The sequence below is a fragment of the Apodemus sylvaticus genome, chromosome 10 (genome assembly GCF_947179515.1).
Source record: "Apodemus sylvaticus chromosome 10, mApoSyl1.1, whole genome shotgun sequence".
NCBI classification, from domain to species: Eukaryota; Metazoa; Chordata; class Mammalia; order Rodentia; family Muridae; genus Apodemus; species Apodemus sylvaticus.
Window position 1 is genome coordinate 72517623 of NC_067481.1, and position 71545 is coordinate 72589167.

Genomic DNA, 71545 nt, shown 5'->3' on the forward strand with positions numbered 1-71545 from the left:
AGGCCAGTGACTTCAGGGACCCAAATAATCTTGCCACCAAAAGTCATGTGGGAGAACCGCCTTCGCTTGGAGTCGCACAGCAAGAGCTCACTCCCGGGCCCGCACGGCCTAACGAGGCAGAGCCACGCTGCTCGTGGTAACCTCACTGAGCCAAGGAACGGGGGAGAGCAGCTGGCTTTGCCTCATGCCTGTCTCAGTATCAATACCAACACATGGTTCATTTTATCAAGAAATAGCCAGCAAAAGGGAGCTGATGGGGCAGGTAGCTCAGTTGGTAGAACTCTTGCCTCGTATGCACAAAGGCCTGGGTTCGAGCCCCAGCACCACATAAACGAGGCCTGGTGGCATTTGGCAGGTAAAGACAGAAGCAGGAGGGTCAGAAGTTCAGAGTCATCTTTGACTGCATGGAAGCCAGCCTGGGGTACCTCCTTCAACAGAAGGAAGGAAAGGGGGTGAAGAGAAGGGAGGAAGTGGGAAAAGGAGAGAGATCTCTAACTGTGATGGAATGTGGCCCTTCCACCACAAACAATTATGAAATATGGGTCAATGCAGTGGCTCACAGTTAAAAGTGCTTTCCATGCAAGCCTGGGAACCTGAGTTTGGCCCTTGAAACTCACACAGAAGAAGCAAAGAGAAGCTTATCCCAGGCACGGGACTCCACAAGATCACAGCCAGGTGCTCATGGAGACCCAGGATACTGAAGACAGCACCATGACTGAGGACCTGAAAGAGCTCCACGGGGTGACCTGCATCAATAAATCCCAGCATGTGGCATACTGAGGCAGGAGGATTGCTGTAAGTTGAATGTCAGCCTGGGCTCCGTGGTGAGTACTAAGTCAGCCAGGACTGCATAGCATGATCCTATGCTCAATGCTAAAAGTGGTGATTTCAGAGACTCCATGTTCAGTTCCCAACATGTGCATCAGGTGGCACACACACACACACACACACACACACACACACACACATAAATATAAAATAAAGCCAATGAGATCATCCAGCAGGTAAGGGCATCTCCCACCAAGCCTGGTGATCTGAGTTCTATCCCTGGGACCCATATGAAGGAGAGAGAGAAAGTAACTCACACAATTTGCCCTCTGATATCCACATGTGTGCATGCACGCACGCACACACACACAAAATCAATCTAAACAAACAAAAAGTATACTTTGTCTCAACAAAACAAATTGAGACCAGAGTGGAAGACGAGGAAGAAGGGAGGTCCGTTAAGATACTCACAAATAAAAGATGAAAGATGTTTGAGGAAGTGGTAGTAATGGTGGTGTTGGTGACATTGGAAGTCATGATGGTGGTAATGATGGTCATGATGGTGACAGGTGTGGTTGTGGTGACTGTGGTTCCACAGAGGGATATTTCAGTGAGTTTCCAGTCTAGGAATGGAATTGTGGGTGTGAGGGGATCTGATCTCCTGGACCTGGAGTTACAGACTCTTGTCAGCAGCCGTGTGTATGCTGGAGATTGCCCCAACACTGCCCACAAGCTCTCTAGGTGGCCCAAGCCATCCCCTATCTTGAGCATTATGAGACTTGTCTTGCTATATTTGAGACAGCATTTCATTATGTGGCCCAAACTAGCCTTCAACTCTCAATCCTCCAGCCTCAGCTTTCCACAGACTAGGATTACAGGCATATGCCACAAACCTTGTGAACCCTTTTAAAAGATGTTTTAACTTACTGTTTTATGTGTGCAAGTGTTTGCCTGCATGCGTGACTGCACCACGTGTATGTTGGTGCGCACAGAAGCCAGAAGAGGGTCTTGGATCCCCTGGAACTGGAGTTACAGAAGCTCGTGAGCCGCCACGTGGGTGCTGAGACTTGACCCTGAGTCCTCTGGAAAACCAGGCAGTGCTCTTAACATCACTCCGTTTCAACTATAAATATTATTTTAACTAAGTGTGTCTGCCTGCATGTGGGCCGATGCCTGCAGAGTCCAGATGAGGGCAGGCCCTGGATTCCCAGATTCCCTGGAGCTGGGATTGTTGACCGTCCTGAGCAGTCATGTGGATGCTAGGAACTGAGCTTGGGTCCTCTGCAAAAGCAGTTGATGTTCTTAACTGCCGAGCTGTCTCTCCTACCCCACTGGAAGACACTTTGTCTTCCACTGTCGCTTTCCTTTTTATTGCATTTATTTATTGTATATCTAAGATATGTGTGTATGGAGGGGAACACTTGCCTAGCACGGCGAGGTCAGAGGATGAGTTTAGGGAGCTAGTTCTTCCACTATGCAAGTCTTGGATCGAGCTCCGGTTGTCAGAGTTGGCAGCAGCCTCTGCTGAGCCACCTTGTCAGCCGCCACTCTGGCTTTAATCCTCAGTTTCCCCGTAAGCGACAGGTTGAATATTCTCACATGTTACCCGCAATAGAATCCTTGCATCCCTTTAACTATGACTTCCATTTTATGTATATGGGTATTTTGCCTGCATGCATGTCTGTGCACCATATACGTTCAGTGCTGGTGGGGTCCAGAGGAGGGGATCTGATGCCCTGGGCCTGGAGTTACTCACTCCTGTCAGCAGCCATGTGGGTGCTGAGGAGCGAACCCAGGAGAGCTGTCAATGAGCCATCTCTCCAGCCCCAACCTTACATCCTTTCTAAAAGCCATTTTACTTATTTGAATGTATTCTTCCCTGACAAAGTGCCTCAAACATTAAAAATAAAGACATAACCATTATAAACATATGAGAACCAAACAACAGAGTCCCAGAATATCTGCAAACAGTTGACAGACTTACAAGAACTAGGCAAACCTATAATAGTTATTGGAAACCTTCATAGACCACTTCAATAATGGATCAAGGAACTAAACAAAAGAGCAGTAAAGGGGGCTGGGAAACGGCTCAGTAGTTAAAATATACTTCTCAAGCCAGCATAATTCCTAACTGCATTCTAAATATTTATCCTTATACCCACAGATAAGCACAGGTCTCTCCCCTCTTTAAAGAAACGTATCCTAGCAACGGACAGAGACCATTACAGAGAAAAACCACAACAGATCAAAGTGCAGAAAACAGGAGACAGCGTGGTGCCCGGTGAGGTTGTATAGCCTAAAGTCAGTCTGTCTTTGTCTCTCCGTCCATTTGTCCGTGTGTGCCTGGATTTGTTTCAGGACAAGGACAAAGATGGAGAAAGCCTACCATCTATCACCTCACAGGGTCACACACACCCAGAAGGTCACCACAAACCAAGCCCCAACCAGTCGTGTGCCTCAGAGGAGCCCCGGGAGCTGGAAGGTGGGCCCAGGACTGCAGACCACTCTTCTATTGGCTTAGTTCCCCAGTGAACTACAGTGGGTCCAAGGATTGTGATGGCCTTTCTGTGGTAAGAAATGTCTCCATCTACAATCTCCTTTTGGAAAGATTACTACATTTCCTGTCCCCAGAAGATCTCTGAACCACTCAGTTACGGGTCTCACAAAGTACAAGGCTGAGAGAGACAACTCAGCTCACGATTACCTAGTGCCGGCTCGAACCTCCACTCTTCCTTTCCCTCCATTCCTTCCTCAGTCTGAATTCCTCACAGATGAACTAAGAGCAGCATGGACCAGGGCTAGCCTGGCTCCAGCAAGGACGGCACATCTAAACCAGTCCTTGAGATACCTCTTTCTCCCAAGAAACAGACATGAAACGTGTTCACTTCTTCCTAAGACTACAAATAGAAGGACTCAGCCCAGAGCCCAGATCCGGAGAAGGAATCCAATCCAGGCCTTTGACTCCTCCAAAGCCCACAACAGCTCCCACCCAGGGTGCTGTCTCCCCGGGGCATCTCGGGTATCAGTGCTTTCCACCTATGCACGAGGGAGTGGTGCGAAAAGCTCAGGAGAAGGGTGTCAGGACCTCAGAACTCACCAGACCTACAGGGAGCAAGACTAGGTCTCACTGCAAAGGTATTAGGGCAGTGGTTCCCAACCTTCCTAATGCTCTGACCCTTTAATACAGTTCCTCAGTTAGGGTGGCCTCTCCTCACCTCACACACACACACCATGCCAACCTTAAAACTATTTTCGTTCCTACTTTAGGACTGTGATTGATTGACATACTAGATGTCTTCCGACCACACCAGAAGAGGGCATCAGATCCCATTATAGATGGTTGTGAACCACCATGTGGTTGCTGGGAATTGAACTCAGGACCTCTGGAAGAGCAGTCAGTGCTCTTAACCACTGAGCCATCTCTCCAGGCCAACATCTGTGTTTTCTGATGGTCTTAAGTGACCCCTGTGAAAGGGTCTTTCAATCCTCCCTACCCTAACCCTAAAGGGTCACAACCTCCCCTCCTAAGTAAAAGTTACAACATAAGAGAATAGCTAGCACCCGAGCTAAAGACTGTTCTACTGTATCCTGGGGCTCTCCCAGTCAGGACAAAGAGGTCTCCACTAACTCATGGGGAACCCAGAATGGGTACAAACTGCTGCAGCATCAAACCAAGCTAAAAACCAAAGAACAGCCTCCACATACACATATGGACTCATGCACACACACACATGAATGCACACTCAAAGCAGAGGGAGCCCAGACCAGATCCAGCATCACCAAGGCCTCACCATCAGTGCGTGCTCTCTTCCCAGAGAACTGTGACAGTTGTCACTCTGCAGGCTGGTTCTGTCTACATTCAGGTGTGTCCTGAATGTTAGCTGCTGGGGTTGACTAGATGCCAACTGTATAATCCTGGGAGGAGTCAGGGGCTGCCTTGCTTCTAACCCCTTACTTACCTAAAAGCTTAAAGGGATGTGGGCAGTGCCAGGCTGGGAATGGGAGAAGTAACAGCCGCTTCCTGTTCTCAAGCTCAGTCTGGGACAATCCTTATGCACAGCCCCTCACCACAAAGAAACCTCACCAAAACCAGGCATGGTCACACATGGCAAGGTCCCGCCTCAAAAAACAAGACACACAGACATGCCAAGACAGTCCCCCCCCCCAAACACACACACATACAAATGCTGTTTTCCCCTGCTTGGCAAGGCTAACCCACGCCTCTTGAGCTAAGAGAGGAGCTAAGCAGTGACAAGCCTGGACAGAGGTTCCAGGCCAGTCTGGGAGGAAGCAGGTCACACCCATTAGTACTACACAATTCAAGTGTGGATCACGGTCCTTCATCCAAGAGTGCTGAGTATAAATGTGGACTGTGGGCTCCCTGGCCCAGCAGCTCAGGCGCCCGCTACACCCCGGCACTCCTTCTGCCTGTGTGTGACCTGGTATTCACAAAGTCGGAGGCTACTTAAGGTGGCACCTTCAACAGTGAACAGCATCACCAGGTCACCGAGAGGCCCAGGTCAATCACCGGAGCTGACCCTCCAGGCTTGGGCAGCTCACGTGTGACAGGGAGTCACCTGGAAAGCATACGGTGATGTCCTACAAGTCTTTCTTGCCATCCTGTTTTGCTAGTGATAGCAGATGTCAGGACCCAGTAACAAACTGACCTAAGAAAAAGTCAGAAGTGGCTTCCACGCTCCAAGGCTGAGCAGGCCTAGGACCAAGTGGCCAAGGCTCACTTCCCTCTGCCAGGACAGGTCTTCTGTAACCACTCCAGTGAGCGCTGTAACGAACACACTGACAAAAGCACAGATTTCTAGCTTTACCATTTATTTCTTAAAATCTTATTCAAAATATTAAATAATACAATTTCAGATATGAAAAAAACTACTGCAATAAAACAGCTCAGGGATATTTCACTACAGTGCCCTTCCCTCGGGACAGGCAACTGTCCCTGAAGGGGGAAGACAACGCTGCTGCTTCCACGTCCACACGGGGAGTGTGGCTGCTGTTCTGCCCAGGCTTTACCGAGCATGCAGTAAAGACTATGCTTTCTGAAAAGTTGTAGTGTAGCTTGGTAGTCAAGCATGGTTCAAATCACATTTACATTCTGATCAACTCTTTTAAAAAAAAAAAACCACACACACACACACACACACACACACATACAGGCCACCATGAAATACAGAAAACAACCCCAGTTGCTGGAGGTTGGGGAATAGGCAAGTCTGAAGGTCACTGTTAGACAGGTCTGTGTGAACTTTCTCCAATTACTGCTTTAATTGCAGGACCAAGACACAGTATCACTCAAGTGTCATGGGCTCTAGAGTCGCCTCCAGTTTACTGTGATCAAGAGACAAACTAGAAACCTCTGACCTGTTTCACACTCTGCTTGGCATCTGAACCCTGGAACTCATGCTAAAACCAAGTGCTAAGGAATAGTGCCTGGTCATGGGACTATTAAATACTCTACCAGCTTCTACCCTAACCTTCATTCAGTTATCCACACCGCAACCTGGAATCTACCTAACGCTTCACCTCTGCTCACTGGCAACTGCAGTCTCTTTTGCCAGAATTCCTAATGAGTTTACCATGGCTGTGAAGCAGCAACCGCATCATCCTGCACTGTGCGTCAAGTGCCTGAAACACCCACGTGCGTTCTTTTAACTACATTTACTTACTCTGTGTGTAAGCATGTGTGTGAGGTCAGAGGACAACCTCCAAGGCTGTTTCCTTCTACCAGGTGGGTCCTTGGGATTGAACTCAGGTTGTCAGGGTAGGCAGCAAGTGCCCTCACTAACTGTCCTTAAAGCAGCTTTGAGAGAGAGGGGGAAATGTATTTTAAAGCAAAGCATTATATTGCAATATCTTTGTACATTAAAATTGGGGACCACACACACAAAGTGTGTTTGAAAATATGGAATTTGGAAGTGGGTGAGCGGCCATACCTGTGGTACCAGCACTTGAGACACCAAGGCTAGAAGACCCACAGTTTGAGGCCAGCCTGGGCTACTGAGTGGGACCCTATCTCAACCACAGAAGTAGAATAAAGGAAGCGGGAATACAGCATCTGGGTGGCAATGAGTGATGAGAACCATAAGTGCTGGCCGCAAAGGACGTGAACACTGCGGCCAGAGGCACAATAAATGGAAAATAATAACTACACAAAAATATAAAGTAATTATATTAACTCACATTTCAGATACCTGATTGAATCTAGCTCTAAAAAAAGAAAAAAAAATCCTATACTCCTTGTTTGTGACAGTTAGTTCTCAAAGCACCAAGGCGAGAGAGAGTGCCCGTCTCGGGTAAGTACCACTCGCCTGTGGCAAACATCTACACAGCATAGAAAAGTTAAGCAAATAGAACAGCATAATAAGCAAACGCCAATCAAGTGCTTTAGAAAATGTAATCATTGGTGATCTTCAGAGAAGGCATGGCCTCGTTCACGTTCTGGTCCAACCGGTGGTACTCCACAGTCTTGGAACACAAGCCGTCACGCCACTTTCTGCTTTGAACTAGGAGGAAAATCTGAAATAAAACAAAACAATTAGAGAGACATGCCAAAGAAAAACCTCACCTGGTAACATCTTTGTAACAAGTGCAGAACCTTGCTCAGGCTCCAGGACACAAAAACTAGTATTAGCAATAATAAGATGGCAGGCACCCTTCTCTAGCTGGCTGTCACCGCTACACGGTGCCTCTCTGTGGGGGAGGGGTGGAGACAGAATCCCACGGCCCACAGCCTGAGTGTCAGCACTCCTCAGCTAACAGGCAACTCTGGTGGTTTGACTGCTGCTTTCTGTCACTGGTCAATGACACTGGAAGATATTCTAAAAGTAACTGTTCCATTGTGTCCTTTCTCAGGTAAGAAAACTCAGACCTCAGAGAGCAAGAAGACATCCTAAATGGCAAGGCAAGCACGAGAGCTCAGCCTTGAGATAGAAGTAGATGGGGGGAAGGAGAGGGGGAGAGGGGGAGAGAGGCAGAGAGAGTGCGCGCCATGTACTGAGAAACTGTGCTTGAGCACCCTTTAGAACTCCCACAGGCTCAACCACTCAGTCGCAGTGACACCCGCCCCCATGAGCTTACGTCTCCTTTAACTCCAGCACAGAAATGATCATCTTTGTGCTGTCTCGGAACTAAAACTGGAATTACCTAACTGTCCAGAAGGAACACAACAAAATCAATTATGCAGATATTAAACCACATTTTTTAAAGATTTATTTATTTACTATGTATACAGCGTTCTGCCTGCATTTATGCCTGCAGGCCAGAATAGATCACCAAATCTCCTTACAGAGGGTTGTGAGCCACCATGTGGATGCTGGGGATTGAACTCAGGCTCTCTGGAAGAACAGTGCTCTCAACCTCTGAGCCATCTCTCCAGCTCCCTAGACCCCATTTGTAAATAATATGCTACGGTGCCAAAGTGGACAGGGAAAGCCCATGAGGCCTCAGCCTACACAAAGAATTACAGGCAACCAAGGGATGGTGAGAGCTGGATAAAGTGTGCTTCAGGGAAGAGCACACCACTTGGTTACCTAACAGAAATGGTCAGCCCTGAAATACACATACATGCAAGCGGAGCAGGTTATACTGATGACTATGCATTCTCCGCCCCCAGGTGAGCAACAAGGTTAATGCTGCTCCCATCAAGGCAGCCCCAGTGTCCATCAGCAGACGCTCCCCGGAGTGATGTGGGCTCCTCAGTGTCCGGCTTCCTCAGCATCCTCCACAGGGCTAAGCTGTTTCTAAGGCAGCAGATGTGACACCAGCGAGGCCTGTGCTGGGAGGAGGGGGCTGCCTAATCATCCTTCTTAAACTTGCCGTTGATGGAAGACACCCAGTCCAGGATCAGCGGCCAGTCCAAGGCCCATACCAGTCCTATGGCACCCATGGTGCCCCTCATGCTGGCCGTAGGGATCCAGTTTTTGGCCAGTTCCCGGTAGCACGGGCCTAGAAACCTCTCAGCATCGCTGCAGGGTCTCAACACTCAGGGTCACCCTGTTCCACTGCCCTGGAACACTGCAAATATATATTTCTATTCAAGAACATATATAAATATGTACTTAAGAGTATATATACATAGAGCAACAATTAATGAAAAAGACCACAAATTTGAAAAGCAAGGAGGGGTATATGGGAAAATATGAGGGAGGAAATGATATAATCTCAAAAATAAAAGACAAAATGGGGGAGATATGCTGTGGGAAATATCCATAATTTGTTTGGCAAAACACACATTACTGGGGCTGAAAGAGCGGCTCAGCAGTTGGTGAAGGCTGCTTTTGCAGAAGTCCAAGTTCAGAGCCCAGTACCCACCTCAGGAGGCTCACCCCTGCAACTCCTGCCCCTGGTGGCAATGCACTCTCTCTCTCACGCACACATGCACACACACACACATACACACAATTAAAAATAAGCAATAATAAATAAGATATTGGGCTGTTGAGATGACTCAGCAAGTAAAGACATTGTCACACAAGCATGGAGACCCAAGTTCAATTTCCAGAACCCAGAAAAGCATGAGAAAATGTCTACACGACCATCCTCTCATCACCACACAAACACCGTGGCAAGTGCCTCACACCCACAATTTACCTAAGATTTTAAAGCAAAATGTAAAATTCTATATAAACATTCATTAAAAAATTACAGCATGTGTGTATGTGTCTACCTGTGGACCAAAAATACATTTAAAGTACATTTTAATGCTCTAACAGCTTAAATTTTCCTTTTTTCCTAAAGTCTTGAGATTTCTAAATTCTCTACATTAAACACGTTGTTTGGGAGCAGTGGGCTGTCTATGTATAACCAGACCCCCCATAAGGAGAGTTACAGGTTATCAACTACTACATGAGTGGGGGGAACTGCAACCCAGTCCTCTGCAAAAGCAGCCAGGGCTCTTAACCACTGAGCCATTTCTCCAGCCCTAGTTAATTATTTTTGGCACAGTGTCAAACAGTCTAAGCTGGCCATGGACAACAGTGGCCCGCCTGCCTCTGCTCCCCAAATGACAAGGATACAAGCGTGCGCCACCACAGCTGGTTATACATACGTCCTTTTCTTTACTTTTCTTTTCTTTTTAAAGCAGGTTCTTAACTATATAGCTCAAGCTAGCCTGCCCTCAGCACAAAGTCAAAGCTGACAATGACTGATTCTGAATCGCAGGTCCTCTGGAATTCACCTGAGCTTACAGAAGCGTTCCCATGCCCAGGTTTATGTGACGCTGGGAAATGGACCCAGGGCTTCAGGTACACTAGGAAAGACCTACCAATGGAGCCACATCCTCAGCCCAATCCTTGAATAGCCAGAAAATAACATTGTAAGATCATTAAGTGAATGCATAATAAATTAAAATATTAAATCGATATTCTTGCTCCACAAATATCCCCACTAAAGTATCATCACCAAACTAAGAAATGCAAGCCAGGCATGGGGCACACACCTCTGACCCCAGCACTTGGGAGACATCTCTGTGAGTTCAAGCCAGCACGGTCTACACAGTGAGTTCCAGGATAGCCAGGGCCGCTTTAGTGAGGCCCTGTCTGAAAAACCAACAACTCACTGCACTGTGGTTTAGATCATTATGAAAAAATTCAAGTAATTTCCTAGAAGCACATGCAGTGTTATCCCTCATTTCTCTAATTTCCAGACTTATAACTTCATTAGAAATGTTAACATCTATCAGGACTTTCAACCTGACTGAAAAATGTATACAAATATGGCTGAGACGATGACATTACAGAAAGGGCTAAAATCCCAACTTACCTTCCTTTTGTTGTGATAGGTAACATAAACAACAGCTGCACAGAAAGCAAAAATAAGGAGATGAAAAAAGAAATGACTATCCTCTCTGCTGGGGGGAGGGAGCTTCACGACCTGCACTGAGTCCTGGAAGCTTCGAAATCGCCCGCTCTCCTTGCTTATCGCAATGTTAATGTCTTCAGGTTCCTCATCCCTGGGGTTGGTGGTCCAGTCATAGTCTGGCTCTCCATAGTCGCCATTGTCCAGGGTGTCTTTGACTGTGGCCGGGGAACTGTTGAGCGCCAGAAGGTCCTCCTCCTCCATGCTGGGATCTTCGTTGCTGTCAGCCTCGTCCTGGGGCACAGACGGAGCAGCAGATGGCGTGGGTGCCACAGAGCTGCCTCTGTTTCTCTCTGCACTGGCTGAGGTGAGTGTGGTGCTGACCTGGGAAGCAGGTTTGGTGTGGTTTCCAGGCATCAGCACATCTGGAGGAGAAGTGGTAATGTTGTTTGCAGTATTCTCTGATGTATCTGAAAAATAAAAGCATCCCAACATTGCTAGCCTTTACTAAGAGAAAAACATATTTATACAATTTTTCATTGAACATTTCTCTTCAGTATAATAAATTCCTGCAGCTGTCTCTTAAGATCTAGTTAATATTCAATGGCTAGCAATCAATTACATTTCTTCTTGGTCAGTTCATCTCAGGTAATGACTGTTTTGCTCAGTACTGACTTGAACAGCCTCAAGGAACAAGCAAGCATCAGCTTTCTGCTCGGTCCCGAGTCCACGCAGACCTCTCCCACCTGCTCTTTCCCTTTGCCAAAACTGGGCCTCAGCCAGCCCAGCCAGGCTTGCTCATTGCCAGACTAGAAAGGGAGGAGGCCTTGGGACACGAAAAGCAATCAATACACACACATCATACACATACACACACACACACACACACACACACTTGACACAGAATCTGGAACTAAATACAGTATAAGACAGGTACTTAGAAACTTCTTTTGCTAAAACTGACTGACCCCCAATTGGAGGCCAGAACATGAGCAAGCACAGGTTAAAAGTCTTCACTTTGTCCGTATCCTGCTTCCCTCTGCAGGTTGGTATGGTAAGCAGTAAAGAAGTGTCTGTCTAGTCTGTGTCATCCTTCAAGCCACTATCCTAAACCTGCAGGCACCCTAGATTCTACAAAGAGCAGACGCTCCCTCCTAGGACAGCGCAGTTCCCCACCAGGGTAAGGGTGCACCCTGGCGCTGGAGCACATCCCCTGAAAACCTCCATGTCTCCTCAGCAATCGCAACTGCTGACCACCCTGCAGACCAAAGCAGAGACAAAAATCCCAGACTATACCCTGACCAGATGCTCGCTCAATTGTGCACCATCTGCCCCCTGCTCAACGTTCCCGTCAGGATCTTCCTGAAAACAGGGCTTAGGGGTCACTAAACCTCTTTCTTGGTTTCTCGCTCTCCCCAAAATGACCACATTAATTCTCTGCTTTTCACCACTCCTTGACTCTAATTTCCAAGGGCTGCCATAGGGTAGACGTTTATTCTAAACAAATCTTGTTTCAAGCATATAATCAGTATGCAAAGCTACAAAAAAAAGCTGTAGACAGCATCTCTAAGTGATACTTGAAAACTCTTAAAATTTTTAAATCACCAAAATTCTAAGTGACAAGAACCAGAAACCAGAACTTATAGCTTAGTGACAGCAGTGTAACGGTTGGGAAGGCAGTCTCTGGGTGGGAACCGAGGCCAAACGCTTGCTCAGTCTTCCAGCCCTGTGTCCTGTCTCCTCAGGGAAGCTCAGTGCAGTGCAGCTAAGTCTGGTTACAGAAGTCACTCCACTCAATGGAGGAATCAATGGAGACAGAGTCCGCAGGAAAGCTGCTGAACTGGACAGGATATCAATCAGTGACTGAGTGGAGCCTCTGCTGAAGCACTCCAATAATGCGTCAGTAATGATGATGATGATGCTAACAACCTATCATCTGTGATCTAAACCTCAGTCTGTAAAAAATAAGCCACAGGCCTTCACAAATATTCTCACACACAGAAGACAACTGTTCATATAAATACACTCTCATTTAGACAACACAGTTGACATCTACTTCGTTATCTACTTTGAAAAGGGGAGGAGGATCTTAATTGTACAGAAGTTTTCCAGAAAAATAATTTCTAACAAAGAAAAAATAGGGAGCTGGAGAGATGGCTCAGTGGTAAGGAGCACTAACTACTCTTCCAGAGGTCCTGAGTTCAACTCCCAGCAACCACATATTGGCTAATAACCATCTGTAATGGGCTCCAATGACCTCTTCTGGTGTGTCTAAAGACAGCTACAGAAAAGAAGGAGGAGGTGGAGGAGGAGGAGGAGGAGGAAAAAGAGAAGGAGGAGGAGGAGAAAGAGGAGGAGGAGGAAAAAGAAAAGGAGAAATAGTTTATATAGATAATAGGATTAATGATGTTGCCTGGTATATGTGAGGCACTAGGTTTGATCCCTAGCACCAGAAAAATAAATGTTAAAAGATAGTAAATTCGAGCCAGGCATAGAAACACACACCTGTAATACCTGCAGTCAAAGGTCATCCTTAGTCGGCACAGCTAGTTTTGAGGGAACTCTGTTCTACAGGAGACCCTATCTCCAAAATAAACAAAAAAAATCCATCTTCCCCTACCTAACTCTTTGGATAGTCTCTAAAGGACCTGTGCTGGGAGGGACAGGAATGACTACACAGAAACCCTCCCGAGCCCTCCAGATCTCTCCTCATGCTTCTCTGTCGACATAACAGAAATCTGATTCCCTTCCGAACACGCTGGCCTGCTGCAGCCCTTTTACTGCACAGCTGGTTTCCCTCCCACACCCTCGCACTGACAGAAGAAGGGCACGGCCTGCTCCGCACACCATTTCCCATTCTTCCCCAGAAGTGCCACTGGTTTGGAGGCACACATCTCCCCTTATCACCAACTCCTGGCAGGTCCCCTCATTATAAGACTTTAGCTTCTAACTTTAAGGTTCGCTCTCATCCTTAGAGAAGAACTCCTATTTGGATTTCAAACTCTCCTGAGTCAGCCGAACTCCCCATCAGCCTCTTGCTTCACCATTACCAACTTGCCCACCAGCCCATCTGCAGCATGCTGCTTCCTGGACTGCTGGCCAAGCTTTCTGACTCGTGGGCTGCCTAGCTCAACCCAGGAAGACTGACTCCCATCCTCACTGCTCAGCCCCTGCAGCCACCACCAAATCTGGCTGTTACACTCTCTGCTCCCTCTCCAGGTTCAATGGTGTGGTCAAGCACTCCAATCCCTCTTGCGTCCATGGCTAACGCCCCCCCCCCACTCACACAGAGTCTCCCTCATCTGCCAAATGCACCAAGTGCACCATGCAGCTGCCCACAGCTGGAAACCCTGTTTTCATCTGAAATTCAATGTGGAAACATCTACCCTGTGTGTGATTCTCAGTGGTGATGCCGGACTTTCCCAGTCTATTTTCCTTCCTACTCCCCAAAGCTTCCTCAAACTCCCAACACTCCCATCCATCAGAAGAGAAGTCCACAAATCACCAGAACTCTGCTCATCCAACTGCCTCAGCCAAGCATCGCCCTCTGCCTCACCTCAGCGACACACCAGGCAACCATGGACAGAAACCTCTGAAACAACAGGCAACCAACCCTATTCCTTTAAAGTCTTCCCAGGTTCTCCATGCCAGTCACGGGGCAATAATGTGCCAACTGTGTGAGGCAAGGTTCTGGGTTTGACCCATAACACAGAGAGACTGAGGGAGAGAATACGGAGGAGCTGCTGCTGCTGTTTATTCTAGGCCGTAAAACTGACGTGATGTTTAAAACCCATCAGGGTAGTATACTAGCCAGAAGAACCTAGGTTTCACACCTCACACAAAAATTAAATAAGCATAAGTCAGGTAAGATATAAAATATTAGAGGACAAAACTAGGAAGAAAAAGGGGGGGGGGGGGGGCCAGGCAGTGGTGGCACATGCCTTTAATCCCAGCATTTGGGAGGCAGAGGTAGGTGGATTTCCGAGTTCGAGGCCAGGCTGGTCTACAGAGTGAGTTCCAGGATAGCCAGGGCTACACAGAGAAATCCTGTCTCAAAAAAAAAAAAAAAAAGGAGAAAAATCTTCAAAGTCTGGAAGTAGAAAAGGAGTTCTTAAATTTTACCAAAAAAGCAAAAGCACAATGCATAAAAGAGAAAAAACTGGTAACTGCTTTTCTTCAAAAGAGAAACTTCGGCTCTGTCAAAGAGCCTCCCAAAATAAAAAGACAAGCTCCAGTGCAGAGAAACCATTTGTAAGCCCCATAGACGACAAAGGATATGTTCCTAAAATGAAGAATGTCAAAACCCAAAAAGTAAAGAAAGCAAACAATCCAAGTGGAACAAAGGTGGAAACAATAGACCCTAAGTTCCCGCTGACCTACACACACACACACACACAAATTAATGCCTGTACCTAGCACCAAGCATAAGCAAGATGTGAGGCTTTCCACTCCGACGCCCCGGCCTGGTCCAAGCCACCGTCACCTCAGCTCTTATAGGTCACTCGCCTGCTTCCGCCCTAACCCCACTGGCCACAGTCAGCACAGCATCGTGCAGAAACCGTCACTCCTCTACTTAAAAATTCCCTTAGCAGGCTAGAGAGATAGCTCAGAGGCTAAGGTGATAAACTGTTTACCAGAAGGTCAGATTTCTGTTCCCAACACCCCTATTGGGTGGCTCACAACTGCCTGCAAGCCACCAATGCTCTGGCCTCCTCCACTGGCACTCACCACCACATACCCACAGACAGACAGACAGACAAGCAGGCAGGCAGAAAGACAGACACATGCACACACTTTTTTTTTCTGATACAGGGTCACTCTGTCTATAGGTTGACCTTAAACTCACAGAGATCTGCCTGCCCTCGCCTCCCAAATGCTAGGATTAAAGGTGTGTGCCACCACTGCACAGCTATACTTAAAAATGCTAGAATTAAAGGTGTGTGCCACCACTGCACAGCTATACTTAAAAATGCTAGGATTAAAGGTGTATGCCACCACTGCACAGCTATACTTAAAAATGCTAGGATTAAAGGTATATGCCACCACTGCACAGCTATATTTAAAAATGCTAGGATTAAAAGTGTATGCCACCAATGCACAGCTATACTTAAAAATGCTAGGATTAAAAGTGTATGCCACCACTGCACAGCTATACTTAAAAATGCCAGGATTAAAGGTGTGTGACACCACTGCACAGCTATACTTAAAAATGCTAGGATTAAAAGTGTGTGCCACCAATGCACAGCTATACTTAAAACTGCTAGGATTAAAGGTGTGTGCCACCAATGCACAGCTATACTTAAAAATGCTAGGATTAAAGGTGTATGCCACCACTGCACAGCTATACTTAAAAATGCTAGGATTAAAGGTGTGTGCCACCAATGCACAGCTATACTTAAAAATGCTAGGATTAAAGGTGTGTGCCACCAATGCACAGCTATACTTAAAAATGCTAGGATTAAAGGTGTGTGCCACCAATGCACAGCTATACTTAAAAATGCTAGGATTAAAGGTGTGTGACACCACTGCACAGCTATATTTAAAAAAAAAAAAAAAAAGAATCCCAGGCTCCCTTTCTTGAAAAAGCCAGTCTTAGCAACTGTCTACAAGATCCTATTTGAAGGACAGAGAAGTGGCTCAGCATAAGGAAGTTTGTACTTTGGAACTCAACATGGTGGAAAGAAAGACCTGACTCCCAACCAGAAGCTGTCCTACCTCCTAAGCCCATACACACACTAAATAAATGTAAAGAAAGGTATTTTTTAAAAAGTCAACAACCTGATATTCCCTTTGGCCACTTCCTAATCTCCCTAACGGCTACCCATACTGTCTACTTAAAAGACCACAACATTTAGTGAATGAACAGTAAATGCACTCAATCTGACCTAATCTCATGATGCACACTGCACCCCAAAGAGCATCTCGGTACCTACTGTACTTCCTCGAGGGCTCTTCCCTGACACCCAGCTAGGCAAAATCCCTCTTCATTGATGAATATCTACACCCAGCACCAAGTAAGTCAAGGAATAAAATGAGAAGGAACACACAAGTACGACACAAGGAAAATAAGCTAGGGCTTTCCGTGAGATGTCAGCTGCAATGCTGAGGCAGCTGGATGAAAAGAGAACTCAGAACAACTGATGTCAGACTGCTTGTGCTTAATGGACTCCATGGCAAAGAGCTTCATCAACAAAGTATCACTGAGACTGCTCAGACCCCTTGCCTGACAGGTACGACCTCTAGTTTAAAGGTAACATTTAGATTGTGTATATGTGTCACACAAACTTAGGTGCAGAAGCCACAGGTGTCAGATTACTCCTAAAATGCAGTTCCAGCCTGCTGCTTTAGATGAGTAAAGATCAATCATGTCTGCACCCACCAGGGAAACCTTCATTACTTTCTACCAATGATACAAGAGCCTTAGAAAACCCAGTCTTGGAGCTGGAGAAATGACTCAGTGGTTAAGAGTTCTGATTGCTCTTCCAAAGGTCCTGAGTTCAAATCCCAGCAACCCACATGGTGGCTCACAACCATGTGTAATGAGATGTGACACTAGTGTGTCTGAAGATAACTACAGTGTACATACATATAATAATAAATAAATCTTAAAAAAAAAAAAAAAGAAAGAAAAAGAAAGAAAAAGAAAACCCAGTCTTTCCCCCCATAGACTCCAAAACCCTCCAGTTGGGCCAGTCAGCTGCCTGCTTTCAGAGCTGCTGAGGAAGGAAACTATGTATGCAATCCAGCACTGTAATAAAGAAATGTGTGATTGGCTGGAGAGCCCCCCTGGGCAATGAAGGAAGTCATCCCCAGTTCACATTAGTTTTCATCTGAAAATTAAAAAAAAAAAATCAATAAAGACTTGGGGAGAAAATTATTGCATGTTGGACAGAAAGAAAACTATGACTACTCAACAATGTTGAGTTCTTTAACAGTAGGTTTCTCCTGCTAAATCTCTGCCTTGGTTTACAGGTTTCTTCCTTTTCAAGAAAGGCTTTAATATCCTGATTTATGCTGCAGCATCTGCAAGAAAAGAAAGTCTTTCTCAAATACTGTATCTCCATTAAAATGAGGCGAGGGCGGTCAGTTAAACCTCAGCTCATGGAAGGGTATCTGCTGGCATGTTCCCCTTTGTTTCTAAACTCTACTCCTCCAAGACCCTCAGCAGTTCAGCGTCCCTGGACTCCGCCTCTATACCAAAAGCAGCAGACCCTCCCAGACAGCTCCCCCCTCTTCCACTCTGAAACAGTCAATCAATTCAGTCCAAACACTGGGTCACTGTCTCTATCTTTATCTCTGAGCTCACCTTTTCGAGGGGAAAACAAAACAAAAACTTGCTTAGCCTTGCTTGTCAACCCCTAACCTCAAACATCTCTCTAAACATCACTCTCTCCAACTTAGGCTATCACTTCGGCCTGTTTCCCGTCCAGTCTGCGAGTCCCCATTTTCAAGCATTTGGGGGACCTTCCCCCATACACATACCGAGCTCCCTTCCTCCAGGGAGCGTATTCTCAGAGACTCTATCCACGACACGGCCACTTCCCGTCCCCGCCCACCCACTCGGGTCTCTGAATCTCACAACCCCATTTCTCAAGCCCGGGGAGATCACACTGGGATCGCTTCCCATCCCGAGCCCAGCCCTGGCCGCGTGAACTCGGCCGGTGAGAACCACCGTGAGTCGGCGGCGCTCGGTCGGTCCGGTCGGGCCCGGCCCGGTCCCTCGCCGTCTCCCTGCGTCCATTACCAGAGCACAGGACGGGCGCGAGCAACAACGCCAGAACCAGTGATCGCGCCAGCGCTCCGAGGCCCCGGGCGCCCAGCCCGGGGCACAGCTTCTCTCGTGCAGCCCCGTACATTCTGCCCAGGGCGGCGGCAGCCATAACGGACTCGGCCCCGGAGCCTGCGCTGTTGCTAGGTTCTGCGAGGTGACGTCAGATACGCGTCCGAAGCGCACTCCCGAAGAAGCTACGTCCCGACGTGATGACGTCGCACCTCTGAACCGGAAAGGTTAGCATAGGCTTGTAGAGAAGGATGCTAAAAAAGGCGAATGGAACGGATTTATTTTCAACTGGTGGTTGTTGTTTTGTTTTGTGGTTTGTCGTTGTCATCTCTGAGACTATTTTAGGGGTTAGAGAAGTGGTTCATCGGTTAAGAGTACTGGCTGATCCCCCAGAGCTTCTGGGTTCGATTCCCAGGACCCATGTGAGGGTTCACAATCATTTGTCCCAGGGGGTGCGGTGCACTCTTTGGGCATCCTCAAACACTAGACGTACAACTGATTCGAAACACACAGGCAAAACACCTGCACACTTAAGTTTAATACGTCATATATGGAGCTGGAGAGAACGTTGAGCTATTGAGAGCACTTGCTGCTCTTGGCAGAGGACTGGGTTTGGCTCCCAGCACTCAGATTAAACAGCTCACAGCCACCTCTAACTCCAGTTCCAGGGAATCTGACTACAAAATCTCTTTTGACCTCCACACGCATTAGGCACATGGGGTGCACATACATATATGCAAGCAGTCATTTCTGAATTAAAAATAGCCAGGGGGATAGTGCATATCTTTAGTTATGCACTCGGGAGGCAGAGGCAGGCAAATCTAAATTAATTCGAGGCCAACTGGGGCTACACAGAGAAACCCTGTCTCAAAAAATAATGATAAACATTAAAGAATAAAGAGTAAAATTGTGTCTAGGTTCAAATGCTCTCCAATGCCAGAAGAGAGTGTCGACTCCCCTGGAGCTGGAGTTGGCTGTGATTATGAGCCACCCCATGTGGATCTGGGAGCCATACCCTGGTCCCCCACAAGTGCAACAAGTGCTCTAAACTGTTGAATAATTTCTCCAGCACCCTTTTTGATTTTGGTTTTGAAACGATCTCACGTGGCCCAAGTTGGCCTCAAAATCCCTTTCAACCCAATGAATAACCTTGGACTCCTTCACCTCCAACTCCCACCTGCTGGGCTATATTTTCATACACTGAGGCTTTTGTTTTACAAAATGTAAAAAGTGATAGAAGTATGTCTTTGGAACATTTGAGCCTGTTCTCAGTGCCAGTGTCTCATTCTGACTTCCTAGCCAATTTTCTTGCTTTTCTTTTCTAACACTATCACCCTGTTAAATATCATCCACTCTTACAGTACCCCTCACACGAAAGCAAGCCTGCCAGGGCTGGCTTAACTTTACTTTGTTTATTAATGCACCCTTAACTATGAAGAAGTGTTAAATATTTGATGAAACACTAAAATATAAACCTTGGGAGGCAGAGGCAGGTGGATATCTGAGTTCAAGGGCAGCCTGGTCTACAGAGTGCCAAGACAGACAGGGCTACACAGAGAAACCCTATCCCAAGGAAAAAAAAAAAAAAAACCAAAAACAAAAGAAAAGAAGAAAAAGAAAATGTAAATTTAGAAAGCTTACCTAGAGCCTTGGTACAGGTTTTCCATCTGTGGATATGTTGCATGAATGTTTCCTATAGGTTTCAATTCACAAACGTAAAGTTCATTTCATTTTCAGAAAAATCAGTGTGTAGCAAAGAGTTGTGGAGACTTACTGTGTCTCCAACAGCTTCACTGCTGTCTCTGCAATCCCCTCCCCAGAGACAGTTTGTTTTCTTTTGGGTGTTTGTTTGTTTGTTTGTTTTGTTTTTTGACAGGGTTTCTCTGTATAGCCCTTGCTTTTCTGGAACCCACTCTGTAGACCAGGCTGGCCTCGAACTCAGAAATCCGCCTGCCTCTGCCTCCCAGAGTGCTGAGATTACAGGCGTGCACCACCACCGCCACCCAGCTCAGTTTGTTTTCTTAATTTCAATTTCTCTGACCCCCAGACAGCTTACAGGCACACAGATTCTGTTAAGCAAACTAAGAAATCATTCATCTCATGTCACAGTCTGCCCATGTAATGATGCCCAGACTTTCCAAGCACCGCAAAGCTTTGCTTTCTGCCAGTCTAGAGAATACCAGCATTCAGAGACCAATCTCAATCCCAGCTTCTGCCTGCTTGGAGATGATTTTCAGGTGATCGGCTTCCATGAGGCCCTCTGCCATCCTCCCTCATCTGCCTTGTTCTTTCGTCCTCAGTGACAGATCAGCTGAATTCATTTCTCAGATTTTTTTCCTAGATATGCATTTGCCTCATCTTGTGAGGCTTATGCACGGGAGTGGTGTTATCAGAGACTAGAAGAGGGCATCAGATCCCCCTGGAACTGGAGTTGCAGACAGTTGGGAGCGGCCATGAAGATGTTGGGAACCAATCCCAGGTCCTCCGCAAGAACAGCCAGTGTTCTACCTCCTGAAGCATCCGGCGCCTCTGAATTCTTTTCATTAAGGAGATGCTATGAACTCGAGGCATTTTGCAGTGATATTCCAGCTACTACGCTGCATCCTGTGAGCAGGGATGATGTACTAAGTGACAGGTGAATGCCATCCCTCGGGCTCAGGGCCCTTTATACACTTCACAACACTTAATACTGTGCCTGGCCTTCAACTACACGGACAGGGAAACCACCTTGTTTAAAATCTCTGGACAGAGCCAAAGCATTCACTTAAGAAATGGCTGCACGTCTATACATACCTAGTGGTGACGATGTGACGAACAAGATCTCAACTCCCACACAATAGCAGATAATACCTGCCACAACCTTGAACCTGAGGTTCATCCATAGAACCCACACAAAGATGGGGAAAACTGGTTCCCATAACTGTCCTCTGAACTCCAAATGTATGCTCACACATGTCCAGACAGTAAAGAAAGTAATAAAAATTTTTTTCTTTTAAAGGAATTCTGCCAAGAAAAAAGAATGTTCCTTGTAGGCATATATTTTTCTCAACCTACTTTAAAAAGAGTTCAACCCTCTTAGCCCACCAGCCAGCAGAGGTAGTGGGAAAGAAAGGTTATTAGGATAGTGTTTAGACATAGTTCTTTGGGGTGATTCCAATCTTTGTTGTTCTCAGTCCATTCCACTCAGCAGACACCACACACAAATCAGCAGCTGCCGTTCAATCCAGAAGGAACTGTGAGGCTCACTCGGGCCAGTTGGTGAGCATGATGGCCCGAGTTCCTCTCTATGACGTCACCACTAGCAAAGCTCAGCAATGCAACGTAAGGCAAACCAATACATGCATGTCGTCAGCGAAAATAGCAAGGCAGAGCAATGCTCCAGCTCCCACTGCCGGTGAGCCCGTATTTATATTCCTTCTAAACACCATGCATCCTTTCACATGTTTGCCACAGCAAAACATCTTTTCACCTGTGTCTGCTTCAGCAAAACATCCTTTCACCTGTGTCTGCTTCAGCAAAACATCCTTTCACCTGGGTGCCCCAGCAAAACCCCATTTGACGTAACTGACTTTCCAAAAAAGCCACAAGTTTCCACTTCAGTCTCTATTGAAACTGAGGAGTACATGGAGAATCCCTAACTATGCCGTGGGGAAACTCACAAATTAGTGAAAAGTCATGAGGTAGCCCAGCGGGTAAACACACTTGCCACCAAGCCTAACAACCTGACTTCAGTGCCCAGAACCCACACACTAGGAGGAATAGACTCCCTTGGTTGTTCTCTGTAACACACGTGCGGACACATAAGGAGAATCAATATAAAAATGATAATAGAAGAGTAGGGCTAGAGAGATGGCTCAGCGGTTAGGAGCACTGACTGCTCTTCCAGAGGTCCTGAGTTCAACTCCCAGCAACCACGTGGTGGCTCACAACCATCTGTAATGGGATCTGATGCCCTCCTCTGGGGTGTCTGAAGACAGCAACACTGTACTCATATAAATTAAATAAATAAATCTTGGAGGGGGAGAGGGAGAGGGAGAGGGAGGGGAGGGGGAGGGGGGAGGGGTGAGGGATAGGGGAAGGGGGGGAGGGGAGAGGGGAGAGGGGAGAGGGGAGAGGGAGAGAATGAATGAATGAGAACACTGGAGAACTGGCTGCTCTTCCAGAGGTTAGTTCCAGGGCAGCTCCCAACCATCTGTAACTCCAGTGGAGTCGCAGAGGATCTAGAACATCTAGAGGATGCACAAACACCCATAACCTATGAAATAGACGCAATTAAATCTTTCTTTAAAAAAAAAGAAAAAAGCCAGGAGGTACTGGCACACACCTTAATCACAGCACTTGGGAGGCAAAGGCAGGTGAATCTGGTGTTCAGGGCAAGCTCCAAGACAGCCAGGCCTACACAGGGAAACCCTGTCTTGAAAAACCAAGAGTAAACTTCAAAACGACCACGCCCCATGGCCACAAGGGAAAGCCCGTGAATGAGTTATTCTAAGTGTGGTGAGCTTAGTTTTCATGGAAGTTAAAACTTATAAAGGAGCCTAGAAAGGATTAGACAGGAAGTCATTCTGTTCCATACTCCAGAGATGGAAGAGACTGCAAGAAATGCTGGTACTCTCCGGGTACTGTGTGGTCTTCAGGAAACAAGCCGGCAAGAAGGAACTCAATTTCACAACCAACAAATGGATTCTACCACAACCATTTCCAGTTTCCAGAGTGAGGTCTTGGGAAAGGACCCAAAGTCGCCTGCTGAAATGAGGGCGCAGCACAGTTGTGTTTACTTTCCTATTGCTGTGACCAAAGCAATTTATCTGGGCTTCTGATTCCAGATAGGTGTCCATCGAGGCCGGGAAGCATGGCAGCGGGCAGGCATGGCACCAAGAGGGGCAAACTGAGACCCCAAGCGAGAGTCGGCGAGTACAAACTAGGAACAGCCTAAGCTTTGAAACTTCAGAGCCTACCCACCAATGACATACTTTGCTGGCAGGGCCACACTGCCTAAGCCTTCCCAGACAGCACCAACTAAAGACCAAGTACTCAAATGCCACAGCCTAAGGGGGCATCCTCATTCAAACCTGAGCAAAACCTAACACACCTTCTCCAACGGTGATCTTAGTGATCTTTCACATACATATTTATAATTTATACATTGGATATTGTGTAGATTACATATTATGTATAATTATAATTTATATATTTTTTTGGATTGGGTTTTTTAGAGACAGGGTTTCTCTGTCTTTCTTTTTAGAGACAGGGATTTCCTTTAGAGGTTTCTTTTTAGAGACAGGGATTACAGGCATGTGCCACCACTGCCCGGCTATAATTTATATTTATAAAATATATTTTTATGATGTATACTATATATAATTTCTTAACATTTTTATTATGGGCAGAGGCAGTGGTCCAACAGTGCTTAATGCTCTTGCAGAGGACCCCGGTTCAGTTCCCAGTATCCTCATCGGTCTGCCTGTGACTGACTGCAGTTCTCTTTAGATCCAACAACACCCCCTAGCTTCCTGGGGCAGCTGCATACATACGGTGCACATAAATTCACAAAGCCTCACACATACACATAAGCGTGAGTGTGAGGACCACACTCCCAGAGAAAACTCTCACCCAACAGCCATTAATGCCAACAGTGCCTCAACTAAGGTCAGGTCCTCCCGAGCCCGCAACCTTCCTCTTGACAGACCTCACTCACTATATTGCTGTGCTTACCCTCCAAGGTACTGGGATGTGCCACCACATCAACCATAAGTGCTTTTTTAAAAAATAATTTATTTACTTTATGTCTATAAGTTCACCATTGCCTTCTTCAGACACACCAGAAGAGGGCGTGAGACCCCATTGCAGATGGTTGTGAGTCACCATGTGGTTGCTGAGAATTGAACTCAGGACCTCTGGAAGAGCAGTCAGTACTCTTAACCACTGAGCCACCTCTCCAGCCCTGTGCTTGTTTTTGTGTGTCACATGTGTGTGGGTACCTAAGGAGACCAGAAGAGGGAGTCAGATACCCCAAACACAGAGTTACAGGAAGCTGTGAGCAGCTTCAGGCTTACAGGAGCAAGAAGCACTATTAACCTCTGAGTGGCCTCTCCAGCCTCCTGAGTGTTCTTTTCCACCATCAGGTTAGAGGTGATTTATTAGACGCCAAGAACAAAAGTCCTATGAACAAAAAGAGCAAAGCACCAATCCAAAGCAATGCCCCAACCATTCATATTTTTTAACAAAAGCAACGAGAGGATGAGGTTTCAATATTTTATTCAAGTTTTATTTTAAGTGATGTTAATTACAGCATTTGAAGGGGAGGAGCTAATTCCACACAAAATGGAAGACTCTATAATGTACCCATTAAACTGCTAAAAAATAGTGGTGAGGCTACAAGAGGAGTCAGTTGAGATCCCTAGTGTTGTCAGGATGTGACCAGCTCAGAGCCGGAGAACCCGGAAGCTATTTCATACTCTGGTGCAATGGCAAAAGAAGAAATCCAAAAAAACAAAAAAGAAGAAGAAGAAGAAGGAAAACCACACCACAACACAAGGAAGAATTAAGTCCTGAATGACTGGCTCCATCATGCCCGCCCTCTCCACCCTAAAATGGCACAAAAGAAATAGCTAACCACACCCTAGAGACTACTTTTGGTGTAAAACAGGTAACTGCTGGGCTAGGATGGGAACAGGGCATGATGGGAACAGGGTTCGATACTCTGGAAGTCTCGATGTCATCTGGGGACTGGATACAGATTTACAAAGTGTCCACATGTTCCCAGCTTCCACGGGCAGCCTGGCATCTCTAGAGGGCTCCTCCCCAGCCCACGCCTACAGCTAAAAGGGACCCTTTCTGGAATGGGGTTTCTGCTGTACCTCTGAAATGGTAACACCTTAAATCCGAGTCATCCTTAGTCTGGAGGAGGTCTAACATGGTATTTGTCAACTCTCGAATCCCCAACATATGACATTAAAAGGTACACTAAAATCTGAAGGTAGCTATGCTGCAAAATAGTTTAAAATTAACGATTGTACAATATTCATTTATGCTTGAAATTCCAGTCCTAGACCAAGCTTGTGGCCACCCGCGTTGACGTTCTTGCCATCCAGAAGGGCTGACAGCGTCAGTTTGATACCTGTAGGGAGTTGAGATGGAAGGGGTGAGAGGGAGGGGTGACAATTAGAGGAAGGAGGAGAGAGAAAGGGGCAAGAGAGAAAGGCAAGAGAAGAGAGGTTAGCATCCAAGTCAGGATCTGTTCCAGGTGCAGTCAGCAGTGGCCACGAGAGGTCAAGGTGCGTTCTGTAATACAACCCGACCTGCTGCTATCCTTGACCGGACACATGGACAGACATCACTGACTCGAAGAGCAGAAACCCTGCTGGAACGTGCTTCCAAATCCCCTGTCCACCCTGCCTCCCCCAGTCCCATGACAACGAGTGTGCCAACCGCTGCTGCCCCCACTCAAAAAGTTGCTTGAGCAATACTGCCTCGGAGGGAAACCCTATCCATGTCTCAGGACAGCCTGAATCTTACATTCATCTATGTAACACGTGTGCACACCCCCCCCCATACACACATAAACAATAAACTCCTTCTCCTGGGACTTAGTTGTAATTTTAGATCGAACGGGCTGGTTTTCCCTGGAGGAACTTGATTCTCATATCACATAATCAGCTTTAAGGGTTCAAAAGTGGGATTTCTTCTGCAGTCCTCACACACCAGTGAGAGGCTGGAATACTATGCATCATACATAGAAGACCCACTCACTACCCACCATCCCTATACCCTAGTCTTTCTATCGTGCGGATAATTGACAGGCTAATTTTGACTACAGCCTGGAAGTAGTTATCACATATCACACACTGGGGAAAGGAAAGGAGAAAATGGCCAGAGCTGTGATGCGAGTGAACCCAGGCGCTTTCCTTCTGCTCTCTATTTCTCAGACTCTTTTTTTTTTTCTTTTTATAATGACTTTACAACTCCCTTTATAAGCACTTAATTATAAAAGTTTACATATACTCCATTATAATGTCCCTCGGCAATAGCAGAAACCAGCAAAATGCAACGTTGAACTAGCTTTGCACGTGGGCAGCACATACCTGGTTTTAGGGTCTGAGTGTACCCTAAGCCAATCAGGCTGGAGTTGTTCACTTTGGCCTGAAAAAAAAAAAAAAAAGATTAAGTCCAAGCGAAGACCTTGTCCCTCGCCCATGAAGTCTGTCCCACAGGTCTACCTCCAAACTTGGTGACAGGATCTTAAGCAAATCCCAGGTATCAGAACCTTGTTCGTGCCTGTTCACCGCCATCTCGTAAAACCCAAGGAGATGTGTCACATGCAAGTGTGTGTGCTTTCCTGTGTCTGTGAACTTCCAAGGACAGAGCAAGGAGAAGGGCTCTCGGCAGGCCGTGTCCCTTCTGACTGTTCCTTTATGCTCCCAACATCCCAACAAGGAGAGCCCTTGTGTTTCGGTTTTTTATATGCGTGCCTCATGTTGAGGGAGCCAAGCCCAGTCTCCTGACTTAAAATAGTCTCTCTGTGAGCTACACCAACCAGCAGAACCATTCTGCAACATGACACTTCCTTATCCCACCTCAAAAAGGTGATCCCTACAGCGTAATAACAGAAGCCAGCTCAACTGGGTTCACCACAGAACCTGTGCCATCCCAGGAACCTGGAGGGGTGCCACGGGGTAAGCAAGACAAGATGCCACCTGGTTTTGTCGTTTTTTTTAGAGATGTGATCGCACTATATTGGCCCAAAGTTGCCTTTTAACTCTTGCTACGTCACAGCCAAGAATGGCTTTCTTCTGATCCTTCTGCATGCTGTTTCTGCAGTTCTGGAGACCAAGCACAGGCTTTCTGTATGCTGAACAAGCACCCTACCAATAGAGCTACACCCCTGCCTTGTTTCTGTTTGTCTGGGTTCTTCCCAGGAACGTGGCTGAAGCCCAAATAATGCTGGGCAAGGACTCTACCACTGGAATACATCATCCTGACCATTGATGCCTTAATGTGGACTGTAGCGACTGAAAACCAAATAAAAAGGAAGGGAAGAAGAGTAAGACACTTAAGGGAACCCCTCCTTACAGTTTGCATGAGAGGCTCAATAGCAAAGCAGTCTGCTTACAGACAGGTCCCAGCACACACTTACTGTGTGCTGTGTGCCTTTAAGAAAATTACCCAATCAACCTCCGTAAGCGTTCAGCTCCTCCAGTGTCAAAGTACTGAAGATATAAAAACTATGCAGGTGTCAAGCAGGGTGACACGCCTTTAATCCCAGCACTTGGGAGGTAGAGGCAAGCAGATCACTGAGTTTGAGGCCAGCCTGATCTATAGAGTGAGTTCCAGGACTGCCAGGACTACACAGAGAACCTCTGTCTCCAAAAAGATACAAACAAAAAACAAAAAGTCCTGGAGGCCAATCGAAGCACAAACCTTTAATCCCAGCGCTGCTGAGGCAGAGGCAGGCAGATCTCTGTGAGGTCTATAGAGTAAGTTCCAGACCCCCCACATAGTGAGACTTTTTAAAAAGTATCTGCCTCAAGTATCTCAAACACAAGAACTGTCTTTGGCCAGTGAGAGAATATCGAAGCAGAAGCACAGAAGTCTCTCAGTCGTGTGAGATGGGTGGTTCTCTCGGGTACCCACCGAAAAACAGGCATCAGGGTCGACCTGATACTTGGCTGCTATTCCAAAGCGAGTGTTACTGTTTCCTGCGGTCCAGGCGAGATTGACAGCAGTCTCCAACTTCTTGTTCACCTTCTGGTAAATGGAGCCGCCGAACTCTGTCCCATCGTTCCTGCGAGTAAGCATAGCAACAGATGACCAGCTGTCCGGGGAGGCGGGTTGAAGCTCAGGTAGAGTCACCAGCACCGACAAGAGAGCAAGGATGCTAGAAAGAGAATGAGTCGAGCCAGGGCCTCGACGCCAAATGTCACAAAAGTGCTGAAATACAGGAAGCCCTACAGGAGTAGGACAGACACCAGAGTCTCAAAGTTTCAGAAGATAAAATATCTTACCCATCACTGAGAACTCTCTTAGGCATCCTAGACTACTACCAGAGCAATACAGAACCTGAAGATAGCTTCTAAACGCTCTTTAAAAGTGGGGTTAGAGCCGGGCGGTGGTGGCGCATGCCTGTAATCCCAGCACTCTGGGAGACAGAGGCAGGTGGATTTCTGAGTTCGAGGCCAGCCTGGTCTACAGAATGAGTTCCAGTACAGCCAGGGCTACACAGAGAAACCCTGTCTCAAAAAAAAAAAAAAAAAAAAAAAAAAACACAAAAAAACCAAAACCAAAACCAAAACAAAAGGGCTTAGGTGGAGCTGGAGAAATGGCTCCGTGGTTAAGATTACTCACTGCTTTTCCAAAGGACCTGAGTTCAGCTCCCAGCACCTACTTCAAGCAGCTTACAACTGTCCATAACTCAGCTCTAGGGCATCCAGCACCCTCTTCTAGCCACCATGGGCACCTGCATACATGTGACACACATCTCACACACACACACACACACACACACACACACACACACACGTGAATAAAAATAAACCTTTTTTTTTAGTTTCTTTTGTATTTTCCAAATGAAAGCAGAAACTAGAAAATTAGAATCCTAAAGAGTTTTCTGCTGCCTACTGTTTGTGTCTTCACTTTGGTAAATGGTTATGTCAAAGATGTTAGGAGGAAGCTGAAGAGATACAGCCAAAATGGTCAAGAAAGTTCTGTGCCACATTCCTTGAAAGGTTGGTGCTGTGGTTTGGATGAGGAAGAAGAGAACAGACTTCCTGCAAGTTGTTATGTAACTTCTACACATACACTGAGGCATAGGAGTTCACAGACAGACAGACACACACACACACACACACACACATACTAATACATGTTTTTAGTTGTTATTAATGGAAAAAGTATTTGTTTAGACTAATACCATTGGTCTGAATTTAAGAAGCTATTTATTTAGCACCCTCTATCTAGTGGAAAGAACAGATTAGTACTTCATGGAATTAACCCAAGCAAACTTACTTTTCAAAAAAAAATGTTTGAAATGTATGGGGGCTTGAGGAAAATCCCCCTCAGAGCCATGCAGAGGGCACTGGATACCCTGAGGCTAGGGTTTCAGGCAGCTGTGAGCCGTGCATGACAGGGGATGCTGGGAACAACACTGGCTCTTCTCTCAGCAAGTGTTTTTATCTGCGGAGATTTCCTCCAGCCCCAGATCAGATTATTTTTATGATTAAAAATTTTTACCGCAAGTCATCAATGTCCTTTAACCTCCAAATCCACGCACAGACTCTCCCCAACCTAACAGGCCCCCCTCTTCCCAGTACCCGACCATCTAGCAATCAGCAAGCCGATATGTGGTGTGAAACAAAAATGCTCACAGGCTGTGTGAGCCAAATGACTGAGAACTGACCTTAGGAGAAAAGGAAAAGCCGCCATCCTAGCCGCACACATAAACACCCCATGACCTTATGAATGAGACCGGCCTGCACTTGAGTGCTTGGTCTTCAGCTGGTCAAACTGTTTGGGAAGGATTAGGAGGTGTGGCCTTGCTGGAGGCGATTTCAAAAGATTACCCCCACCCCCATCGTTCCCTCTTTCTGTCTGCCTTGTGGTGGTGGATCAAGATGTGAGCTCTCGGCAGTTCCCTCATAGACTGCAACACACTAAAATGGTAAGTCTAACTAAACACTTTCTTTTACAGGTTGCCTTGGTTACAGCAACAGGAAAAGTGACCAAAACAACCCCCACATCCACTTACACATTAGTATGAAGCTGGAATTCGTCCGTCTTGTAGCCAACTGCAAAGTTGCTCTGGGTCACTCGGGACTTTGAGGTCTCGAAATTCATCTGGTAGCCAGCCAGCCAACCCTCGTAGCCAAGCACCAGAGCACCCCGGATGGAGGGCCCGGCAATGTCAAAGTCCACATCGCAGCCTAGGTTGATGTGCTCCCTCTTGTAGCCTGTCTTGATTTTAGCATTTTTTTTCCTGAAAGGAAAAGGAAGAGTGTATTCTAGCCAAGCTAACTCATCTTGATACAATCGTGCAAGAACTGTAAAAATTTTATCTGATCCCAGTCTGTGTAGGAGCTAGGGAATAGAAGTGAGGTCCATAGCCAGTTGTCCCCAAACACCTGCTAAGCCACAAACAGGACACAACTTCTCCTCAACTCAAATCGTCTGAAAAAGCCTGCGTCAGCACTGTGTACACCATGGGAAGAGACCAGAAAGTGAGTGCTGACCATATGCTTTTTCCGGCCTCTCCCCACGGCTAACCAAAACCCTACACAGGAATCTATTTTCCAAACCTACAGAAAAGAGGCACATACCTCAAAGCTGCCCGTTGAGATGGTCATCTTTGTGGCTCACCCAGTAGCCAGTAAAAAAAGAAATAGCAGACCCTGGGACTCAGTGTCCAGCATTCACACTGGCAGTTCCCGACTACCTGTAACTCCAGGTCCTGAGCATCTGACCCCTTTTCTGGCTTCTTTGGGGACCTCCTCCACCCCCTCACATGTGAAACATATTCAGAACATACGTACACACATAAAATAAACAATAGGTCTTTCCCTGCTTAGTGACTATGATTGGAGACCTTTTGCCACTATAGTCGTGAGACCCCACTGAGTTCACAACTCAGAGTCCTGGATACTGATGAGGACCCTGAGTCCTTCAGATCTCAGGTCCAGCCCAGATTTACATCTAAACCCAGTTAGCTCAGTGTCTGTCAGCTATTTCTCAAGACCCAGTGTCCCTCGGCAAGGAGTCATGCCACAAACCAATATTTATTTATACAGCCTAACTAACTTTTATCCAAAACAAACTCCAGAGAATAAGTGAACAACTATTGGGCTGAGTAGATGGCTTAGTGGGTAAAGTGCTTGCCAGACAAGCCTAAAGACCTGAGTTCAAAGCCCTAGAACCCAGTAAGGACCATATGCACAGCAGAAGCCTCCATGATCCCAGTGAACCTCTTGGGAAGATGGGAGAGAGAGACAGGAGGCTTGCTGACACTCAAGAGCCACCTGGCACATACAGCAGCGAACGAAAGAACTCATGCCTCTGGCCGGAGAGATGGCTCATCGGTTAAGAGCACTGGCTGCTCTTCCAGAGGACCTGGGTTCAATTCCCAGCACCCACATGGCAGCTTACAACTGTCTGGAACTGCAGTTCCAGGGGATCTGACACCCTCACTCAGACATGCATGCAGGTACAACACCAATGCACATAAAATAAAGATAAATGCAATATTTTTAAAGAAAAAAAAAGTCCTGCTGTAAGAAAGTGAAGCAGAGCCGGGCAGTGGTGGCACAGCCTGTAATCCCAGCACTTGGGAGGCAGAGGCAAGCGGATTTCTGAGTTCAAGGCCAGCCTGGTCTACAGAGTGAGTTCCAGGACAGCCAGGGCTATACAAAGAAACCCTGTCTTGAAAAAAACCAAAATCCAAAAAAAAAAAAAAAAAAAGAAAGTGAAGCAGAAGATTATCCTTTGACCCACAAGCACACCGAGGCACTGTGTGCATATGCTGCATGCACACAAATGAATTTTATTTTTTTAAAGTCTTTGTGGTTTTGGTTTATCAAGACCAAATTTCTCTGTGTAACAGCCCTGGCTGTCCCAGAACTCTTTCTATAGACCATGCTAGCCTTGAACTCAAAGATCGGTTTGCCTCCCAAGTGCTAGGATTAAAGGCCACCCACCACTGCCCAGGGGAAAAAAACAATTTTTTTAAAGATCAAATCTACCAAGTAAAATTAGAACTACATCATAGGCTTGCAAAAGAAATGACTTCCTGGCCAACTGCTTTCTCAGCCTAGACCACAGAAACCAGGACCCAGCACTCTAAAAGACAACACATACTTGTCCATCCCTGGCCTTCTTCAGCGACATTAAGGGGTGGTACACAGTGTAGACCATGGACTCTGACCCTGTCCCCTCCCCCAGGGGCCCCGCTGTTTCTTGGTAAATGGCCAGTTACAGATCCAGGGCAGCAAACACACAAAGTAAGCCTGAAGCGGCTCTTTAAGCTATCAGAGATTAGTAGGAATTATTGGGCAAACAGACCGAATTGCTAAAATAAGGTTTCCACCCAAGGCCTTCAAAGATAGAAATATGTGAGCATTGGTAAGACAAGAATTGGCAATAGACATATATATATATATATATATATATATATATATATATATATATATATTAGTTTAGGGCCAGTAACACAGTACTATGGTACTTAAGGTATTGGCACTTGCTGCCACGCCTAACCACCTGAGTTCAACTGCCCAGACCCACATAATGGAGGGAGGACACCAACTCCCAAGGAGGTAAGAGGAGCATAACTTGGAGGCCAGCCTGGGCTACATAATCAGACCTGTCTCAATAAAACATGAGTGGCACACACCAGGCCATGAAGGCAGGAGGATCAGGAGGTCAAGGCCAGCCTTGGATACATAAAAGCTCAAGGCCAGACAGGACTTCTCGAGACCCTCTCTCAAAAGACAAAACCAGCAAAAAGCTGCCATGGACTACAAAGTGTGGTGCCTGTGGCAGAGCCTCTGACCAATGCCAGGCACCACCCACACCAGTTCTCATGGGATTCTGGCTAAGGGTCCAAGCATCCCAAGAAACGTGACAGTGACTGAGAGCACCCCTGGGATTTGCCTGGAGCACAGCTCTGGAGATTTTCCTTTCTCAAATGTCACCGGGATTTTCTTTTCTACTTAAGGAGTGGTGCTAATTTGACGAGCACTCAAGAGATACACAACAGATTAGATGGCTAGCAAGCAGGAAGGCACTCAAGGGTGGGTGCTAATCCGTAAGGGAGGTCTGCAGTCCCGTCCAGTTGTGCCTGCATTTGGCTCAGGGTGGTCACTGCTTTCTGGGTCTCACCAGAGCTTCAGAAGCCAGCGTTAATTCCCAATGAGCCAAAGAGTCATCAAAGTTCATCTACCCAACACACCTAGGGCCTACAACACTACCCGCGTAACAACATTCCCAACATAAGGCACCAAGGCTCCTAGGAGAAATAACTGACAGCAGGACCAGGGAAGAAGAAAGACCCTAAGATGAACTTCACACAACTCCAAAACAAGAAACACAGAGAGCCTCAAAGACAGTGAGAGGAGCACCCCCAAAAGCCCACACACATCAACCTGAAAGAGCGCCACACTGTCACAGCAGGAGCCACAGTGTAAATGATGTAACTGCATATAACTCACAGAATAAATGTCCATGAGTCTATATGTGAGTCGAGAATAATTAGGGGCTGGCAAAAGAGCTCAGCAGTAGAGGTGCCTGCAGCCAAACTTAATGACAAGCAAATCCCTGGGGCTAACATGGAAAAAGGAGAAAACCAAACCTGTCAAGTTGTTCTCTGATGCCTGCACACACACTGTGATACACATACAAGGACGAAACTGCTTGTGTGTGTGTACGTATGTGTGTGTATATATACATATCTATGTGTATTATGTGTTTTTTTCAGATAATAAAGGGATGGGGAGATGGTTTGGCTGCTCTTGCAGAAAGTATGAGTCCCACGTCCAGGACCCACATGGTGGCTCACACATCTCTAACTCCAGTTCCAAGAGCTCTAGTGTCACCCTCTGACCTTCACAGGTACTGGGCACATAAGCGGTATACATACATACACATGTGTAGACAAAACACTATAAAGACAAACTTTAAAGATAATACATCGGTGGTGGCGCACACCTGTAATCCCAGCACTCTGGGAGGCAGAGGCAGGCAGATTTCTGAGTTCGAGGCCAGCCTGGTCTACAGAGTGAGTTCCAGGACAGCCAGGGTTATACAGAGAAACCCTGTCTCGAAACAAACAAACAAACAAACAAAACAAAACAAGACAAAACAAAACAAAAAAGATAATACATCAAAATAAAAACCAAAGCTGGCTAAGGGAGGAGCAGGCTGCTCTTCCCTACAGAGAAAGCCAGCACTGGGGAGGCAGAGGCAGGAGGATAGCTGAGTTCAAGGCCAGCCTGGTTTACAGATCTTGTTCTAGGATGGCCAGGGCTACACAGAGAAACCCTGTCTCAAGAAGCAAGAAAAGAAGGAAGGAAGGGAATACCTACCAATAACAACACAGGCCAGCATCAAAGGACGCCTCCGTGCACCCCAAGTGTGCTGAGAAAATATCTGCAGTCTCACCACCTCCCCATAACACAGCTACTAAGCACCAAGCTGGAAACCAACAGCTTTATGGCAGGGACCCAGCAGCCACATAACCAAGGTTGGTATCACAGGCCAGGACACACGATAGATAGCGGTCTTCCAGACAGCACGCAGAGTGGACACAACGAGGTGTCACTTCTTCAGCTGCCAAAAAAAAAAAAATGCCACCTGAATAGACTCAGGAGGAAACATCAGACTGATCCCAGTAGAAGGACACTCTGCAAAGAGCTCTCAGCAATTTCTCAAAACCGTCAGGGTCATGAGAGACAGAGAAAGATGGAGAGCGTGTCCCAGGGAGAGGCCACAAAGGACACCTTCAAGCTTGATGCAACGGAGGAACCAGAACTGGGTCCCAGGCCAGGAAGATAACATCAGCGGGGCACGGGTGTAATAGTGTGGCACCAGCGTTCCCTTGCTGATCTTTGTTAGTCACAATTGCTTAATGACAGGGACACATTCTGAAAATTGCACCGTTGGGCCATTTGGTCATTAAGCAAACATCACGGGGTACACTCACAGAAACCTAGATGACCATGATTAACCACTCAACCACGACCTCCTCATGGACCCGAGAGACAGATGTCCAAGGCAGGCAATGTAACACAGCACATGGGCTCGCGGGAAATATTTTATAAGAAGAAACACGCTCTAATGATCAGAAGAACATAATGAGTGAGTACACAAGCCAGGCACACACTCGGCCCAAATATTGTTACGTGAGCATAATTATACATGCTCGACTTTTACAGGGAGATAACAGAGTGGGCGGTGTTTATGTCAATTATTACAGACTCAATAAATGCACTGTGTTCTGATGGCAATAAGCAACAGGAACTTTTCAGCTCTGCACTAATCTCAAGAGGGACACAGTCCTATATGTGCTTGATTGAAATAGTATTTTGTAGTGAATAGCTATATATTATTTAGTATGTGCTGTGTTATAATATGATGGCAGGTAGAAAACGTCAACATTGGAGGGAGGGAGGGGAGAGGTAGAGGAGAGCTCCACACACTGCTTGTATCACAATTTTTTATATAAAAACTGTAAAACTATTTCAAAAGAAAAGTTAAACTGAGGGGGCTGGGGAGATGACCCAATAGTTGACAGCACTCCCTGCTCTTGCACAGAACCAAGGTTCAGTTCCAAGCACCCACATGGCAGCCCACAGCCTTAATCCCAGCACTGGAGAGGCAGAGGCAGGCAATCAAAAGAGGGGGAGAGGAAGGGGAGGGGAGGAGAGGGAGAGGGAGAAAGCACAGAATCACACAAGATATAAACAGATGTCACTGAACCACGGGTGTAAAAGGTGGTGGAAATGGCAAACCTTAGACATGTACTGCCAAGCTAAAAACCTGCCAAAGGCCGGAATGACGGGGCACGCCTTTAATCCCAGCACTAGGGAGGCAGAGCCACGCAGATCTCTCAGTTTGAGACCAGCCTGGCCTACAAAACAAGTCCATGACAGCCAGAGCTGTTACACGGAGAAACCTGTCTCAAAAAAACGATACAACAACAACAACAACAAAAACAAACAAACAAACGAAAAACCTGCCAAATTGAAAACTTACAAGCTTAAAACTTAGTAAAAGCCTAAACTCAACAAAAGCCTGGGCAAAACAACTTTCCCCTGATGATTTAGGAGACTCACCATTCTAAGAACAAAAGCACAAGAGTATCAAATAGTCTAGAAAAGAGTTCCTTCTAGGGCTAGAGAGATTGCTCAGCGGTTAAAAGCACTGACTGCTCTCTCAGAGGTCCTGAGTTCAATCCCAGCAACCACATGGTGGCTCACAACCATCTGTAAATAGAGTCCGATACACTCCTCTGGTGTGTGTCTGAAGACAGCGGCAGTGTACTCGTATGAGAAGATTCCTTCTAGTTCTGTAGAGCCCTCAGGAGGGGAGGCAGAGGGGCTTTCACTCTCTGCCCTCTAATGCGTCAATAACCAACATGCCTAAACTGCTTCTGGCCAGAGGACCTGGCAGCCCCAGGAGCCACCTTGTGGTTAAGCTCCCAAGATCTCAGAGTCTCAGAAAACTGGGAGAAGAGCCCTCCACACGTACAAAACAAGCTGGCAACAGTGACCAATCAGCCGCTGATGCTAAATGCCACCTCTGCCCTTCAGCCTCGGCCACTTTCATTTACTGGCATCGTGTGAAACAGATCAACTGGGACAGAAAGCGCTTGGCCTGCAGCCAGGCACACAATGGCATTGTGGGATCTTAGCAGTAAACACTGGCCTGAGTCCTCCACAACCAAGGAGAACCCTTAGCCCTGGAGACACAGCTCAGTGTGGCTGTAGAATACATCACCAATGGACTGCATAAGCCCTGGTTTCCAACCTCAGCAGCCCATAACTGGGTATGGAACCACCCATGAGTCTAGTACTTGAGAGACAGAAGCAGGAGGATGAGAAGTTCAGTGTCATCCTTGCCTACAAAATGAGTTCAAGGCCAGCCTGGGCTACAGGAGAGATCCTGTGTCAAAAGGAAAAGGGAAGTTGCTTGGGGAAAACAGTATCCTAAGGCACCCTCAATCTCCAAATGAGCACAGGAACATACAAAACCATTTGTTAAAGAAATGCATTTCCTAAATTAAGACTGCTTGCTACAGCACAGTCCCTTAACAGTTGGATCTACATGTCCTGGACAGAACACCGCCACGGACCCGAATGTGCAGCACTTGGACCAGGGCCGCCTCATTGTTGCTGCTGCCTGGTTGGCTTTTGCTCTTTGATCTGGAAGCTCACTACATACCCCTGGCTGGCCCTAACCACACCATTCCTTCCACCCTCCAGCCTCCCAGCTAAGAGGCTACCTTTGACATGCTGTCAGCCCAAATCCTTTGCTGTAATGGACCCATTACATCTCAGAACGTCCTCATGGGTGAGAACCTTACCCAGTGTTAGGCGAGAAAGATGAATCAAAGGTCAGCTTCAGTCCACGAGCAAGCTGCATATAAGAGAGAGGTGGCACAGGTTAGCCAGAAGCGGGACCCGGGCTGTTTCAGTGGGAAGAAGAGGAGGCAGGCAGGGGGCTCTTACCTGGTCTTCCACCGTGATCTCGGTGCCCAGGGTGTTGTCCGTGTTCCACTTCTCCGTAAAGGTTAGCCCGTACTCAGTCCATCGGTACTTGGTTTCCAGACTGCCGTTCACTTTGGTGGTTTCCGTGTTGGCAGAGCCTGAGCTGGTAAATTCCTTAAAGGAAAGAGAGAGAGAGCTTGGCCTACAGTCCAGTCTGCCCTTAGTTCAGACCCGTAAGCAACAGAGCGTCCCCGACGTGTCCAGGCAAAACTAGTTCTGCAGTTCAGTTACACACTGAAAATACAAAGGAGTGAAAGAGCTACCCAAAACTTCTGGAACGTTCTTTGTTGGAGGATAGCTTCCTTCTTTCCCTGGAGCCCTAAAGTCTGGACAGGAAACCACCCAGCTTCCCTGTTGCCTCCAGTCTCAGACGAAGGGAGCTATCGCTGACAGAGCAATACACCCTTCCCTCCAACAGTCGCTATAGATACCTGTATCTCTATCTAAGAACAGAAATGTTTCCTAAATAACAATGAAACATTACAAACATAGGTGACGCCATACACCTTTAATCCCAGCACTCAGGCAGAGACAGGTGGATCTCTGTGAGTTCGAGGCCAGCCTGGTCTACAGAGTGAGTTCTAGGGCAACCAGGACCATGTAGAGAGACAATGTCTCAAAAAACTAAAGATAAACAAACAAACAAACAAACAGGTCAGCGGGGCTGAAGAGATGGCTCAGCGATCAAGAGAACTTAATGCTCTTATAGAGGACCTGGGTTCAAGTCCCAGCACCCCCCACTATGCAGTTCACAATGGCCTAAAAAAGTAACTCCAGTTTCAGGGAACCTGATGCGCTCCTTTGGCCTCCCCAGGTTCCCGCACGCATGTGGGGTATACAAACTAATGCAGACACACACACAGACACACACACACACATAGACACACACACACACACACATACACACACACACACAAATAAACTAAGTCTTTAAATAAAGAAAACAACCTAAGTCAAAGCTGGGTGTAATGGCTCACACCTTATAATACAAGCACACGGGAGGCTAAGGCAGGAGAGTTTCTGTGACTTGAAACCAGCCTGAGTTACTACAGAGTAAGACTCCACGTCAAAATAATGGGGGGGGGGGTGTCACTTTTAAAATAAGCATCAAGGATGGATCAGGTTAGATCAGTGATAGCGCACACACATGCCTACAGTGCATTGGCTGGGAGTTTGATTTTGAACAATGCAAAATAACTTGTAAAAAAGCATTAAAAGCGACTATAGTCCCAGACCATCTATTGAACAGAGCTTTGATGACAAGAATTAACAGCCACAATCCAAGCAGGCAACTGGTTTTTTTGCTCTGCCAGCCAGGCCACAGCACCCCCTACTGGTCAGGGACAAAATTAACATCCTGTGCAAGTGGAGAGACTTACCAATCCATTCTCGGACTTCGTTTTCAAATCAAGTTTTATTAAGCCAAAGCCTAAAGAAGGAAAAACAGCCAAAATCAAGTTAACTAATTAAGCCAGAGGAGTTGGAGGTGTATCTCAGCAGCAGAATAATTGCTAGCAAGCTCAAGGTTTGACCCCCAGCACTAAAAAAAATAAAAATAAAATTAAAAAAATATATAAAAAATAATAACTTTTTTAAAAAAATGTATCTATTTTATATATGCAAGTACACTATCACTTTCTTCAGACACACCAGAAGAGGGCATCAGAACCCATTATAGATGGTTGTGAGCCACCATGTGGTTGCTGGGATTTGAGCTCAGGATCTCTGGAAGAGCAGTCAGTGCTCTTAACCTCTGAATCATCTCTCCAGCCCCAAAATAATAGCTTGAAGCTAGGACACCACTGCTTTCCTCCTGGCTATCTGGAAATGCTTCAAGAAAGCCAGGGTAACAGTGGCAGACAGAACGAACACAGGCCTGACCTGTGCCCTTGCAGGACTAGTGAGGCAGGTTCCAACAGCTGGCAGAGGCTGTCATCAGACATGGTGGGCCCATCAGGGTATATTTAGAACGGTGCTTTACTGGGACAGACACTGGCGCTTGCGCAGGACTAGATCTGCCATGTGCCTTGCGATACCTGAGCCTCACCACTGGGTGGCGCACAGCCGCAGGAAGCTCATCCTTTGGACATCTAAGTCGTCAGCTGGGAACTGACCACCTCAAGTGTCACAAAGATGCCAGCTCCCTTAGTAGGTGAAAGGCCTTCCATTGCTCCCGACTCCTCCGACACTCACCGTAGCCCTTGGTGAAGACATCTCTGGCGGACTTGCCAAGATCAGCGTATGTGGGAGGTACGGCCATGTTCTGCCACAACAAAAGCACGAGAATGAATGAATGCATCGGTAATTATGGAAATTAGTTTACCACCAATAAAACTTATTTGATATAATTAAACAACCAATAAAAATCACTGAGCTCTAAAAGTCCCAGGCATCTTTTACCCGCCAGGTGTGGGTGTGCCCTGAACTGTCTCACCCTTCCTCCGAAGAGCTGGGGACACTTAGTGATCGCTTTTGACTGTAGCAAAAGCCAGTCCTAAGCACAGACCCAGATCACAGGGAGAGTCAGACAATATTTGATGAATGAATGAATGAACCATCAAAGACATATTCCCAGGAGTCAGCCACTACACGGAACGGCGGAACTCTTGCCAATAATTACGAAACGCGGGCTGCCTGGCCAGTAACTGCACAAGGATAAATCGGAGTTTCCCGTGGCAATCGATGTACCCTGCACGTGGCTCTGATTTCATTCCCTCAACAAGTATCAGAGGAGTGCCTTCGAGTGCCGCTGCAAGCCCCACTTCTCGAAGCTGTCTTTGACAGCACGGCAAGCTCGTTAAGTATCTCCTCACAGGAAAGGAAGTCCAACAGCGCGCTACACAAGAAGGGAATCTAGGACCAGCAAGATGGGTCAGCGGCTCTTTTTTTGTTTTGTTTTGTTTTGTTTTTCGAGACAGGGTTTCTCTGTGTAGCCCTGGCTGTCCTGGAACTCACTCTGTAGACCAGGCTGGCCTCGAACTCAGAAATCTACCTGCCTCTGCCTCTCAAGTGCTGGGATTAAAGGCATGCGCCACCATCGCCTGGTGGTTCAGCGGCTCCTTAGTCACGTGTTATCAAGCCTGGCTACTAAAGTTCAAGCCCTGAGAACATGCTAGAGCTCCCCCAGCAAGCTGTGCTCTGACCTCTACAAGCATGCTGCCCATGTGTGCATACGTACACACACACAGACACACACACACATACACACACAAGATTAAATATAATTTTAAATATTGTTACTTTTTTTTCCTTTTTTTTTTTTTAAGACAAGGTTTCTTTGTGTAGCCCTGGCTGTCCTGGAACTTGCTCTGTAGACCAGGCTGGCCTCAAACTCAAGAGATCCACCTGCCTTCCAAGTACTGGGATCAAAGACATGTGCCACCACTGCCTGGCTTTCTTTTTTTTTTAATGATTTATTTTTATTTTACGTGCATTGATGTTTTGCTCACACGATGTCTGTGTGTGTTGGATGCTCTGGAGCTGAAGTAACAGACAGCCTCAAGCCATCCTGTGGGTGCTGAGAATCAAACCCAGATCCTCCGAAGAGCAGCTGTGCTCCCAACCACCAAGCCATCTCTCCAGCCCCCCTTTCACCATGTGTGTCCGCATGTATGTATGTGAACCACGTTCGTGCCTGCTGCCTGGAGAGGTCAAAGAGGGCAGTGAGATCCTTTAGAATTGGAGTTACAGAGGCTGTGAGCGTCCATGTGGATACTGGGTCATCCTTTGGAGCAGCAAATATTCATCCTGCTCCAGTGGGCCTTTAATTTAAAAAACACCAAAATACTGTGAGGGGTGGGGCTGGAGAGATGGCTCAGCAGTTAAGAGCACTGACTGCTCTTCCAGAGATCCTGAGCTCAAATCCCAGCAACCACATGGTGGCTCACAACTATGTGTAATGGGATCCAATGCCCTCTTCTGGTGTGTCTGAGGACAGCTACAGTGTACTCATATAAATAATATATATATATATATACACACACACACACACACACACACACACACACTATCTGGAGAGCTGAGACCAGCACGCAGGGCAGCACACCTGCTTAGCATATGCAAGGCTCCAGGTTACATCAAAAGTGCCACCATCTTTTTTATGTACATATCTGTGGGTGAGTACGCACATGTGGGTGCAGGTACCTTAGGAGGCCAGAAGCAGAACTTGGTTGTTACACATAATTAAGTTAGTGAATAAGTATTTGTTAAGTATCACAGTGGTCAATGGTAGAGAATAACTCTGATGGTCTCTGCTGTAAGAGTGACATTATATTCCTGGAAGGTTTTATGTTGACAAGCTGTGTAGAAAGAATTAAAACCCTGCTCTGGGACAGCACACATGGTGACTTCTGTCCTGAAGAGAAGGACCATAACATCCCAGAACCCATCCCAGAACCGTAACATCACTAACCAGAAGAGTGGTTCCATTTTTTTCCTTCCTCTTCCTGAGACAGGATCTCATGCAGTTAAAGACGGCCTGGAACTTTCTATGTAGCCAAGGATGATCTTGAATTTCTACTCCTCCATCCCTCAACTGCTGGGATTACAGGCACCATCACCACACCTAGTTTCCGCATTGCTGGGGTCAAGTTTAGGGCAGGCACTGTGCCAGTGGAGCCACATCCTCAGCTGGTTCCCTTCATCTTAAAATACTGCACACCTGCCAGGTGATGGTGGCACACATCTTTGCTCCTAGCTCCTCGGGAGGCAGGGACAGGTGGATCTCTGTGAGTTTGAAGGCAGCCTGGTCTACAAAGTGAATTCCAGAACAGCCAGGTCTGTTACACAAAGAAACCCTGTCTCAGGAGTAAGGGGACAAACAAACAATACTATCTACCTAGTTTACCAAACTGCCTCTGCAGAGATGCCATCTGACATGACACATGTGTTCGTTCACAAACACAAATATACTGTGGAATATTCCTGGCAAGTGGGTGCCCACTGGGAAAGATTTCAAATGATTCCAGGGAAACAATATCAACTGACCAAAACTTGAATCAAAGACACTGCAGAGAGCTCACAGCAGGACCCACAAAGTAATTCAGCAGGAAAAGGTGCCTAGTGACACACCTGGAACCTACAGGATAGAAGGGGACAATCACCTCCCACAAGTTACTTTGTGACCTCCACAAAATAAAGCAATCCATCAGTAAATAATTAAAGACGCCTAGAGCCAAGCCTGACAAACATGACAGAAGAGACAACCATGGACTCCAGTGTTCCTGGAATCTGCAGTCCAGGCCACACAGTTCACACCTTCAGAGATCACTTGCTCCTATCTCTTATCTCTTGTTCGTCAGCAGGCTAGAGCCTAATGTGGGCAGAATGGCTGGCACTAGAGTCAGGACAAAGAGGGCAGAGATATCCCCAACACCAACCCGTCCACTCTTCCAGAGCTGGGGACTCTCCCCTTCCCACTGACCCTTTCTCCCAAACTAACCTTGCAGGCACATGTACCCCAGGGGCAGGCAGGAGACGACACACTCTGGGCTGGAAAAACCAGCAGACACCTCAGGCCAGATGGCCTTCCCTTCCCCTAAGAAAAATCAACACTGAGCAATCCTGGGCTGAAAGATAGCACAGCACAGCCCAGCCGACCTGCAGAACAGCTTGGCAGGGAGCCCAAAACATTCTCCATCTCTGCCTGGATTAAGAGCCATCCATGAAAGTACAAAAACAGGAGAGATGGCTCCTTGGCTAAGAGTATTTTGTTGCTTTTGCAGAGGACCAGGAGTCAATTCCCAGCACCCACATGGTGACTCACAACTGTCCCTGACTCCAGTTCTAGGGAACCCAGTGCACATGGCACACATACATAGAGAAAGACAAAACACTTATACACATAAAATAAAATAAACCTGAAAACCCCTAACAAAACAAAGCAAGCAAAAAGAACCATCTACAGATAGAGCTCTTTCTCCTCTAAAGGAAGGAACAGAGGGGGAGCAGGCCCATCTGCAGCATCCAAGGTCACTAAAGCACCCATATACACACTTTAATATAGAAGATTTCATGTGTGTGTGTGTGTGTGTGTGTGTGTGTGTCTTGCATGTGTGCAGGTACCTGCAAATCCCTTGGAGCTGGAGTTAAAGGTAGTCATGGGAACCAAACTTAGGTCCAATGTTTAAAAAAAAAAATCAGTGACCTTAACCCCTGAACTAACCTTGACAATGTGCCCACACACCTGCCTTTTATCTCCTTTTGAGATAGGGCCTTAGGTAGCCCAAGCTAGCCTCCAATTCACTGTACAGACAGGAATGGCCTTGAACTTCTGATCTTACAGCCTCCATCTGAGAGTGTTGGGAGTGCGAGCATTTCGGATGTATGTGGTATTGGGGTTAGCAGTGTGCAGGCTAGGCAAGCATTCTACCAAGCTGCTGTGTCTCTAGCCTATCAGAAGCCAGGTCTTTCCTGCTACTCTACCCTGACCTCACAGAAAGGATAGCCCCCCCCCCAGGACCCCACCCTGCAGACATCTAGACCAGATCCCACCTTGAGGAAAAGATAGAACATTCATTATTTAGTGTTCCCCAAATGCAGTCTGTTGACGCTAATCCCCAAACCCAACATGGAAAGCCACCTGTCAAAAAAGAAAAAACACTACCCACAGCAAACCCCAGCTACCGCAGCAGCTCGAAGGAGATTATTATCCAGGGCGTGAGTTGGGACTTCCGAGCTCAGGGTGGGGCCAGGCTTGGTGAGGCTCCCTCCCTTTCTATTCCACCACACTGCCTTCATGTGGCACCTGCTTCTCCCCCCCATCCCCCACCCCCACCACACTTTGCCAGCCTACCAACTCAGGCCTTCCCTGGCTGACCTTGAACAAATTATGCAAACGCCACTCCAGCCTAAGGAACAGATACCCAGCCATACTGGAAGCAGAGGCGAAGGATTGTATATCACCTAGCAGTTCACACAACACACTTACGTAACTTCCATCTTGAGGCCTAGGGAGGACAACATCTTCCTGACTCATCAACGGGGACAGCTGCTCACTCCCCCCCCCCCCGTGCTCCCACCCTCCACCCCTCCTCCCACAACACACCCCCTGAACTCGAAAGCTCCTCAGAGCCTGTCAAGCATATGTTTACCCAAATGTCTATCTATAAAGATGTCAAGGCCTGGCACGTTCTGGGCATTCATGAGTTAAGTATGCAATGAGTATCACATCTTACATCTTTAATTACACGTATTTAGTGAGCCTGTGTGGACCGTGGCGCACCTGTAAGGGTCAGAGGACCCCCCCCCCCCCACCTTACAGGAGTTAGTTCTCTCCTTCCACCACATAGGTTCTGGGAACGGAATTTGTATCTTCAGACCTGGCAGCAAGTGCCTTCAACTGCCGATCTAGCTCATCAGCCTTACCAAAGTATCTCTGCAAGCTGGGTTTGCTTTGTGCTTTTTGCTGCAGCAGCTTCAAAGGCTGAGCCAGAGACTAGCTTAAGGGGTGGGCTGAGTCTCAGGTGGCACAATGCTTGCTTAGCATGCACAGAGCCCTGAGTACTAGCCCTACCTTGCATAAACCAGGCTTGGTATGACAATAATCCCAACCCTCAGGAGATAGAGGCAAGAGGACCAGAAGTCCAAAGTCATCGCTGGTTACAGAGTGAGTTCGAAGTCAGCCTATGCTTCATAAAACTCTTGTCTCAAAAAACAGTGGAGAGGAGGGGCTAGAGAGAGGGCTCAGAGGGAAGGAGCACTTACTCTTCTTCCATTGGAACCCAGATAAGTCCCAGTTCCAGTATGGTGGCTCACAGGTGTACACACATGTGAGCAGGCAAAACATTCATATACAAAAAAATTTAAGAGAGAGAAGAAAAAGGGGGAAAGACAAGGGCGAGAGAGACTAGGAGGAAAGTTCTAGAAGAACCAGGACTAAGGCCAGAGGCTGACTCAGTTACAAAAAAAGGTATCATTGTAACAAAATGAGGAAAGTAGAAACTTAGTGTCTGACAATAGGAACAAGTAAATTACAATGTAACCAGGAAGCAGGCGTTTCCCCCGAGGCAGCTGGAAACCCGGAGCGGAGCAGACTGGGAGACCCCAGAGCAGCAACCCCACTAGGAAAGAGCTCAGCTCCAGCTGAGGGACCTCAGGGGAATCCTGGGTACTTTAGGCCTTAAAACCAGCCATGGGTTTTATTCCAAGAGTCCCTGTACACTGACAACCTCAAGACTGGTAAAATGTCAATGCTGAGATCCGGGAAACGGAATGTGAATACAGTCCACTTTTTTTTAGAGGGCAATTGATAGACAATTAACTCAGCATTAATCTCACCCCTAGAGTCCCACTCACTAAAGTGTTCTAGGCACCAAAAACCCCACAGAAGCATTGCCTGTGTCACACAAACCTAGACGTGACCACCGTGCCCATCACTAGAAAAACGAGTTAACCAAAGAAGCAGGATACTAACCAACTAAGGAACGCCAAAGAGTCATCAAAAGCAATGAGGGGGGATGGGCACAGAGGCGGAAGTCCGGAATTCCAGCTCTTAGAACGAGGATGCAGGAAGACCAAAAGCTTGAGGTCATTGCTGGCCACACGGGAAGGGTTATGAGACTATCTCAAAAGAACAGTGGTGAATTTATATGTGAGAACATAGAACATCATTTGCCACTGAATGAAAAGAGAAAGCCAGGCTGGGTGTTGTAGTGCAGACCTTTAAATCCCAACTCTGGAGGCAGAGGTGGGCAGATCCCTGTGAGTTCAAGGCCAGCCAGAGCTGCATAGTGAGACACTGCCTCAAAGAGGAGGAGGAGGAGGAGGAGGAGGAGGAGGAGGAGGAGGAGGAGGAGGAGGAGGAGGAGGAGGAGGAGGAGGAGGAGGAGGAGGAAGGAAGGAAGGAAAAGAAAACAGTATGCCAGGGAAATTTCTTTTTTTATAATTTTTTTGTTTGTTTGTTTTTTGGATTTGGTTTTTTCGAGACAGGGTTTCTCTGTGTAGCCCTGGCTGTCCTGGAACTCACTCTGTAGACCAGGCTGGCCTCGAACTCAGAGATCCGCCTGCCTCTGCCTCCCAGAGTGCTAGGATTACAGGCGTGCACCACCACCGCCCGGCACCAGGGAAATTTCTAATTCCACATAATTAGTGGGTACTTTATCCCTTCAGGAACTAGTGAATGAGTGGGAGAGAACAGGAAAGAGGGGCCCCATCTGGGCAGGATGGCTGTCTGGGGAGGAATGTGGTTTTGGGAAGGTAGATGCAGAATTCAGATACGGTTTTAATTTTTTTAAATTCTACTTCATTATTTAAATGTTGTTGTGAAGAGCAGAAAACATTGGAAGTCAGCAACATTCCAACATGTCACCGCAGTCAAGACACCAGAGAGCTGGAGAGATGGCTCAGAGGTTAAGGGCACTGTCCACTCTTTGTGGGATCGGGGTTGGGTTTCCAGCACCCACCTCTGTAAAATCAGCTCCAGGAGCTGCAGTGCTCTCCTCTGGCTTCCCAGGCACCGCACACATGTAGTGCACACACACACACACATAAAATATTTTTTAAAGAGAAAGAACTAGAAAGAGAGGGCAGTTGGTTTAAAGTAATAACTGCCTTTCCAACGGACTAAGGCTCAATTCCCAGCACCCAGGTGGTGGCTTACAACCATCTGTATGTAACTCCAGTTCCAGGAGACCCAATCCTCTTTGAGGACTCCAGACATACACATGGTATACATACATACAAGCAGACAAAACACCCATTGACATAAGACTAATACTTTAGGATACAGGAATGAGAAGCTGTCTAGGCAGTGTCCATGGTGGTTCTAAGAACTGATTCAAACTGAGACATTAGCCCTAGTCTATCACTGGACAAGGCCTATGGGGCACATTCCTCTCCCAAGCAAGCACCAACATCTGGGTCAGTCAAGCCAGAAGGGAAAGAGCAGGCAAAGCTCCTTAACTTCAGTGTGTATAAAAATCACCAGGGCAGCTGTCAAGTAGCCTGAGAGCAGACAGCACAGTCTACAAAAAAGACGAGGCTCACTCGGCAGCAAGCACCCACAGAACCCCAAACTAACACAGGCCCTGCGTATGGGTCTCACGCATGCCTAACCAGCAAGTAGAGTCTCAACACTGGAAACACCCCCAGTGAGCTCAGACACACACACACACACACACACACACACCCGTCCCCAAAAGCAAAGGGGAAACAAGACAACTTCCCAAAGAACAGGAGCCACCTGCTGTGGCATCCCTCAGACCACCCAGATAACCATAGATGATGGAGGGATCATCCACTTGGCAGAAGACCCCCCTGAGTATGAAAAGACCCACAGACCACCCTTTCTCAGGTACCCTATACAGGCAAATGACTCATTACACTGCACAAATAATGTTACCATCACTTTCCCAGGATCCCCTCCCCCATGAAATCACGGGAAAACTTTTGGCTCTGCTCTTTCTCCAACAGTTTTGGATGGTTTGCCAGGGCAAAAAAAATGAACTTGCAGGGGGCTGGAGAGATGGCTCAGCGGGTAAGAGCACTGACCGATCTTCCGAAGGTCCTGAGTTCAGATCCCAGCAACCACATGGTGGCTCACAACCATCCGTAAAGAGATCTGATGCCCTCTTCTGCAGTGTCTGAAGACAGATACAGTGTACTTACATATAGTAATAAACAAATCTTTAAAAAAAAAATGAACTTGTAAACAAAAGAGGTGTCAAGGGGATGAAGAGATGGTTCAGCTGTAAGAGCACTAGCCGCTTTTGCAGAGGACCCAAGTTTGGTTCCCTTCATCCGCACAGGGTGAGCTCAAAATGACCTCTAATAACCAGTCCAAGAGGATCCCATGGATGCTTTCTTCTGGACCCTGTGGGCACCACATGAGCATGATATGCAGACATATGTACAGGGAAAACCCTATACATATAAAAAATAAAGAGGTTGGGGGCTGGAGAGATGGCTGAGAGGTTAAGAGCACTGACTGCTCTTCCGAAGATCCTGAGTTCAAATCCCAGCAGTCACATGGTGGCTCACAACCATCTGTAATGCATACAGTTCCCTCTTCTGGTATGTCTAAAGGCAGCTACACTGTACTCATAAATGTAAACATAAAAAGAATAAATATATCTAAAAAAATAAAAATAAATTAAAAAGAGGTCATGATAGATCACAGCAAAATCAACCACTTCACCAACCCTACGGACCAGGGGGAATAAATTAACCTCTCAGTAGAAAGCAGGTTCAGTTCAGGAGCTGCCCCCCCCCCACCAGAGACAGACATAAACACAGGCACACACACACACACACACCAGCAATCTCTTTCCAAGCAAAGGCAGCCCAGGGAACAGTCGTTGGTCCCAGATGCTGGCAAGGCAATGGCCCTCTGCTCTGGAAGCGGCTGAGTTCCCAAAGCAGCTGCCTTCCCCTCCCCCTTCCACAGAGTCTTGCAGTGTGTGTGTGTGGGGGGGGGGGGGGAGCCTGGCTTTCCAGGCTCTGCTTCTATTTTAAAACACTCTGGAAGCTGGGCCACCAGCGGCAGCACAGGCTGGGGAGCTGTGGTTGACTCGGGTGGCCGCCTGTCTTCTCACTCACCCACCTGTGGAGAGAAGGCTGTGCTGCCACTGGTGCCGCAGGACAGAGGGAAGCCAGCACTCCCAGGGCTGGGCACGCCAGGGCTCCAGCAGAGCCACAGGCACCTCACAAGTCACAAGGGGTGACACAGTCAGCGCTTTCTTTAAGTGTCCAGCCTTGGGAATCAAGCACATCTGGGTCTAAATCTTACCCCCTTTCCAGGTAAAAGACCCCAGTCAGTCTCTCTGACCCATTTTCCCTGGGTATACAGCACTTAATACCGTGGCTGCAACACACAGAAGCCATGAGACAAGCACAAGTAGAATTCTATTATGATGACAGATAGGTCAACTTATCAACTGAGATGAGCAGACAGATAATGAGTTTGGTTTCTTTAGTTGGTTGGTTGGTTCTTGGTTTTTTTCGAGACAGGTTTTCTCTGTGTAGCCCTGGCTGTCCTGAAACTCTGTAGACCAGGCTGGCCTCAAACTCACAGATATCTGTCTGCTTCTGTGCCCTCCCCACCCCCAATACCAGGAATAAAAATGTGTGCCACCAGCCAGTTTGTTTTTGTTTTGAAACAGGATCTAATGCAGCCCCTAGCGAGTCTCAAACACACCACGTCACCAAGGTTGACCTTGAAGTTGATCCTCCTGCCTCCACCTAAGCGTGTGCCCCATCACACACTCTGTGGTGCTGAAGGTGGAATGCAGGGCTTCCTGCATGCTGGGCTAGGTCTCCACTGAGTCCCGAGTGAGCCAGGCCAATAGACAGTTTCCGTTGCTGTATGTACAGCTAGGGATCTAACCAAGCTCTCGTTTTGTATATTTGCTATTATACTAATGGTTTCTGAGCATCTTGTCAGAGGCTCACCCTGAACCACAGGGTCCAGAGTCCTCCCCAGCCATAAAGGGCTATTGTTTAGCTGGATACAGTCTGGCCAGAAGAACACCTCCTATCTCATCCCAGGGAACATGATTCCTCGGAGCTCTGTCCACAACAGACACCTACCCCTCTCTCCATTCCCAACCAGTTGGTAACTTCTGCTGTACAGAGGCACTCACACCTACGGATTCCTCAAGGCAGAGCAGCAGTGTAATGTCGGGATACTAGCAGAGAACCGGTGCCCAAGCATGAGTATACACAGCAGGGCCACAGAACACCAAAATGGCCAGCAGTGACAGTCACATTTCTATAGCAGACCCAGGTGATCCCAAGGCCCGGGTGTAGACAGGAAGACCGGAAGTTGCCCTCTGACCTCCACATGTGCTACCCACCTCCAAACAATTAATTTTTTTAAAAAACAGAAGGCAAAAAAGACCCCACTTTATAATAGAGAAACTAAAACACCAGAAAGTTATTTCATCTGAGCTAGCCTCTATGATTCTTGTCAAGTCAGATCAGCGTTGAGAGCCCAGGCTGCCCTCTGGAACTTTTTCTAGCTCAGCTCTAGGTACAGTGCTCACACGCTGTGACTACCAGTGGAATGGAGGCCCATACCCAGGTCCTTTCTTGGTGACTACCAAAGGAACCTGGGGGAAGAAGAAAGTTTCGAGTTTTCATACTCGAAAAACCAAGAACCAACCAACCAACCAACCAACCAACCAACTAAAGAAACCAAACCCATTATTTATCTGTCTGCTCATCTCAGTTGATAAGTTGAGCTATCATCTGTCATCTTAATAGAATTCTACTTGTGCTTGTCTCATGGCTTCTGTGTGTTGCAGACACGGTATTGAGTGCTGGGGGAATCCTGCGGGCTAACCTCCTGACTTTGGTGGTTCTCAGCCACATGTTTCCCTCAGTCACTAACTACCACCGAAGGTGTCCATCATGCTGTAGGCTTCCTCAACAGCAAAGGGCCTCAGAGCACAGTGATGGGGGTGAGGTGGGGGTAGGGGAGCCCTTACCACCACCAGTTCAAGAGTCCAGAGTCCAACATGAGGACTACGTGGTCCTAAACAGCCCCTGTCTAAAGCCTCATTCTAGAAATCAGAAATAAAGTGAATGACCTGTGAGCACCCGCTACTACAACTGGGGCCAGGAGCCTCACTCTAGTCACAGTCACACACCTGTCAGGAAGGGAAGGTGCTACAGGCCCCATGTCTTGGCCAGAATCCCATCTACTCTATCACTCTAGCTTCAAGCCCAGAAACACCAGTTTGACAAGTTCCCCCAGGACTTGGGAAGTTGTAGAATGTTAAAGGAGTTGCTTCTCATCCCTCCTGACTATTGCTGTAGGTGAGTATGTACGATTACAGCTCTTATGACATCTATGACTCGGCTAGGTCAGGCTAGCTTCTTGAAGTTAGTGAGCTGTCTATATCATCTAATGGGTGTTTAAGATTCCACGATTTAATATACACCCACCATGCCTGGGTAGTATGAGTGGTATGAAAAAAAATGGAGAGTTGGCTCAGGGGTTAAGAGTGCTTACTGCTCTTGCAGAGGACCCAGGTTTGATTCCCAGACCCACGCAGGGCAGCTCACAACTGCCTATAACTCCAGTTCAGGAGATCCACTACCCTCCTTCTGGGCTGAGGTCACCTGCATGTATGCACACAAACTCACAGGGGCACAAGCACGCACACATTAAATTGACATTTTTAAAAATGAATTCACCCTACAGACCTTTCTTAGCCACCTAATGTGTGTGTACCAAGTGATCCCACCCAAGACCCTGAAGACAAGCCTGAGTTTGGCCTTTGCCACAGTCCAGGCAGGCCCTCAGTAGTTATGTCTGACTTGCTAGTAAACAAGACTGAGTTAAGCCCTTCACCCATATCTCTGGTCAAGGAAAGAGGAGCTTTGGATGGTGCACACCTAAGCTAGGCCCACACGCTTCCTGCATTCTGGGTCTGCAGTCAGATTCAGTGCTCCAGCCCGACAGCTGTCTATCTGTAAGCTGACATTGTTTCATGAATTATTCTCCCATTACTCAATACCTGGTGCTGCACAAATGCTTGTTACTGACTTAGTAATAATGGCATCAAAATAACATGACTGTAGATTTATGGAGTCCCTTCCAGTACAACCATGTGAAACAGAAAAAAAAAAAAAAAAAAAAAAAAAGGTCTGCGGAGGATGAGTTCAACTCTCCCCAAAAGCTCCTAGGTCCCCTAGGTAAGTGTCAAGGTTTCTAAGGTGTCCTTGTGCATGCCCCAAGGCTTCCTGTTAATCGGATCATTTTATTCTTCCCCCAAACTCAGTGAAGTGTATATAATTGCTCCTATTTCGCAGATGTGAAGATTGAAGTTTGAAATCTTCCTACCAGTGTGACCTTGGACAAACCATGTAGAGTTGCGGGCCTCCAATCTGATGTCAGGCCCTGAAAACAGTTTCCAGAATGCACAGTTGCATTTGGCGACACAGAACACGGAATCCGTCCCCAAGGCCAAGGAGGCCAGGCATATGGCTCCCTATGGGGTCTTGCTTTCAGTCCGGGCCCAGGTCCCTGTTCCTTCGGCCTAAGTCCACTCAGGGCAGCCCGTTCCGCCCGGGAAGGCACTGGCATGCGCGGGAGGGACCCGGCGCCACCTACTCCGGGCGTGGGCCGTCTAGGGCGTGTAGGGGCCGGGGGATCCAGGGCATGGCCATGCCTGGAGCTCGGCCTCTCGACGGAGGAAGCTGGGTCTGCACAGGCCCTAGGAACTGGCGGGGAAGGGCTTGGGCTGTAGGAGGGTCTCTACCAGATCCACGCCGACGGGACCTAGAGCCAGAGGGCGCCGCCGGGAAGGTCACCTAGACCCGCGGCCCGCCGGGCCTCCACGCGGCCGCCCTTGCCCTTCCGCCCCTCGCATGTTCGGACCGCCCCTTGCTTCCAAATGCAAGTGCTCGGAATGCTCGAGCTAGGATCTCTCTCTCTCCGGAGATCCGCTCTGCGCCCGCCCTCCAGGCCTCCTCTAACAAGCCCGCTGCCCCTCCAGGCCCGCGATGACCGTCCCTGGTTCACCCTTCCCGGGGCCAAGCTCTTAGGCCCAGCGCCCTCGCCCGATCCTCCCTCGATCGCCTCCCTAGAGACTCCCCAGGAGCGCGACCCGAGGCCCTGGGGACTCAGGCATAGCCCAGGCCCTCTCCGCTGCGCCTACCTCGGAGGCGGTGACGGCGGGAGCAGCGGCAGCTACGGCGGGGGTTGCGGCGAGGAGGCTGAGAGCGCCGCGAACGGGGCGAGGGCGGGGCGGCGCAGATCGCGGCGGCGCGGACACGCCCCAGCTCTGCGCGCCGGACCCCGAAGCTCCGCCCTCGGCTCCACCCCGGACAGCGCCCAGACCAGCCCCAGGGTCTTCTTCCCACTCGCGAGCAGCGCTATCACCCTCTGTGTCTCTGTGATCATGTGCGACCGCGCGTAAAGGCCTGCGTGCACTCTGGCACGGAGCGATAGGGAGGCGTGGGTCTGACGTGCGTGAGGTGTGTGCGTGCGCGGGGACACGCGAGTCACTGTTGCAGCCTCTAGGCTGCTGGAAGCATTTGGGAAGAGGGGGAGGGGAGCTTCCGGCACACTGAGCGGTGGCCTAGGGACCTTAGCGGATAGGGTCGCCGGAGTCTTGTGATTCCTGCGCAGTCTGGAGACTGCGAGTCACTCCAGTCCCAGTGGGGGACACTGGGCTCCGGAGGTGGCGCTACATAGGGCAGAGCGCTACTGTCCTCTGAGCTCTAACCTAGGTTTCCAGAGCCTGCGACACGCCCGCGTGCGTCAGCGGGTGAATTACAAACTAAACTCTCCCGAGAGCCGGCTCCGCACTGCAAATTTGCGTGCACTTTTCCCTGGTGTCGAAGCCGCTTGCCGCCATTTCCCAAGCATTCGAGAGATTAGAAAAGACAAAGTGACTACGGAGTCCCACTGCGTGAGGAGGTCACGCGGGTTCTGGATGTCTGCTTTTCTGCAGTGTAGAGCTGGGGTTCACTTTCTCCCAGCTTGGTCTCAGCACATGGCCTCCTTCCGTGCTGAGCGGCTCCCAGTGTACCACACCAAGCCAAACCAAAACAGGCTTAGAGAGTTTGTGAAATCGCATGTGAGTGAAGACTTCACACCCTTTGCCTTCAACTAGCAGACGTCCGAGAAGAATCCAGGCATTTAGAAGCTGGGGAGAGGGGATGTCAGGGGGCTAAGCTCAGATCTAGTTAAGACTATGAGCGAAAGCCCATCAGGATAGGTTGTGAAGACAGTGGTATAGAGCTTGCTTTAGAAAGAACCTGAGTTCGAGCCAGTTTTTACATAGCTTCCCAAGTAGTATGCAGGAGCGATTGCTCTACCTTGCAGCAAACACCCAACCCACTTCCAGAGTAAAAACCAGGCAGAGAAAGCTGCTGAGTCACAGGGGAGTGTAGGGAGGCAGAGTCAGAAGGACAAGACCTGGGGACACAAGGAAGATTTGTCTCCAAGAATCTTACCCTTGCCCTGAGCCCTGATGCCCAGCTGTGGGGCAGAGAGCCAATGTTCGAGATCCTCTAAGCATCACCCCGGCATCCCTTTCTGGACCTGGAGAGTTCTCGTCCTTCTGTCCTCCCCCCCCGCCTCCCCAGCTGCCCTAGGTAGGATCTGCAATCACCAAAGAGCTTATGAGCCGCTTTTGACTGTGTGTCCCTGGGTGAGCAGGCAGTCTGGCTTCTCAGAGCCTCCCCCTGGGAGTGTTGGTGTTAGGTCTGGAGATGTAGCGGAGTGGTAAGACACTTACTTACCTAAGACTCCGTGAGTGGCTTCTGTTTCTTTTCCTGGGGAAACATGGACAGCTATTTGCTGTCGAGAGGGCACAGATGACAGATTAAAGAATTCCACCCAACGTCTACCTCGGCAAACCAGGGAATGTGTTGAAGTTATTTACAAGATGACTCAAGGTAGCTGAAAAGATCACCCTAACGGCTGGCTCCCAACTCACAAAACCTGTATGCATCACTGATTTTGTTATGTTTTGCTTTTTGTTTGTTTTTAACTTTCTAGTGCTGAGGACTGAACCTAGGATCTGTAAGTGTACAAGGTAGCTTCTGACTTTTATGAATCTCTTTCCTTCCAGAAGGGAAGATTTTTAAATCCGAGGAATTAGCCACACAAGAAAGGCAAAGAAAATTAGCTAGAACAGGGAGGGGACCTGGGAGCCCTAGGGATTGGAATCAAAGTACACCAGGAAGGGTATTCATTGACCCTTCCCAGTCACAGCCTGTAGGGAGGGGTAAAAGCAAGTCACTCTTTTTTTTTTTTTAACTGGACTCTGCTCAGCCGCCACTCCACTGAGCCTGCCAAAGCTGATTGGCCTGAGACAGAAAACCTGATCCAAGCCTGGCCAGTCGGGTTCTTACTTGCAGATTCGAATTAAGAAGTCCAGAAACCTTAGAGAAACGGCAGGATGTCCCGGAGTATGCAGGCTCCTCCGGCAGGCCTGCGTCTCTGACGGCCCAGAAAAGCAAGCAGAACACTGTGCAGCTGCAGGAGGCTTTGGGCTCTTATCCTCATCCGTCCTCCTGAGTGTGGGGTCCCCAGAGCTACATCAGTTCCATGTGAGTCCAGAGATGTTGGCTCAGCCCTGACCATAGTTCTTTTGGGGTAGGTGACCCTATTTTACCTTTGTCCTGTGCACAGGCTTCCTTGGAGCTGACACCAAGGGTAGTGCCAAGTGCCAGAGTCCTGCTCGCTTTCCCCTGACTCAGGGGAGGAATCGCTGAGACCCTGGATTTCTCTAGCTGTGAAAATAGACTAAAGCGGACACTGGGGTAAAGATTAACCATGCAGCCAGTGTGTGCCTGCATCTGGCCTTTCCTGCTGCTTGCCAGCTATCTGAGCAATGGGTTGATTTTTTTTTTTCTTTTTGCCTAATTTATTTACATTGTAGTTTCTTTCAGGTGCAAAATCAGTTTCAGTCTTCCTTTGCACAGAACAGAGGAAACCATCCAGAGAAGATGCAGTTTTCTCTTAATAATGAAATGGTCTATGAGTATGGGACTATTTTATTTTAGAGGCTGGGTCAGAAGTTTACTGTATCCTTGGCTACATAATGACTTCAAACCCAGCCTTACCAGGGTTACATGAGACCCTGTCTCAAAAAAAGTTTTTCTTTTTCACTTTAGGGAGGTTCTTTCTTATACTAGGTCTTCTTTTAAAAAATTGTATTTTAAGTTTTTGTTTATGTGTGCCCAGATTAAAAAACAGCTTGCAGAAATCAGTTCTTTCCCTTTTCTATGTGGGTCCTGGGGATTGAGGGAGCAAAATGGCCCTAGGTCCTGACCCACCCCCATTATTGGCAGCCTGCTAAAGCTTCCGAGAAACTTCCTATGAGGAAATCTTCATTCATAATGTTAATGGAAGCAATTATAATGCTATCCACATTATTGCAACCACATTACTAACTGTTAACAAGTTATAGCAAGCCTGACAAGGGCGAGAGATGCCAATCCTATTCACGGGGCCTCTACACCACACACACACACACACACACACACACAAGTACATACATAAATAATATAAAATAAAAACAAATTGTTTTCCTGAAGTGTGGTTGGCATATAAAAACCTGTGCATGTTTAATACATAGGTTTTCATGATTTTAGATACAAATATTCAGGAAACCACCCATCTCAATCGGCAAGCTCTACAGATGTCAATCACATCCCTACATTTTCTTGTAATGACTGGTCTTAGGGACTAGAAAGATGGCTCAGCCATTTAGAATCCTGGCTGCTCTGGCAGAGGACCCGGCTCCCACATACTGGCTCATAAATGCTGTAATTTCAGCTGCATGTAATCTAACACTCTTCTGGCCTCTGTGAGCACCAGGCAAGTATATGATTCAGCTCCATACATGCAGGTAAGCACTCATAACATAGAACTCAAGAAATCTTTTGAAAAACAACGTACTTACTTATTATTAGGGGAAGGGGCTGCAGGGGGCGTTAAGAATGCGCTCTGGTGAGAGAAGCTTGTGTGGTTCTTCTTCTGTAGGTTCCAAAGACAAGCCAGGCTTCCCCAGCAAGGGTCTCTACCTACTAACCAATCTCTCTCTCCTGGCCCTTTTTTTTTTTTAAGATTTTATTTTTATTTTATTTATATGAGTACACTGTAGCTGTCTTCAGACACACACCAGAAGAGTGCATCAGATCCCATTACAGATGGTTGTGAGTCACCATGTGGTTGTTGGGAATTGAACCCAGGACCTCTGGAAGAGCAGTTGATGCTTTTAACTGCTGAGCCATCTCTCCAGATTCCTCTCCTGACTTTTTAAAAACATATTTATTCATTTATTTTATGTATATGAGTACATAAGATAGCTGTCTTCAGACATATCAGAAGAGATCATCAGATCCCATTACAGATGTTTGTGAGCCACTATATGGTTTCTGGGAATTGAACCCAGGACCTTTGGAAGAGCAGTCAGTGCTCTTAACATCTGAGCCATCTCTCCAGCCTCTCTCCTGGCTTTTTAAAAGAAGATTTGCCAGGCGGTGGTGGTGCATGCCTGTAATCCCAGCACTCTGGGAGGCAGAGGCAGGCGGATTTCTGAATTCGAGGCCAGCCTGGTCTACTGAGTGAGCTCCAGGACAGCCAGGACTATACAGAGAAACCCTGTCTCGGAAAAAAAAACAAATAAAAAAAACAAATCTAAAAGAAGATTTATATATTATTTTTATTTTATGTGTATGAGTGTTTTTGCAGGCATGCGTCATGTGCATGCATTGACCATGGAAGCCAAAAGAGGGCGCTAGATCCCCTGAAACGAGTTAAGGATCATTGTGTGCCTCCCTGTGAGTACTGGGAACTGAACCATAGTCTTCTACGAAAACAGCAAATGCTCTTAACTTCTGAGCCACCTTGCCTCCAGTCTGCTTTTAGGAACTTTTAAAAATTATTATATAATTATTTGTTATATAAGTGGCAGTGTGTGTGTGCATGAGGGAAACTACAAGATTTTATATTTAAGACCAGTCTTACCCGGCAGTGGTGGCACACGTCTGTATTCCCAGCACTCTGGGAGGCAGAGGAAGGCAGATTTCTGAGTTCGAGGCCAGCCTGGTCTACAGAGTAAGTTCCAGGACAGCCAGGGCTACACAGAGAAACCCTGTCTCAAAAACAAAACAAAACAAAACAAACAAAAAACAAAAAAGACCAGCTTAGAGCTGCAGAGCAAGGCCCTGTCTCAGAAAACCAAAACAAGTGGGGCAGTGGTGGTGTACACCATTAATCCCAGCACTCAGGAGGCAGAGGCAGGCAGAGCTCTGAGTTCGAGGCCAGCTTGGTCTACAGAGCAAGTTCCAGGGCTACCCACACAAAACAAAGAAAAGAAAACCTGTCTTCACAGCTAGCTTAAACTTACAATACACCACTTGTATGAGTGACTGTTCTTCTTACTGAAACATAGTATCTGACAAAAGCAACTCAAGGAAGGACAGGTTTATTTTGGCTTGGGCGTTGAGAGGGCAGGACATCATAGCGGCCAGCACAGGGTATCCGCCATCAGCAAGTGCAGAGACATGAATGTTGGTGGCACAACTCACTTTCTCCTTTTTATTTAGTCTAAGCCGGTGAACTGACGAGCTGACAAGCTGACAGCAGCCAGCATTAGGGCGGGGCTTCCCTCCTCAACCCACTCTAGAAACTCTCTCATGGGATGCCCAGGTGATTCCAAACCCCATGGAATAGACAGGACAGCAGCCGTCCCAGTCCCAAGATAGGATAGCAGTAGTCCCAGTCCTGGGACTGTTAGCCATAGACACTGCAGCAGGTACAGCTCCGGAAATTATGTAACATGAGTGGTTGAAACTTTGTACCATCAGGCGCCTCCTGAGGGCCCTGGAAGCCACTGTTGCCCTCTCCGACTCTGTGGGTGTGATTGTTTACTCTCCACATGTAAGTGCAGTTACATCCATATTAAGGACAGTGACATGGGGACGTTATCCTGGGTCACCTGGTAGACCCAATGTGCTCACAGAGATCCTTAGAGAGACAGCTAGAGTGGCGGCACACAGCAGGAATCCCAGCAATTTGGGAGGCTGAGGCAGAGACTAGAAGTTGGGGGGTGGGGGGGCTAACCTGGACTATATAGCAGCTCTCATCTTTATTTTATTTATTTATTTTATGGGGGATGTGCACATACCACAGAGAACATGTGGAGGTCTGAGAACAACATGGAGAAGTTAATTCTGTCCTAACTCTCATCAGCAGGTTTGACTACAAGTATCTACACCAGCTGGGCCATCGCCCCAGTCCCACAGTTTTTGTTTTTTGAGACAAGGTCTTGCTAAGCTGCCCAGGCTAGTTTTGAACACACTTTGTATCCCAGGTTGGCCTTGAGTTAGCTAAACTGGCAGAGTGCTTAGCTAGCAGGCCGGATGCCCTGTAGCCCCACCTAACCCCAGGCCTAGTGAGGTAGCCCACTGAGGAAGTCAAGGTTATCTTCAGCTATTTGAGACCAGATTAGGACAATGAGACCCTGCCCCCCTTACTCCCTGGTCCCCCCAAAAAACAGAATTGGCCTGCACAGTGGCACACACTATAATCCCCGCTTTTGGGCGACAAAGAGCAAAGATAAACCTGGGGCCAGCCTGTGCTACAGAGTAAGACCCTGTCTTAAATCAGGGGCAGGAGGCTGAAGAGAAAGTTCACCAATTTGCTGATGTTCTTCTAGAGGACCTGAGTCTACATCCCTTCACCTGTGTCCCATGTCCGTATATCTCAAGGTCCAGTAATCAGGCCTCAGCAGGCACTGCACTCGTAGGCATAGACACACACACACATTTGTATTTTAAAATCTCTTCTTAGCTGGGTATGGTAGTGCACGCCTATATTCCTAGCACTAGGGAGGCAGAGGCAGATGGATCTCTGTGAGTTTGAGACCAGCCTGGTCTACATAGTGAGTTCTAGGACAACCAGGGCTGCATTTTAAAAGATGTGTGCGTACACACACACACACACACACATACACACACACACACTATGTTGTCTGCAGAGTGGATTCGCTCAGGCACCTCCAACTATGGGCTCCTTTTTGCCCCTCCTACAATACCCTTTGTCCCTCTAGGGAAGAGGACTTTCTTGACAGTGCAGGGAGAAAGATAATAAGCCAACAAGCTGGTTGGATTCTGATTACCCTGGAGGCCGGAGGCAGGAAACTGACCTTTGGGGCTTGCTCTGGCATGCCCTAACTTCTTCAGCTTCTTCCCCAAACCTGTCAGGCCCCTCTTCTCTCGAGAGCCTCCATATCCCAGGTTCAGGGCACACAGCCCTTCTCGCTAAAGACCAGCCTCTAATACCTTTCCAGGATCACAAGTTTCAGGTTCAAGTCTAAACTTAGCAGCACTGCCACCCACAGGTCACAAAACAAGTTCCGGCTGTGACTCTTACATAAGCAGGTCAGACCTCTGCTCCTCCGTCAGCCCCCAACTCCTCCCTGAAGTGTCCTTGTCACTATGCCAAAGCTACATCTGTCAAGGGTGCCTCCTCTCCTCTCCATACACAGAGCCCCAAACACAAACTTTATAATTCTATCTGCCAGTAAAGACAGACACACTGGTGGACAGACAGACAACAGACAGAGACAGAGAGAGAGCAAGAGAATCCCAGGGCAAAGGATCCTGCCCAGCTGGAGGAGGCAGGATGCCTACCCAGCCTGCAGAGGGAAACATACAAGGTTGCTTGTCTCCAGAGCCCTCTGTGAAAATAAAAGCGCAAAGTCCCTAAGAGATACAATGTCGCTGTGGTGGTTTGAATGAGAGTGGCCCCCACAGGCTGCAGTGTTTGAATGCTCGCTCCCCAGTCAGTGAACCTGTGTGGGAAAGACTGGAGGAATTGTGCCGCTGGGGGAAGGCTTTAAGGTTTCAAAAACTCAGGCCTGGCCCAGTCTCTAAATGACAATAGGTACTAGCCAATCAGCTATGGATGCAGATGAACCAGGAAATCCTCCCTCCCTCCCTCCTTTTCTCCCTTCCTCCCTCCTTTTCTCCCTCCCTCCCTCCTTCACTCCCTCCCTCCCTGCCAGCTGCCCTAAGAATCAGGATGTAGCCTCTCAGTTACTGCTCCACCCCTTGCTTGTCTGCTTTCTACCAAGATCATAAACTAACCATCTTAAACTGTAAGCAATCCACAAATTCAATGTTTTCTAAGAGTTGTCTTTATCCCAATGTCTCTTCACAGCAATAGAAAAATAACTAAAGCAGTAATCCCAGAGGAGAAGTCAGCTGAAGAAAAAAAATATCCCAATTTGAAGCCAGGTATGGTGGCTCATGCCTGTAATCCAAGCTCTGAGGGCTGAGACATTACAAAGAAATTTAAACCAGCTTGGGTTACATAATGAGTTCCAGGCTAGCCTGACCAACCAGTCTCACAAAACAAAACAGTCCTCAATTTTGTGTTTTGTTGTTAATAATGTTTTTTGTTATTATTTTGCTTATTTGTTTATTTATTTCTGAGACAGGGTTTCTCTGTATAGCCCTGACTGTCCTGGAATTCACTCTGTAGACCAGGCCGGCCTCGAACTCAGAAATCTGCCTGCCTCTGCCTCCCAAGTGCTGGGGTTAAAGGCGTGCACCACTACTGCCCCGCTTTTTTTTTTTTTAACATAGAGCCTCAGTACATAGCCCTGGCTGGTTTAGAACTCACAGGATGGCTTTGAATTCACAAGAGATCCATCTGCCTCTGCCTCTGGGATATTGGGGTTGAAGGAGGTTGCCACTATGGCCAACTTGGCCAAGAGAAATGAAGACAAGTAGCTTCTCAAAAGGATTCACACCTGCGAGTCCTGAAGGGGGCTAGGGAAGCTGCAGGGACCGTGGCCCTGTCTGAGGGTCTCCACTTCTACCGTGAGTGTTACCGGTACTCACAAGCCCCTACCCAAAGCACCTTGAGCTACCCGAGAACAGCAGGCCCAGAGGAAAGTGTCCCCTTAGCAAGGTTGTTTTCAGCTCCACATTCTGTGGCGCCCTCTAGTGGTTTAGCCTTTTGAGGCCCGATACTTCTGCCTCAAACTCTGAAGTGTCGGAGCTACAAGCCTGCGTCATCATCATCACACTAGGCCTGTTTTAAAGGACATTTCAGAACCTTTTCTCCTTTCTTTTCTTTGGAATTAAGAAACCTTCTGTATCCAGGGTGGCTTTGCCTTAGACCTTGCCCTGCCTCAGGCTCCCAAATGTTGTGATTATAGGCATGCTCCACCATTCTGAGAGTTTCAGAATATTAAAAAATAAATAAATAAAGGTTGGGCGTGAAGGCACACGCGTTTAATCCCATCACTTGGGAAGCAGAGGCAGAGGCAGGTGGATCTCTGAGTTTGAGCAAGGTCAGCTTGGTCTACATAATAGAGAAATTGTCCCAAACAACAACAACCACAGCAACCCACATTTTTTTTATGGGATTAGAGAAATGGATCAGCAGTTAAAAGCACATGTTGCTCTTGCAGATGACCCAGATTCTGTTCCCAGCAACCACATGGTGACTCACAACCATCTACACAGCAATTCCAGGGGATCTGGCGCCCTCTTCTGGGCTCTTCGGGTACTAGATGCACAAACAGAGCATCTATGTACATGCAGGCAAAATGTTCATACATATAAAAATAAATTGGTTTTGGTTTTGGTTTTGGTTTTTCGAGACAGCGTTTCTCTGTGTAGCCCTGGCTGTCCTGGGACTCACTCCGTAGACCAGGCTGGCCTCGAACTCAGAAATCCGCCTGCCTCTGCCTCCCAAGTGCTAGAATTAAAGGTGTGCGTCACTACCACCTGGCATAATAAATTAATATTTCTAAATATCTAGAGCTGTAATCTCATTCGTTCCTAGCCTGCCTTTGATCATTCAGTTCCCAGATAAAAGACACACAACTTTTATATTTATAAGCCTTTAATGCACTAGAGCTGGGCGGATATCTACCCTCTAAGCTGTTAGCTCTACTTCCCCACCAATAACCCCGAGTTATACCTTGCCATGCTCCATGTGGGCTGCTCTAACTCCAGTGGGCCAGCGCTTGTGGCCTCGTCTTCATGATTCACTTACCCCATAGTGTCCTTCCTCTCTCCACCTAAGACTCCCTCCTTGTGGTCTCTCCTCAGACCCCAAGCTCAGGAACCCGAACCCAGCCTATCTCTCTTCTGCCCAGCATAGGCATCTTTATTCACCAATCAGAGATAACTCAGGGGCAATATTACATAGCTTCACTTGTGTGTACACAGATTCTCTCATCCCAGGGGGAACTCAGGCCCTGAGGGCCAGTATTTAGCATTACAATACATAGCAAAAGACCAAATCTCAACAGTTTGATGTGTGTGTGTGTGTGTGTGTGTGTGTAGGTCTGTGTGAGCCACAACACAAGTGGAGATCAGAGAGAACTTGCTGAAGTTGGTTCTGATCTCTCCTTCCATCCCGTGGGTCTCAGGGATTGAACACCGGCTTCTCAGGCCTGTCAGCAGATGGTTTGTACACTCTGAGCCATCTAAGTGGCCCAGCCCCTGTTTCTGGGTTCTTGTTGTTGCTTTTGTTGTTGTGTGTATTTGTGTGTGCATGTGGTTGGAAGAGGGTATCAACTTCCTTGAAGCTGGAGTCACAGGCAGTTGTGAGCTGCCCAGAGTGAGTGCTAGGAACTGAACCTGGGCCTCTACGAGAGTGGTGCTCAGTCTTAACTGCTGGGCCAGGTTTGCTGGTATGTATGTATGTATGTATGTATGCATGTATGTATGCATGCATGTGTGTATGCATGTATGTATGTATGCATGTATGTATGCATGTATGTATGTATGCATGTATGCGTGTATGCATGCATGCATGTATGTATGTATGCATGTATGTATGTATGTGTGTATGTTTTGGCTGAGATAGGGTTTCTCGTTAGCCCTGATTATCCTGGAACTTACTCTGTAGACCAGGACCAGGCTGGACTTGAACTCAGATCTGCCTGCTTCTGCCTCCCAGGTGCTGGGACTGCCATCACTGACTGGGTACATTACAAGAAAGAAGAACCGAAGGCTCTCAGCTGTGGAAGCTGGCGAGCACCACAGCAGCTCCTGGCAGGGGCTTCTCCTGCATCTTCCCACGGTGGGGGCCTCACAGGTAAAGGTTGGGTGAGCAAGAGAAGGTGGCTCCTGCTACACCGGCACCAATCATCTTGTGGGGTCAGAGTTCTTGTGACGCAATGGCCTCTGTAGTCACCTTTACAGTTAGGTTTCAACCTGGCTCTTGGAGAATGACCTATAGCCCTTGTCTTAGCTACTTTCCTCTTGCTGTGAAGAGACGCTGTGACCAAGGCTTTTTATATCAGGGTCTTGCTTACAGTCCCAGAGGGGAAGTCTGTGGCCGTCACAGCAGGGAGCATGGCAGCAGGCAGGCCTGGCACGGGAGGAATAGCTGAGGACCTGCATTCTGACCCGGAAGTACATGGCAGGGGCGGGGAGGGAGAGAGGGGAAGGGAGAAGGAGAGGGAGAGGCTGGAGGAGGGGGGAAGAGGGAGATTGGGCCTGGCACAGGCTTTCAAAACCTCAAAGCCAGTGACACGGCCTCCCCCACCTAGACCTACCTACTCCTTCCCAAAACAGGGAACAAACATTCAAATAGATGAGCCAAAGCCAAGTGGTGGTGCACGCCTTTAATCCCAGCGCTCAGGAGGCAGAGACAGGCTGATCTCAGAGTTTGGGGCCAGCCTGATCTACAGATAGAGTTCCAAGACAGCCAGGGCTACACAGAGGAACTTTCTCAAACAACACCAAAACCTCCACAGCCCTGTACCTTCTTCAGGGTCAGGGACCTGCCTGGTAGGAAGAAGCACACCTATACCTGGACATCTCTCAGCTTCTGTCCTGTCCCTGTCTCTCTCCCTCAGAGATCCCTCGCCCACCCAGCTTCCACTGAAAGTCTTGCTCCCCCCAGCACTAAGAACTGAGCCAGAACAGGATATGGGAGAAGGGGGTGCAGGTGCAGGTGTGGCCACAGGCCACCACTGCCGCCGCCGCCGCAGAACTAATAATCAAAGGATTAGATAGACTTTGCTCAAAATGCTGTAGAAATAACATGTAAAGACCGCCCATGGTGTCACATGCTCTGGAGTACTGGAAGGATGGTCAGGAGTTCAAAGTCAGAGAAAGGTTGAAGCCTGGACTATGTGAGATATTTTCTCAAAAAAGCAGCAAAACAAAATAAAGATGAGAGCTGGCAGCGCCCGCATTTAAACTCAGCACACGGGAGGCAGAGGCAGTTGGATCTCTGTGAGTTTGAGGCTAGCCTGGTCTACATAGGGAGTTCTAGCCCAGTCCGTGTTGTGCAATGAGACCATGTTTAAGAAAGAAAAAAATCAAAATTAAAAAGAAGCTGCAGAAAGGACCCCAGCAGCCTCCTCACCCCATTTCCCTCCAAACGGGATGCTACAGGAATGTAATCTATAGCAGCCCTGTAGAAGAGGTAAGCGTAGCCAAACTCAGCTGAACACAGCCCCAGGAACACTGCAGCCAGAATCACAAGGCTACCTCTCCCACCCCAGAGGCCAAGCTTTGGGTCCTTAAAGTTGTTAATTTACAACTGAATTAGATACTTCAGGGGCAAGTTAATCCTATTCCACCTTTAACTCTTGACCTTGTTTGTTAAGCAGACTGGCTGTCTCCACCCAGGCTCACCTGGATAGAGAGATTACATGTCTGCTAAAGACACTTACAGACCCCCCTGGCTTCAAAACTTACACAAGTAGATCTCCAAAGAGGGAGCCACATAAAACTCAGATCTATGTGTGTTTGCTTAAGAACAAACGTGGGTACCAGTGAGACGTGCGAGGCAAAGCACCACATGGGGAGGTGAATTTCTGCTTCTGAGTCCCCAAGAAGTACACCTAATTACATAGGGGTTAACGTCGAGAGGCTGTCCTTAAAATAATAAGAGAGCCTATTACCCCTCCTCTAAAAAAGACGTTATACAATATTGAAGAGAAATTACGGTCAATGCTTCCCCTCCTGGTTAAGGCCCGCCTTCTTATGAAGGATATTTATCCACTTGTTTTCTACCTCCTCGTGTTCTAATTAATAAATAAAGAGAAGAAATGTACAGAGCCATATTGGGGCAGTCATACACTTGGTCAGAGTTTGACTTTGGTCAAGGTTAACTTCTCCCAGATAGCCAAGATCCTGCTCCACCTAGGGCCGAGTGCTCGAGTAAAGGTTAAGTTCATTGTTCCTCCAGGTCTAAGAATTCCTGAATTAAGCAGGTGACCCACCCAGCTGCAGGAGCAGTCAAGACGAGGACCTCCAAGAGAAGCTAGACAACTTCCACCGGAACTCAGCCTGGAGTCTGGGGGGAAGGGTTTGCCCAAACTGTTAAAAGGTCTGGCGCCATTAAAGTTTCTGGCTTTGATCAGTGAATATTGTCTTAGCCATACTTCTTTTCGCCCCTCTTCCCTATTTATTCCTCAGCTTCTGTTCCTGAAACCCACTTCAGAATAGCTGCAGGCAGCTATAGAACCCTACAGGAGACTAAAGTACAGTCCTGGGGAAGCCGGACTTAAGACGAGGACGGCAGTGGGTTAGAGGAATTAGAGGAACTGGAAATGGTGGACTTCACAGACTGAAGCCGTGTTCCTAGCTGTAGCATACAGCCACACTGAGGAAAGGGTGGAGGAGGCGCGGGCTCCGGGAAGATAGCTGTGCTATCCCCCTGACTGATTTCCATGGAGGCCGGCTGGGGGGAGGGGACGGCCTCTGGAAGGCCCACCAGTCTGGCCAAGCGCAGCTATTGCTAGGCAAGTGACCAGACATGATGTCAGCGCTTGGTGTCCCTTCCCTGTCAGAGATACAGGGTCGTAGTGATTACAGGAAAAGGGGCGAATCGAACCAAGACCAGGATGCTTCTCAACATCACTGATTGATATTAATTTCCCTGTGCCTGCTGAATCCTTTACTTTCTATCCACTCTGCCTGGCTTTAGCGGAGCTAGCCTGTAGGCAACAACTTTCTGATCCTCAATCACATCCGAGAATGCACCGCCACCCACTCACCAACAGGTGGCAGCACTCCCCCAGGTTGCTTGCTTGGAAGCCGGTGAGATCTCTTGAAATAAGTTCTCTCATTTCTCTCATTTCCCTGCAGGGAATGAGACATCGGTCCACATATTTCCTGATGAGGAAAGTGAGGCCAGTAAGAAAACAATTAGAGTTGCATCTCATCCCCGATAGCATGTCCTGATGCCTCTCTGACCCGATCCCAAAGGAGATTCAGTCCTTGCTTCAGGGGAGTATTTTGACAATCTCTAGAGGTATTTTTGATCTTCACAGGTTGGGAGTAGGAGGCTGTCATAGTTAATCTTCGTCGTCGTCAGCCTGCCTAGGTTTGGGATCACCTAGGAAACACACCCGTGTGTGTCTGTGAGGGCTGTTGCACAGAGGAAGGAAGACCCTGGATGTAGGTGGTAACGTCCCATGGCTGGGGCCAAGACCGAATCAAACGGGGGAAAGGAGAGAGCAATCTGACCACCAGCGCGCCTTCCCACCTCCTCCCTGCAGACACAGTGTGACTAGAACCCTCACACTCCTGCGCCCAAGCCTTCCCCAACACAACGGAGTGCACCCTCAAACCATGAGCCAGAAGAAACCGTACCTTCCTGAAGCTACTTGTTAGGAACTTCATCACCACAGCACTGGGAAAAATAACAAAGATATTGGAGTCGCTGAGGCTGCGGCCAGGGGTGCTGGCATACATCTAAGTAGAGCCGGCTTCCATGACAAAGACTTGTCTATCCCATAATAGCAACCGTGATAAGATTGAGACTCTCAGGAGCAGTGGGCTGTGAAGACACAGGAAAGAAAGGCCTTCCATAACCTCCCTCAGCCTCAGCATCCCCACATCCCTCAGTCAGAGCAACCTCCATGAGGAATCAAGGGATAATGCTGAGAGGGAGGCACGGGCAGGCCTCTGTGCCGGACCCTGGAGGGACCAGGCCTGCCAAAGTCCTTGCCTTCCTTCCAGAAGATCAGGCTTCAGAGAGAGGTGGTGTCTTTGTGAAGCGAAAAGTATGATCTTGGGAACAACTGAGGGACTAAGGTGGAATGACACAGAAGAGACCTGCTTTAACAGCCACGATGGGGTATGGGCCAGAGGTGGGTGCTAGAGAACAGACTCCGTTCTCCGCACGAGCAGCAAGCACTCCAAACCATTGAGCTATCTCTCCAGCACCCCATGTATTCTGTTTTTACATGACTAGTGTTCAGTGGTGTACTTGCACTACATCACTATGGATACGGGGTCAATGTGTGGCATGTGATAGACCACCTGTAGTCACTCTGGATACGGGATTGATGTGTCACATGTGATAGACGTCATGGAGGCAACGGGAATTCTTCTTTGGAGTCCTTGGGACAGGTTTCTCTATGTAGATTTCTCTGACTGTTCTGGAATTAGCTCTGTAGACCAGGAGTCTCCAGAGATCCATCTGCTTCTGCCTCCCCAGTGCTGGAATTAAAGGTGTGTGCCTCCCCCCTCACCCAAGCGGCAATGGGAATTCTTTATCTTGTTATCTTATGGGACCGCCACACCACCGTGTATACTCATCTGTGTCCCCGCACAAGGGAGACCGGAGAGCCTGCTCAGAAGAAGCTCCAGTGACAAGAGAAGATGTCACCTGCTGGCTTGGAAGGTGGAGGAAGAGGCCACTTGGTAGGAACCGTAGCTCCTCAGGTTGAAGAAGACAAGCATATGGATGTCCCCAAGAGCCAGGGAGGAAGCCCTCCTGACAATACCTTTGTGCCTCCCCAGGGAAGCCATTGTAGGCTTCTGGCTGCCAGCACTGTAAATATTGTTTGGTCTTGTGGAGACAGGAACTCATGCTGTAGGCACGGATGGCCTCGTATGCAGTGGAGCCCAGAGCGGCCTTGGCTGGCCTCTTGCTCCCATTTCCAAGTGTTGAGATTCTAGGTTTGTACCAACATTCCTGACTCAAAATGGTGTTTCTTTGAGCCACCAAATTTGTGGTAATTCAGAGCAGCATAAAGAAACAAATGTTGGATGTGGGGAACGGACTAGAGAGATGGCTCAGCGGTTAAGAGCACTGACTGCTCTTCCTAAGGTCCTGAGTTCAAATCCTAGCAACCACATGGTGGCTCACAACTATCCATAATGAGATCTGACTCCCTCTTCTGGTGTGTCTGAAGACAGCTACAGTGTACTTACATACAATAAATAATTAAAAAAAAGAAAAAAGAAACAAATGTAGGGGCGGTGAGATGGCTCAGCAGGTAGGGGCGCTCCCTGCCAAGCTAGACAGCTGGCATCAGTTCACTCCTTGGAATCCAAAGGGTGGGACCCAAACACCGTCTGGTTTTCATATGCATGAGATGCAAACCCTCCCGCCACCATCAAATGTATAAACAGACAGACAATAAATAAAATGTAAAAACAATAATATTCTAGCTAGGTATGGTGGTGCACACTTTTAATTCCAGCACTGGGGAGGCAGAGGAAGGCAGATCTCTGTTTGAGGCAAGCTTGGTCTACAGAGTAAATTCCAGGACAGCTAGAGATACTCAGTGAAACCACTGTCTTAAAAAAACAAACACAAGGGCCTGGTGTGGGGCCCACGCATGTCTTTAATCCCAGAACTCTGTGGGGGGAAGGGGAGAAGTGGGGGAGTGAGCTCTGTGAGTTCAAGGCCAGCCTAGTCTACAAAGAAAGTTCTAGGACAGCTGGGGTTATTACAAAGAAACTCTTTCTCCAAAACAAAAGGACAACAACAAAACCCACCAAAAAAAAAATAATAATAAACAAAAAAATAGAAAGAAAAAAGAAAAGAGAAATAAAGACAAAAAGTACTAAATACCAGGACACTTGTTTTTCAGAAGGCTATTTTGGGCCAGCAACTTAAAATTATATTATACATAGTGAATTAAATTGTCTTCTCTGAAAAGATATGCTGTGTGGAACCGGTAAGTTCCAGATTCAGTAGAGCCCCTGACTCAAAGTAAGGCTGATGTGACAGCCCAGTGGGCAGAGTGCTTGCCACAGGAGCTTGAGCCCCAGAACCCACAGTAGGAGAAGAATGACTCCTGACACTTCACATCTATGCCATGGCAAATGCGCACATGTAACTCACACACACACACACACACACACACACTCACACACTCACACACACTCACACACACTCACACACACACACTCACACACTCACACACTTACACACTCACACTCACACACCCACACACACTCACACACACACTCACAGACTCACACACACACACACTCACACACACACACTCACACTCACATACACTCACACTCACACACTCACACACCCACACACCCACACACCCACACAGTGCTTGTGATACAGTGAGATGGCTCAGCAGGTAAAGGTATGTCTTAGGCTTCTAGTGCTGTGATAAAACATTCTGATGAGAGAATCTTGGAGAGGAGATAGTTTGTTTGGCTTACATTTCCACATCACTGCTCACCACTGAAAGGATTCAGGCCAGGATTTTTTTTTTTAAGATTTATTTATTATATGTAAGTACACTGTAGCTGTCTTCAGACACTCCAGAAGAGGGCAGAAGATCTCATTACAGATGGTTGTGAGCTATCATGTGGTTGCTGGGATTTGAACTCACGACCTTTGGAAGAGCAGTCAGCATTCTTAACCTCTGAGCCATCTCTCCAGTCCCCCCTCATCATGTTTTCTTATAGAACCCAGGACCACCAGCCCAGGGATGGATCCATTCACAATGGGCTGGGCCCTTCCCCATCAATCACTTATTAAGAATTAAGAAAATGCCCAACAGTATTGCCAACAGCCAGATCTTATGAAGAAATTTTCTTATCTGAGGTTCCTCCTCTCCTCTCCTCCCCTCCCCTCCCCTCCCCTCCCCTCCTCTCCCCTCCCCCCTCCCCTCCCCTCCCCTCCCCTCTCCTCTCCGATGACTTTAGCTTGGATTAAGCTGGCCTAAAAAGACTTGCCACCAAGCATGATAATATGAGTGAATTCAAAACTGATTTGCATGAGTTGTCCTTAACATGCATGGGTGTGTGTATACATTCACAAATAAATAAATGCAATCATATTTTAAAAGACTGTTGATTATCTGGGCTCGATGCTACAAGCCTTTGATCCCAGCATTGTAGAGGCTGAGGAGAAGATGACCAGTTACAGGGTAGTCTGTGTTACAGAATAATTCTCTCTGTGTGTGTATCTGTCTCTGTCTTTCTCTCTTACACACACACACACACACACACACACTAAATAACAGTACAGGATATTAGGCCAAAAATAAAGACATAAAATGAATTAATAAAGGCTCTGATGAAAAATTGGGGATCAGTGATCTGAGGGTCTATCATGGGCTTAGTGAAATAGTACAGACAATGGGGTGAGGGTCTATCATGGGCTCAGTGGGTGATCTGCACAGTGCTCCATTCTGGTGGACAATGTCCACTGGTTTGAAGGCCTCTGAGTCCTTAGCAATGAAGGGAAATTCCACACCAGGGAACAAAGCTCTGG

General features: G+C 47.7%; 2 protein-coding genes across 3 annotated transcripts; both read right to left on the minus strand.

Annotated features, from left to right (window-relative positions):
• Positions 1-5581: 5581 nt before the first annotated feature.
• C10H5orf15 (chromosome 10 C5orf15 homolog) lies at positions 5582-18518 on the minus strand. 2 transcript variants are annotated; one of them, XM_052195853.1, is made up of 3 exons: positions 18323-18515; positions 10543-11048; positions 5582-7299 (listed from the first exon to the last, which is right to left on the minus strand). In XM_052195853.1, the coding sequence occupies exons 1-3, from the start codon at positions 18456-18458 to the stop codon at positions 7168-7170; spliced, it is 774 nt and encodes a 257-aa protein (XP_052051813.1). In that variant the 5' UTR covers positions 18459-18515; the 3' UTR covers positions 5582-7167. The 2 variants fall into 2 exon arrangements, with proteins under 2 accessions (XP_052051813.1, XP_052051815.1); XM_052195855.1 differs by lacking the exon at positions 5582-7299 and adding an exon at positions 8680-8796 and having other exon boundaries at positions 18323-18518.
• Positions 18519-24599: 6081 nt separating this feature from the next.
• Positions 24600-53326, minus strand: Vdac1 (voltage dependent anion channel 1). Its single transcript, XM_052196036.1, has 9 exons — positions 53211-53326; positions 39802-39871; positions 38988-39037; positions 37570-37722; positions 37425-37477; positions 30102-30329; positions 27992-28142; positions 26443-26500; positions 24600-25478 (listed from the first exon to the last, which is right to left on the minus strand). The coding sequence occupies exons 2-9, from the start codon at positions 39866-39868 to the stop codon at positions 25387-25389; spliced, it is 852 nt and encodes a 283-aa protein (XP_052051996.1). The 5' UTR covers positions 39869-39871; positions 53211-53326; the 3' UTR covers positions 24600-25386.
• Positions 53327-71545: the final 18219 nt, after the last annotated feature.

What these genes read in the sequence shown, in the direction of transcription:
- Vdac1 (XM_052196036.1), bottom strand. Translation starts at nt 39,868, where the DNA reads ATGGCCGTACCTCCCACATACGCTGATCTTGGCAAGTCCGCCAGAGAT. An exon ending in AGATCACGGTGGAAGACCAG is followed by an intron (nt 37,478 to 37,569) that starts GTAAGAGCCCCC and finishes TCTTATATGCAG; the next exon opens with CTTGCTCGTGGACTGAAGCT. An exon ending in CACTCAGACCCTAAAACCAG is followed by an intron (nt 25,479 to 26,442) that starts GTATGTGCTGCC and finishes AACTCCCTACAG; the next exon opens with GTATCAAACTGACGCTGTCA.
- C10H5orf15 (XM_052195853.1), bottom strand. Translation starts at nt 18,458, where the DNA reads ATGGCTGCCGCCGCCCTGGGCAGAATGTACGGGGCTGCACGAGAGAAG. An exon ending in CGCGCCCGTCCTGTGCTCTG is followed by an intron (nt 11,049 to 18,322) that starts GTAATGGACGCA and finishes TTTATTTTTCAG; the next exon opens with ATACATCAGAGAATACTGCA. An exon ending in CCTATCACAACAAAAGGAAG is followed by an intron (nt 7,300 to 10,542) that starts GTAAGTTGGGAT and finishes GTTTTATTTCAG; the next exon opens with ATTTTCCTCCTAGTTCAAAG.